Source organism: Haliotis asinina, chromosome 4, assembly GCF_037392515.1.
Source record: "Haliotis asinina isolate JCU_RB_2024 chromosome 4, JCU_Hal_asi_v2, whole genome shotgun sequence".
NCBI lineage: Eukaryota > Metazoa > Mollusca > Gastropoda > Lepetellida > Haliotidae > Haliotis > Haliotis asinina.
Genome location: NC_090283.1, coordinates 2757564 through 2827942, shown reverse-complemented (window position 1 = coordinate 2827942; position 70379 = coordinate 2757564). Strand labels below are relative to the sequence as shown.

Here is a 70379-nt window from a genome sequence, read left to right as displayed (position 1 = left end):
TACCGTACAGCAACGACCCCTGGCGGGCAGATAACTCTCTGCTTATAACAGCATTGCTTGCCACTAAATAAACTAAGACACTACAGATTGTATCTGGATCTCCAGATTGTTAAGTTTAAAATCACCGGGTTGTCTTGTTCAGTATCTCTTGATCGTTTAGCTCAGTATCAATGAATGGATTGTTTAGTGTAGTATCTATGGATTATCTTGTTCAGTATCTTAATTGCCAAGTTCAATAGCTCTTGACTGTCTAGTTTAGTATCTCTGAATTGTCTAGTTTAGGTATCTCTAGACTGTCAAGTTCGGTGTTTCTGGATTGTCTAGATTATTATCTCCTGAATTGGTTAGTTTAGTATCTGCATTGCCAAGTTTGGTATAACTGAGTTGTCTTGTTTAATTGTCTCTGGATTTTCTAGTTTTGTATCTCTGAATTGTCCAGTTTCTGTATCTCTGGATAGTCAACTTCTTTATCACTACATTTTGTAGACCAGCTTCAGCTGTTTGCAGGACACTGATTTGTTATACAGCTGGGGAACACGCACGTTTCACGTCATCTGCTCTGTGGCAGGTGCTACAGGTAGACCCATACAGACTTACCCTATCGCAGAGCGAAGGGTGTCTTAAAAGCTTATTTCAGAGATCTGTTCATATTCACTGGCATAACTATTTCGACTTTATTGGAGATAATCGCTTTAATCATTTTGCATTAGAATGCCGAAAGGTGGAAATGTCGCATCCTTATCATCATTTGTGCATATATTAATTTTTGACACTTTGAAAATTGTCAGTCTCTATAAATAATATCGGCTGCTATGGAGGCTTTGTCATGGGGATATTGAACAAATGCTATATAAATATATGTGGATACAAGACACAAACATCTTTACTCGCACCAAAGTGTATGCTGTTATACGCTCACTTTCACTTTGTTCGGCTTGGTGAGGTTCTCAAAACCATACAACAGAAAGAAAGACTTGCTAAGTAAATTATTCCAAACAGCAAGACAGCATAAAAAATCAAAGTAAATTGCTTCAAGATTAACAATTACAAACTGTATGAATTAAATGTACAATTAACAAAACCTTCACATAAATTTATTTTCACCTTATAATGCATTGAAACACATCATAGTAGCAAACAATGCAACTGTATTGTACATGTCAACTGTCACAGCTGATGTCTCCAACATGGAGGCAATGACAAGCCATGTGCTCTGATAAGCAGTAACACTAACAAGAAGAGGAAATAATCTGCTATGACAATCAGGATAATACTTTTCGGAAAAGTGATAACAATTATAGCCTGCCTAGACTTTCTGAAACTCATCTGAACTAAATTTTATACTTAAAAGTACCACAATATTATAATACTTGTACTCTGACACATAACAATATAACCTCTTGACAACAATTATATTAATGCATGAAATTATAAATTAATTGAAATAAACACTTTTTCTGCATCAACAGAATAGATCAACAGCTTGTCTCCATGTCGTTTCAGGAGGGATGAATCCAGAGCTGACGACTGTGACTCTCTACTTGACCTCAGGTGAGGTGTTAAATACGATAGGCGTGCCTGATTACCTGATCTTCAACAAACCATGCTTGCAGTACAAATCGGTACCCGCTGCCTCACCTGAAACACGTCAGCTTATCGTTTTGTTTTAATCAATGCTCCATTCGTGACAGACTCGTATTTTTCGGGGACAAGCCGAATAGCGTTACGGAAAGGGGCGAGTAGTGGCGAATGCCGATGTTCATGGTCTCAATCACTGGATTGTCTGCCATGATTATTCAAATATAGCTGTCTTACAGCTGCGGTATTACTATGTGCAGCTTCAGAAGCTAAGGGGTGGAGGCGAAGGAGCTAAGCCCCAAAGCAGCCACACCCAACCCAACCCTTGTTCCTACGCTCCTGCCACGTGGAGAAATTTTGTATCGAATATCTACAGATCGGTTTATTGTGGAAAGGTGACCATGTTAATGTATAACACTATTGTCTGTTTCCTCTACTACAGTTGTGTTCTGTGTATCTGGCACATGTAACCTGGGGACGTATGGTCAGAACTGCGAGAGAAACTGTAGTCAATACTGTGCCTCTGAGGTTGACGAGAATGTCCACTGTGAGCGGTCATCTGGCCGTTGTTCTGAAGGGTGTGTCCCGGGCTGGTACGGTCATCAATGTATCCAACCCTGCAGCAGCAACTGTAACAACAGAACCTGCAACCAGCAGACTGGACACTGCACGCTGGGCTGCATAGACAATTACAGTGGCTATCACTGTGAAAAAGGTATTTATAGTCTCAAATGATTTCTAAAATATTGTATATGTGTAAACAGGTTATGTGTCAGTAACATGTATACACTCTTGATGCATCAGCGATATACTCCAAAAATAAAAAAAAAACGCAATGGTAAATTTGGAAATATCAATTTGACAAAGGTTTGCTAATATTCATATATAATGGTCATGTCTGCATGCGTGGAATGCTTTGCTCGGGTAGATTCCATCAGTGCATGGCGAACATTAGTCCGTTCTTACATAAATATATGTTTGTGTATAATAACATTCCAGTTTTACTTTAATATCTTCATACTGTCCATTGTTGACAGGTTTTCATCTTCAAAAATATATTCATCTTTAGTTTATAAATGTCCTCATCACGATATGGATGAAATATTACCGGTGTGACGGTGACTACTGACTCACTCGCTCAAAAATCGTGAGGGTAGACTATTGTACAGCCCCACAGGGTGGGAAAACGCAAGCACGTGACGGCCAATTGCTCCACTATGAAATGAGTGTGCTACTTGAACTGCTGTACTACTGCAACGACGGGGATTCAATTGTCCATGATTTCAGTGTACAGAAAGTTGTACACATATCAGGACTGACAGAAGATCAACGCAACAACGATCATCCGCAGACCTCAGCCAAGTTTTGCCACGTATCCCGTCACACAAGCATAACGTTAACGTGTAATATACCGCCCACATATGATCGACCACGCAGCGCAACAGCAGCACAGGACCGGCACATAGGGACTGCGTGATAGAATTACCACGGCCACCTCTACAGCAACAATACCAGGAGTTCAGTTCAGAAGCTGATCGAAGAAACGCCATGCTTCTCGGGTATTAGTGCAGGACGACCATATCGAGGCGTCCTTCTGCATGACTGCGCAGCGCCATCGGTAGTAATGTCAGGGGTGTCAAGGAGACACGGAGTATGACCACAATAGCGACGAAGAAGTTTTTCTTTCAGTGGCAAGTCACGTTTTTAGCTCCTCAATAACAACAAAGAAAGACGTGTTTATAGATGTCTGAGGGAACGTTTCGCACGGGAAGTGAACCGGTTTGGTGGTGGAAGAGGAATGATTATTCAGTTGTTTTGCGTGAACCATTGTGAACCGCTGTCACTGACAATGATATACACCTCTAGAACTTTTTTTGTCTTTCTTTTGTTGTTGTTGGAGACTATAGTTAGTGAGTGAGTGAGTTACTATTTAGTGTTACATCAGCAATATTTCAGCCATATCGTGATGAAAACAAACACGATTATAAAGAATATGTTTACAATATAAAACCCGTCGCCAAAAGACGGTAAGGACTAATCGTATTAACAGGTATGTATAATGAATGAATTATGTATGCATGACACGTTCTGTTGTCACGTATATTAACCCATTCAGAAAACCGGGACGTCCAGAAGAGGTTAACACGACAAACACCATCCAGTGGAACAAACTCCAATGTCGCCGCCATCGTCACTCCAGTTTCCATCGTCATCATCATCATCATCATCATCATCATCACTGGTGCAGTTGTGTGGCTCAGAAAGCACGGGTACATTAGGTACAGTAAAGGCTTATCTTTGTGAGAAGAGTATTCCTGGGGAATAATCTTTTGTTAGCACTGTGACAGGAAATAATCTGTGTTTATTTAAAGTTGTAAAAATGCTACCTGTAAATGACACACGGACTAAACTACACGCCCATTCCTTGGAGTCGAGATGCAATACTATCAAAGTAGAATCTACGGGACTACTGTTACCCTTGGATGTCATACAGTATTGATGGATCTCATGATACATGGCTGATATTCCAGGGTTCCTGAACAATCTACACCTCATTATGCTGAACGTGAAAAGTAAAATGCTTCATGTTCACAATCATACACTCGTACAGCTGAGTTTTATGTGATTCTTGTATGTCTTTCAGACGTGCACATGGAACTGATGAAGAACGAATAGGTAAGCTGTAACATGTGATTCAGAGTGATTTCAACCGTTGCATTTTAGTATTTCTATGTGGTGATTAAATCTGTACTTGCTGATACTCACAGAGGTTGAAAAGCCTCCGAGTCATAAGGGCACACGTGCTCCTTATAATAATTCTCTGTACACTGTACAGTAATACTGAACAATTTATGTAATGGTTGGAGTCTTCAGAGGGAAGGTTACCTGTTGAGAAAGGTGTGGTCTTATGTTGTCGTCCACATTGATAAGACACCCACCGGTGTATATTTTACAATATCAGTATTTCCGTCCCAATGCTGAATACAAAGCCAACAAAGTAGGGGGCTGCTTGATCTAAAACATGCTAGTTGAGTCGATTTCTGAATATCTGTAACGACGATTGTCCATGGGTCGACCAGATTTTCAAACAGGTGCCCGAAGCCGTCGTTTATAGCGGCACCAAGCAAGGCAACAGACAGGCTGGTGGACAGCGACTCGCTATGGTTATAACGGAATAGTCTACTGCTGGCCACGGATATCACCGAATGCTCTAGATAATCTGCTGGTTATGTTAATAACAGAATGGTCTACTGCTGGCTGTGGTTATAACAGAATGGTCTGCTGCTGGCTGTGATTATAACAGAATGGTCTACTGCTAGCTGTGGTTATAACAGAATGGTCTACTCCTACCTGTAGTTATGATCGTTAGGGGTCAGCGGTTAGAAGCAAGTATTGCTTCCTTCAAGTACAACTCAAGCCACAACTTCTGGTAAACATTCACCATAGCTATGTACAACCACTGGTATCTACAACGATTTTGCCAACTGTTTTTGCAGTCATTTTCTGTAAGTGTTATGGTTCTGAATATGATATATCCACAGTCCATGTTCATATTAACACCTCACTTCAGGTTTGGACGACTTGGAATGGGCCAGTGTAAGCACACGACTTGGAGATCCTGATCAGCAAGGTGAGAAAGATAGAAAGTCTATGTGTATACAATATTCACTTTTCCACCTTCCCTAGTATATGTCTATTTATTACTGAAAAATAATTTGTAGGAAAGTATTAAGCTCTATTAGCTCACACGCTTTGAAGACAAATCTCCAAATAAGAAATTCAGAAAACTGAAAATATGTGTACCTGTGAAATATTTGATTTGAGTAGATGAGACACAGCCACAGCTCGAGGTCTCTATTGTCATTAAAAAAACAACAACAACAAAACAAAACAAAAAAACCCAAAACAAAACAAACAAAACAAAACAAAAAAAACAAACACACAACTATATAGATGACAACTTCTTATGGAGCGACATTTCGATGTCAGTCCTTACATCCATATCAAGCTAAGAGTGTACACAACCAGATGGTGAGATGTATATTTAGAGAGTATGTTTTGACAAACAGCAGATTGATCTTTATGTCACCCATAAAGCTGCATGTTTCATTTTTTACGTAACCAACTTCTAGAATGAGGATGAAATAATTTTTTGTTTTTGCTATTAAAATATCCGTTTATAGAAACAGTTTGACACAATTTGTATTTGCTCTACACTGTAAGAATAAGTTGTCAGAAAATGTAAGTATTTCCATATACGAAGTTTTGCACTCGTGATTAAGAGTGTCTATTTAGGCCTCAGTGATATCACCTTACTTAAAGATTACTTCAGCGTGTACATATGTCTCATGAGACTGTAGGTAAGATACCACCTGGCCACCATGTTTACATACTCTATGGTTGTGTTACAGCTGTAGGGAATCATGGTGGAGAGACACGCCTTGTGGACACAGACCTCCATGCTGCTTGCAACAGAGGAAACCTTGCCCAGGTGAAGGACATCCTGTCTCAAGGTCACGTGGATATCGACAGCAAGGGGAGTGACGGAATGACAGCGGTGATGTTAGCAGCTAACTGGGGGCATCGTGATATTTTCAACACTATCATGGATAGAAATCCAGATGCGTCAGTATTAGATCTACAAGGTAATAATATTCTTCATCTTGCCTGCTATGGTGGAGATGTGACAATAGTGAAGTGTGTCCTGTCACACAAGATGGCGGACATAAACAGCAGAAACCATCTTGGGCAGTCGCCAGTGATGCGGGCAGCATTGTGTGGACATCTAGAATTGTTTTCCCTTTTACTTCTTCATCAACCCGATATGACGCTTAACGACACTGTTGGCAACAACATCCTTCACTGGGCATGTCGTGGCGGAAATATAGCCATAGTAACTAAAACTCTCTCAAAAAACATTGACATCAACAGCAGAGGCCATGATGAGAAGACGCCGGCGATGATGGCCGCTGAGATGGGGCGAGTACGTGTGTTTGAATTACTTAAAAGAAAAGGGGCTGATTTGTCCTTGAAAGATAGGTTCAGTAACGACGCTTATCAGCTGGCCAGACTCCATGGGCACATGATAGAAGATGAACCACCACCCAGACCTACAACCTGGCCAGGTCCCTGTCGTGTAATGTGACGTGATGGGATGTTCTTGTACTGATCAATGGAGGAAACACCAATGATGCGGCATGAAGAGCGAGTTTCCTGCCACCAGGCAAGTGCTGTCCAGCGAACGTGAGGTGTCGGGATCGAACAGACTGTCCTTGGAGTTAACTTTGTGTGCAGAATCTCTCGTGGATTGTCACAACCCACGAATCCGCTAGTAATTGACCAGATGGTAGCCTCATGCAGACACCTAATTGCAGGTACAGCAAAGTTCAGTAAACTTGGAAATACTGTGACTATATGTCCCAGTCCACCCAGCTGTGAAGGGCAAACTCGTAAGGATGGGAAAGCAGCAATAACTTGAGGCACCTAGTGACTGCAACAGTTGTATGATCCATAGGGAGTTGAGACTGACATCCAATGATCGAGGGAAAAACTTGAGCGCCTTGCATCATCACCTTGAGCACGTACTAGGTGCGGGCATATGGGTATTATATATTATATAATCGTGTGGAATTCGTCCTTTCTGGGTGTGTTGAATACATCATGCTGACGCCCGTCAAGGCAGGTTAGAAGTTGTGTTCAATAACCTATGCTTGTTGTTGTATATAATCTTCAGTGTCTGTAGAGGCTACTTTGTCTCCCCTAACGTCCAGAAAACACTTAATACTAACTCCGTGTACACTATAATAATGTTTTAACATAAGCTGCATTTCGGATTTAGCTGGAGAATTATGTTTTTATTTCCTTGCAACGTTTATTTATATTGTGTACTTGGTTTGAATACCCCCTGTCAGGGAATCTGAAAGAAACAGACGGATGTTTCATTTCCGTTTGAAACTGAAAATATTAACAAAAGACAGCAGGACGAAGATTCACATCAGCTTTTACAAGTCTGCTCCTTTGCTATATATTAACTCAGACACAGGAAGACGAAACAAACTGCCGACGGCGATGAATTCATGCAGACAAGCCATAAAACTGTTCATTTAGAGCTCGTTTAATACAGGTTTTCACTTGTCATAAATAGTAATATTTGGATTACGTTTTGTAGATCACTCCTATATAATATTAAAGACCAGTCGGATATATCTGATATATCGTATGATAGAGTGTGTTTGCAAATCTGACTGAATGGGGATTTGTACTTACTGAACTTCACGAAGAATGCGAAAAGTCATATAGAGTGTTCCAATATTGGTCTCATGTTGCAATAGTTACGTACAGAAGTATAGGAAAACCTAGTTTTGGATCACTTCTTGACGAAAACACATAGTTGTTTATCCCCTCTTGACAAAAACACTTAGTTGTGTATCCCCTCTTGAAAAAACCCATCTCCCCTTACTGCTTCAATTGGTGAAATGTCCAATGTCCAGGCTATGACTGATCTCATGACTAGATTGCCTCGTCTTCCGGGAACTCAAGATGTCATGTGAGGTGTGAGGCACCAACAGCACACCACTACCCTCAGTGAATACCCACACGTACAGCAAAATCAATAAATAAATAAAATAAAACAAAAATAAAATAAAATAAACGTTTTATAGTGAAATACCCTTTGTTCTCACTGTGCCCATATCATCGACATGAAATAGTTGTATCATCAGCTCCAAATAAATGAACTGTTGTATTGTAATATTAATATCTGCCTTCTTTAACATGGGACTGCACGAGTGGTCAGCGTGGATGTATGGGACAGTATGTTGTGTTTGAAGAAGTAGTCTCCCTTCCATTGGTGCACGATCTGAAAGTGAGCCAAGTCTCTCTCGCTGTCGATGTGGCTTGTGCAGCCCGCACCCGGTTATGTGCAGTGATCGGCGTGTGCAGCGTGCATGAAACTGATGGAGTTCTTCCTCGTGCTGTTAGTCCTTTCAATTGCACATTGCGCTGTGTCATGTGTCACTATGCAGCTGCGACTAACGACTATGACACCCGCACCCGCCTTTTATATTGACAGATTATTAGTGGAGATGTAATGTCTTTGAACCCAGAGAGGACACACAAGGATAGTTTCGATACGTTACGGTAGTGTAAAGTTACAGAATGCTGACTTATCTTGACTGGAGAACTGGAGCAGTGGGTGTAGGTCACAGGTCACAAATGAAGCAGGAAACCATACGGTAGTCTGTATACCGTATACATGACAGTATGAGACCCATGTAGTGTCATCACACAACATCACACAAGCAATACAAACGTGGGGTGAGAAGGTGGTCTGTATACCGTATCGATGACAGTATGAGACCCGTGTAATATTATAAGAGATACAAACATGTGGCGTCGCGGTATAGTCAGTTTGACAGTCTAGCTCGGAAACTAATAAACATAACATACACAGTGAAACGCTGGTCATAATCAGAACATCATCCCAAATCTATGAGGTTTTTACAGATCAGTGATGGAAGTTGTACTTCGTGAAGCTTGTATTTATTCTGTTAACACCAAATGATTTGTTTGGACACATTGCTATTAACATTACAGGTAGAATATTTGGATCTCTTGCGAAAACAGGAATATCTTTCCCTCAGTGTTGTTCTCACTCCTCAAAGTAGATTGCAATAAATTTAGCAATACTTTCATAACTATCAGATTTTCCGGTAACTGTTATGAAAATATTAGTCATTTAATTATCAGTGGCCATAATCACTTACCTATATGGTAAGTTGATGTAAAATCGGTACATTTGGGGACAATTATTACGTCTAATCAATTCGTTTCTATGGTAACTTGGACTACTGTTTTGTAACATATATATAGTACAAAATATCTTTGCTGAATTCTGGCAGAATGGGGAGGATTCGTGAAGAAATCCAGCAGGTTTACTGGCAAGGAAACAAGGAGAAAAAAAGGAAGAAGTGTTATTCATGTGAACAAGTGTTGTTGGTACACATCTGCAATCTGTGATCTACGTTATAAAGACATTCATAGGCAACCTGGTAACAATGTTACCTTTATTAATGCTGTTGTATTGTCAGTGAAGTTCATAATACTGCCTTGCAGATGTCGTTTCTTTTCGTTGCCCTCTTTTGCGTAAAGAAATGTGTATAACAGTAATACATGAAGTTACGCTTTCAAAGGATTTGACTTGATCGAGGTTACAGTTATTAATGCTAAGAAACCCAAATGAATGAAGAGAACGTTACAGTTAATGTTGTTTAATTAAAGATACACACCTCTGGGATGAACGACTGAACATTATATGTGTTATTTCCATTCGGTGTGTTATGCAGCCATCACGGAGACCATGAATGCAACGATCGTGCAGTTTAGGGTTGCATGGGATGTAACGGAGTTTTCACAAGTTCCCCTAAAGTGCGACAATTTCTGATTATTGCCCTTGACACTTTCTTCAATGCAACAGCAACAAGTGACAGAAATATGAACTTTATCTTGTTAGTTTACTTGTGTGACGATGTTTCTTTCACATGGGGTATTCTCTATTAGAATTGGTGCAGTGTGGCACATGAGTATCTATGTGAGGCCGCTAGAGTCTCGGGTAAGTGTAACGGACGGTATATCTTGTATAGAACTAGCGGGCGAATCGTTCGTATTGAAGTTGGAGGTTACAGTGACTGTATGAGAAGACTGTTAGAGTCTCGTGTAAGTGTAGCGGGCATTATGCATAGGGAATCATTCGTGCTGAAGTTGAAAGTTACAGTGACACACCGCCTTGTAATACCTGCGTTGGGTGACATTTTTTTGATACTCCATGTGGAATACTGAGTTTAAAGAGATCGACTGCAATTGTTCAATAATTGAATCCAGCGGAAGTTGTTGTAAAATCCTTTAAAAAGTCACATACTTCGTTCTGCAAACAGATAAACATTGTTAGTTGTATAATGATAGTGATCAGTATTGATATCTTGACAACTGCGTTAGCGGTCCCTTTACACAACATTTAGAATGCATCGCAATGCATGACCATTGCCACTCAGTGGATTGATGGGCATTTAGAAGCTGGAAGGAAGAAGAAGAATCCCAAACACTTACGCAACCACAAACGTACGCACGCACGCATTCACGCACACAAGCACACGAGTCTACGCAAAAATAGTGTACTCATTTATATTTCTTACTCTAAAAGAACACATAGACAGCATAGATGTTTACCATATCATTAAAATATATTGTTGATTAAACAATTCAACAAATGTATTTCGGAGCCTAAACATAGTATGGATTAGTCCAGCAAGGGGTTTTAAGAACTGGCTACATAGATTTGAATGGAGGACGGACACTGGATATTTCTTTCTAAAGCTTTTAGCTGAGATCTGAAAACTATGGAATACTGTAAGGGACATTCTCTTGATCGCGACCTTTGGAAGACAAAGGTGCGAGAAATCTCGCGTTCTCGCGTTCTCGTGTTTACAGAGCACTTTCTTGTCATAGTCGACAACGCGAGAATGCGACTTTTAAGCATACTGCCAAATCCCGACTTGTCAAATAGGGCTACAAAAAAAACCCAACCAAACAAACAAACAAAAAAAACCCGTAATGGCGAGAACACGAGAATGCGACATTTCATTTTCTCGCGTTTTAGACGCTACCGTTGCACATGTGTATTAACCCGAGGTCAAGACGCATACGCAGTGCTGTGGTCATGCTTCTTTCATGCTTTTCATTCCCCAAGTAGCATTTAACAAATTTATGACATGACTTGAAAATACTAATGTAATATGCATAACGAAGTGTACTGTAGTGTGGTAGTATATAAGTCGGCTCCCGGTGTTACAATTTCCTACGTGCTTAACAATCCTCAGCATGTCCTATATGATTTAACAAAGGAAATTGTGCACATGAGAGTCCAATATAAATGGAAACATGTAAGTGTCTGGAAGCTGAGGAAAATATTGACGTCAGACAGTAATAAAATAATGCTTAAAGCCGCATCAATTCGCAGCCATTCGAAGCAGCACCGACAGTTACAGAGATAATCACAGACCAATGAGTTTTTCCGTGATGTAATATCATATAAGGGTGGCATTAGTCTGTCTCACAGTCCCTGAAGACAATACTTTTTCTCTACTGCCCAGCCCTCAATGCTTTATAGCCCAAAGTGAAGCAAGTCTTGATTTCCTCAGGATCAGGTCCAGTCTGTCTTGGGCTCCTTTTCGTTCTAAATGGGTATATTTTATGCAATCAAAATTACATATTCACAGACAAAACGTTAGACTAGGCTAGCATATCCGTTCAAGCGAAATACTAACAGACCAGTTTGTAGCAACCGGCTAAAATGAGCGTGTCTAATGTTTTACTCGACACCATTTCCATCACTATGGGCCATAACATATTAATCAATATATTTTCTTCCGCTCCAGCCTGACTACAAAACATGCTGCCTTACATTATCCTTTCGTCGCCAGATTCAGATTCAAAGAAATAGAAATGCATTTGTATCGCTAATATTTGTGTTCCTGTGGCAGCCAGGATATAGTGAGTTCCAAGGTGTTATTAACCACAGACTATTGCTTATGAGTGAGATACCTGTCTATTTCCATATATTTCGGGAAGAACACACCCTGTCAGGACATTAAATCACATCTGATGAACATGCCATCGTAATGAACAGAGGGCATAAATGTGTTTATCAACAACCATATGCATGTATTACGCCATGCAATATAACACAGGTCACTTACGTAATTACATGTTTACAGTGATCAACAAAATAAAAGTTGCATAAAGAGCTTTACAGCTAAAATGGATAGAATTATCATTAAAACGACCGCACGTTATCAGAAATGAGCGGGTCATTGTAGCTTGATAATGCCCGCAAAATGCTTGACGACGGGCCATTATCAAGCCTGTTGTTAGATGACGTCATAAGTAGCTCAAACTGTTGAAATTCAATCACCTACGGCTCGTTTGAACTTGAGCTCATTATTGACAATATACCTGGCTCACATTCGTTACGTGCACCTGTGCCATCATGCACTTTCTTACTTGTGCCAACCATACCAATTCTACCATAAATGACAACATACAGCAATGGAAATATCGACTGGAAGGCCAACGTTCTTGAGCATTGAGAACAGTGACGTCATCTGTGTTGTTCTATGACGTGTCTATATTTGTAAAATATGTGTCATTAACCTTTATCGTTTGTTGTTAGCAGTAAATGCTTCTAAACCGATGTCTGTATTTTTACTCTTTTTTTTAATTAAAAATTATATTTATTTTAGCTATGATAACGGTAACGATATTTTTCAGGGCATTATCATTTTCAGGAGCCTTCGATCCTTTCAACTGCGCTCCTTCGTCGGGGATAATGAGCATGTGCAACGACAACGTCTAAAACGCGAGAACGCGAGAACGCAGGAACGCGAGAACGCGAGAACGCGAGAACGCGAGAAAATGAAATTGACAGCATGTACAAATGTCGCATTCTCGTGTTGTCGACTTTTGGCAGAAACGTGCTCTGTACCAAAAACACGAGAATGCGAGATCGCGAGATCTAGCATTCTCGCAATCTCGCATTCTCGCACTTTTGGCTCTTTAGGCTTGTTTCCAAAGGTCGAGATCGCGAGAATGTCTCTTACAGTATACCATAGAAAACCAATCACTGCTAACTACAGTAATTTGCCCTCAACAGCTTTGCTAATACATGGAGTACAAACCCTTTCATGAGGGGTAGATTTCGGACGAGAATATCTACCCAGTTTTACCTCAAATGGCAAAGAACCCAAACGCAGTTTACCGAAGATACTACGATATGATCTAGTAATCTGTTTCAACATTATGGTCAACGTGAAAAGACAATAACGGCGTAAACTACGTCCACGAAAGTAACATAACGAAGCATGGTATGGCACATTATGACGTCAACATAACGAAGCATGGTATGGCACATTATGACGTCAACATAACGAAGCATGGTATGGCACATTATGACGTCAACATAACGAAGCATGGTATGGCACATTATGACGTCAACATAACGAAGCATGGTATGGCACATTATGACGTCAACACCCCAAATCAACTTACAACACATCTAAATATGCATATCCCACTTGTACTTGTCCAGATTCAAATTTACATCCTGAATTTGTACCTCAACGAGAACATTTTACGTGAAAGAAAGTGGTATGAAACACTGGGGTCCATGTCAGTGTGACCCAGGATGTATCACAGTTAGAATGCCCAGAAAGAAATCTTGCGTGATCACAGATCGTATAGCCTCACTACTGCCCTCCATTACATCCCCACGTTTGACGTGACAGCTCATCCCTTGTGATGGTTGAATTTGGTGTTTCCGTCGCTCAAAGGGATTCAATGAAACGATGACATTCACGGGCATGAAAACCGTTCATTGACACAATTTCCCCTTTGTCACTTTTCTATACAACTTTGTTCACGAAACAAACGATCGATGTCTAACACATCTTTCTTTACTTAATTTCTGAGGACTCAACTTTTTCAAAGGTATTTAAAATTTATCCAATTAAGGGAATTCTCTTATCGACTTTGAGCTACCAAATCTCTGATCTGTATGATTAAGGGGAGATAACTCTTATAGCTCTAGATACTATCTGATCGTACAAGGAAGAGGGGCTACACCGGGGCGAGCGCGCCCAACGAGGAGCGTAAAAACTAGGAAGGTGGGCGCGAAAAGGCGTCGGACCAAGCAGTCACAGCCAACAGCGACGGAAGGTCAAGCGACGATTATCGATACAACGGCGGATACACAATAAGGGCGGGTAGGTAAAGTGAAATCTAATGCTAAAAATACAGACAATATCGATAAATGAGATGAAAACGAATCGAGAGGGAAGTCAAATGCTCTGAAACGGCCACGGCGGTACCCCACGTGGCAACTTCACCTTCCCCGTCTGAGGGTCTAGCAAGCAATATGCAGGCAGCACCCACGTAGGTTCCCCACAGGGTAAATAGGTCAAATCCTGTCTCAGCAGATGCCAGTGCGAGTCCAGATGAGATGAACGCAGATTTGTTTCACAATGACATAGATTTAATAGTTGAGCTTTATCAAATTATCGATGTTTGTGCCACTCCCATCATTCCAAGGGTAGCCAGATTCACTCGGTTCACGGATCCCTCAAGGGGTTAGAGATAAAATTCACAATGGGGAGTTTGTGGAGTTGGGGATAATGCTGAGAAAAATATTCCAGATTGGGATGATACACAGGTGGGGTTTGCTTTAAGTGCTAGTGGGGCAATTGAACTGGTTAAGAAAAGGCCTATTAACAAAATTGAAACAATTGAGCAATGGACTAATGCATTGCTGATATTTGCAAGTATCTATCTGGAGCGTTTTCCAGAAAAAAACACCAGGAGCTCCTGAAATACATGAGCAGTGTCAGGTTAGCGTCACATAGGGCCAGAGGATTAGGGTGGCAAACCTATGATGTACAGTTTCGGGCAAAAATAGCTCGTTTTCCCATCACATCTTGGGGTGTGATCGATCATGATCCATGGCTAGTCAATATTATGCCCTCAAACAATCAACCGTTCAGGGTAATTAGTCAGATACCCCCACAGAAGTTCATAACAAATAAACAGATGAGGGCTCCATGTTGGGATTTCAATCTTAGGCCATGTGCATACTCATCTTGCAAATATGCACACACATGCCTAACCTGCTCAGGCCCACACTCTTCTAAGACTTGTCCCCATAGCAAAGAGTTGCAAGCGGTTGAGCTGCCTTCAAAAGGTAAGTCTCCAATTCACATGTAAAGTTATGTGAGTATATCCAAAATTACCCTGATGTTGAGAGCAAGCTACAACTAGTGCAGCGCTTTACCTTTGGCTGCAGTGTGGAGTATACTGGTCCACGGGTGGCCTCAAGCTCTAAAAATCTTAAATTTTGTAAAGAGCATGATGAGGTAGTCAGGGCAAACTTGATAAAGGAGATAAGTAGCAGTAGAATGCTTTGTCTGCAGCACCGCTGCCTAATTTGAAAATATCTCTAAATAATTTAGGCTGATACACTATCTTTCTTACCCATGGCCAGAAGGGACTTCAGTAAATGATTTCATAAATGACGAGTCAGCATCAGTTATTTACACCAGGTTTGTTGATGAAGTGTTAATGTTACAGGAGTTCAAGGTCGAGGTGGGGGATTGCCAAGGCTCACATCAAAAATGCATTTAGATTAATTCCTATTCAACAACACGATTTGAGTTACTGGGGATTTCCTTTGAAGGCAGTTTCTATGTAAACATGTGTCTACCAATGGGCTGTAGGATAAGCTGTGCTATTTTTGAAATATTTGCAAGATTTCTTGAATGGGTAACAACTACAAGACTGGATAGAGGGCAGCTATGGCATTATCTAGATGACTTTCTGTTTGGTGGCAAGGCTTGCACCAGTGACTGTAACAAAGCTTTGAACAAGTTTCTCTCTGTCTGTGGTGAGCTAGGGGTCCCTATAGCAAGTGGGAAAAATAGTCAGACCATGCACACAGTTAACATTCTTTTGGGAATAGAACTAAAGACAGTACAACAAGTGTCACGGTTACCTAAAGATAAGATTAGAGCTGGTGTTAAGCTTCTTTGTGAGTTTCAGCAACAACGGAAAGTACAGCTCAAAGACATGCAGTCTCTGATTGGAGTGTTGAACTTCATTTGTCGTGTGATACCAATGGGTAGACCATTCTCACGGAGGCTGATCGATGCTACCAAAGGTATATCCAAGCCTACACACAGGATTCGGATTACAAGAGCCATAAAGGAGGACCTGACAACTTGGTTGTCATTTCTTAGACACCATAATGGGATAACATTATTTGCCAACAGGCTATGGGATGGCAACACTAGAATTCAGATGTACACAGACAGGTGGTATAGAACGAGGGTTCGGCTTGTATCTCAGTGCCAGGTGGGCCACTGGTAAATGGCCCTTCGATTGACACAGAAATGGTTACACAAACGACATCATCTTGTTGGAATTCCTTCCCACCTGGTTAGCAGTGATGATAGGAGGGGACCATCTCAAAAACCCCAAAGTTATTTTTCACTCTGATAACAAGGCAGTTGTAATAATTCTCAACAAGTTATCATCCAGCTCCCCAAGGGTCATGGTGTTGGTAAGAAGCTTTACTCTGTAATGTCTCAAGTTGAGCCTGTGGATAAAAGGGATGTACATCACAGGAAAAGCTAACATCATCGATGACTGTGTATCTCGTTCTAACTTTCAGCAGTTTTACAAACTGGCTCCACAGGCAGACCTGGAAGCAATCAGAGTACCAGTGTCAATATGGCAGCATTTGAAGCGGAAGCTTTCCGCCTGCTAGACACACCAAGCGGGCCTACACCCAAGGAGTGTCTTCCTTCGAGCATTACATGTACAGGGAGGAGTGTCATCTGCCACACGCTTGGCCAGTATCAGTTAATCAACTTTTTCAGCATATAGGTTACATGTCAATGTCAGGGAAAGCGCCATCAACCGTTATGCAGCATACATCAGCAATAAGCAGAGCTCATAAATTAAAGTCTTTAACTGACCCCACAGACAATTTCATCATCAGGAGAATGCTACTTGGCAAGTACCAGGCAGTCGATTACCAATATCGCTACCAATTTTGAGTAAGATGGCTAGTGTACGTCCATTTGTTTGTAATTCAGATTATGAGGCATCTTTATTTCGCAGTATGTTCACAGTGGGGTTCTTTGCTCTGCTCAGTGTAAGTGAGATAATAAAATCTGATGCTGGTCCTCACACAGGTATGAGAATTAATGATGTTGTCATTGAAGAAAATGCTCTCTCTCTCAATTATAATCTGCTTCTCCAAAACTGACCAAGTAGGGAAATCACAAGTATTGAAGGTAATGGGCAAACCACATTTACAAGTTTGCCCATTGAAGGCCTTTTCAGCTTATTGGGAGTATGGAAGTCATTTGAGCAAATCAGACATTCTTTTTATACACATGAATGAAACACCTCTCACGGGTATTCAGTTCAGATCTCTTTTAAAGAAAACATTGAACTATATTGGTATCAAAAATGTAACGCAGTGGAAATTAAACTAAAATATAAATTTCGACTTACCTTTCAAACCAAATCTTTTAACTAACTAAACATGAACTCCCCTTTAAACAACTAAACGTGAAATCCCCTTGTAATCAACTAAAAGTGAAATTCCCTTGTAATGTAATGAAATGTAAAATATATGCAATGAAAATTAAACTAAATATGCAAACCTGTCTATTTAGTTAATCCTACTCTATCTATCTATCTCTCTAAATCTTATTCCTATTTCTATTTTACTGTTTTGTGTCACAAACTACTGGAGAGCTACTCGTCTATTCTGTCTCCAGCGCTCAACACTCAAAATCTGCCACATGTTCAAGATGCCCAGATGAACGGTGCACAAAATCCCGTGCAGCACGAAAAAGTCAATGACATGCTCCGAAACGGCTGCGTTTATGCCATCAAACCACAACGCCCGTGAACACAATCACAAACCCTTCAGAACATGCCCCCTTCCATGATAGACTCCTGTCTATCATCATCTATCAACAGCAATGCAATCTCAAACCAACGAAATCAATGCTAAAATATTCAACCTATTTACAACAAACACTGTTCTAAACTTGAACATTCTACTTTATTTACACTGGCAACTGGTTCTTTCTGGTTCAATTGCTATATTCCAGAGGACAAACCTTAGTCACTGGCCTAGTGAACCTCGATTGTCCAACTTGTACTTCAACCACCCTGACGTGGCCATCTTTTCCTGGGTATGTTTTTACTACCCTTCCCAGAGGCCAAGTCCCTCGTGGGTTATCTTGTGACACGAGAATAACAACATCATCAACTTTGAAATCTCTTGAGGGTGTGACCCACTTTTTTCTGACATTCAAAGTTGGAAGCCACTCTCTCATCCATCTCCTCCATACATGCCTGATGAGTTCCTGTATCCGTCGCCAACGCTTTTGAGGGGCATAAGAAGTGGAGTCTATTTCTGGAGCAAAGTCTCCCCCTAGTTGTCCATGAAGAAAATGGTTTGGAGTAAGAGGAACATCATCTTGAACGTGTGCACTCTGATATGTGAGTGGTCTAGAATTTAACAGAGCTTCAACACCCGTAAAGGCTGTCATCAATTCATCATCAGTGACATCACTTGACCCAAGTATCACATAAATCGCACGCTTAGCTGACTTGATCATGGATTAAAAAATTCCTCCAAAGTGAGGAGCATTTGGCGGATTAAACCTCCAAACTATGCCTCTGTTTGACAACTTTGATTTCATGGTGTCTGAATCTAAAGTTTTCACCAACTGTTTAAGCTCTTTTACGGCTCCAACGAAATTTGTGCCGTTGTCAGATACCATCTCCTTGGGCCATCCTCGTCTATGTGCCATACGGAAAAGAGCATTTAAGAATGAATTTGTGTCTAGTCCGTAAGCAATCTCTAGGTGTACAGCTCGAGTAGCTAGACACGTGAAGAGACACAAATACCTCTTATGACGGCTTTTTCCTCGGCCCTGTACCGTAAGAAACGGACCAGCAAAGTCCACTCCAGTTTGAACAAATGCTCTCATTGAACTTACTACTCTACTTTTTGGAAGACCTCCCATGAGCTGTTCTGCTGGTTTTGCCTTTTGTTTTTTGCACCAAGCACATTCATTTTCCCATTCACGGATCTCCTCCCTTGAGGATACAATCCAGAACTTTGACGACAATGAGGCCAGTGTGGTGTTGGTTCCCATATGAAGACACTTTTCATGGTGGTGTTTCACTATGAGTTTCGTCACCCAGCTTTTCCTGGGGATGATTATTGGAAACCTAGCCTCCCAAGAGAGCACATCTGCAAATGTCAATCTGCCATTTAACCTCATCACTCCCGTTTCATCCAGAAAAGGCTGCAATCCAATGAGTTTACTCTTGGATGCTACTCTCTTGCTCTGTTTCAGTGCCATATACTCAGTTGGAAATGCTTCCTTTTGTTCATCTGCTATTATTTTTCTTTCAGCCTCCTCAAGTTCTTCTGGAACAAGACTGTTTTTCTGTCTGACATTTTTGCTGTCCGACAGTTGTTTAGAAACCCGTAGACCCATGCAAAGATCCTACAAAGTCTATTGCAGTCAGAAAACCTACATGGATCTAAACGCCAAGGCGTATCATCATGTTGAACATTCATAGTTACTTTGAAGTTTGATCTAGTTTTCTTTTCCAGATCTACCTTCTCGAAATCATTTTTCTGCTCTGGCCATTGACTTTCATTGTGTGCTAAGAACTCAGGACCATGGTGCCATGCTGTTGTGCCCAGAGTTTCAGGTTTACTTCCTTTGGTAAGTATGTCAGCTGCATTCAGCTTTGTTGGTACGTGCATCCACTGACAATTATAAGACGCACAGTCTGCGAATCGATGGGACATCCCATGCTGTTCTCAATGGTGTCCCCTTGGAACAGGTGAAACAGTGGGGTCGATGGAAATCTGATGTGTTTAAATGTTATATCAGAATAGACATGCAGTAAGAGCTAACACCTTCAAGTATTTCAGTGGCATGGTTGGTGAGTTCATCCTACATGTACTGGGCGAGGCATCAAACAGCGTACCTTAAGTGTGTGTGTGTGGGGGGGGGGGGGGGGAGGGGGGGGACTGGTGCCAACCACCACAGGTGCTACTGTGCACTTGGGGTCCAATGTCCTAACAGGCAATGAGATAAGTAATATGATACAAGCGGATATGGTCATACTAGAAGAATTATTGCCACAATGTGCTTTGGTGTGGTTATGCATGTTGCCTAGGTTGAACTGGGCAGGGAATATCGATGCGAGAGCAGTGGAGCGGACGCGTAAGAGAACAAACGGGAGAGTAATCATAGCGGTAGTTAAATTGGGGGGCACTTTAGCAAAGCATGATCTAGTGGGGGAGGACTAGGGCTTGTATAGGGAGGATGGGGTCCACCTATCAACAATTGGTAATGCTATGCTCTTGAATAAATTTCAAGAGGTCTTGTCAACTTTGCTGTAAGGTTTACTGTAACCTTCATGAATGGGTGAGATTTAGTTTGGACTAAATCTGTTGCGGTATTATCTCGGGCAGATGCTCACAATACCTACTACTTCTAGGCATAGGTAGAATATGTGGCTAGGCTCCCTGCTCATATCATACTATCAGGGACTGGGATTTGTGTATGCACTCTGGTCTTACGATGTGGTGGCCCTCGGAGCCTGAGTGATGCATACTGAGTCTTGGCCGAGAGAAATGGGTGTCTATGTGGTGGCCCTAGAACTCATATGCAACGAAGAGCAATTTCTCCACCAACTTAGGGGGAAACAACTGCAAGCCTTCTGCAGATTAATTTGCACGAGGATGACTCATCAAACTGCTGGCAGGCATGTGCATGTGAACTGCTGCGTTTTGGTGTAAAGTTTTGATAATAATTTGCCATTTTTCACCGAGTTTAATCATTTGTTGAACGCATGACAATAATCGTGTCAACAATTCGAATTTGTTTTATTATACAGAAGTTCATATAAACTAATGCTCAAAAGAAAGTATACACCTCTTTGATTAGACATTAAATCAAAACTGAAACAAATATCACTGAAATTATTTTTTAATTCAAGAAGAGTATTCAATTGCACATCAAACGTCCATACATACACTTCATGAGATGGTGAACGTTTGGTTTGATGGTCAGTTTATTTACACATTACCAAGAGACAAATAAAACATGTGTCTCTCTGGAAATGTCTTTGAAATCAAGCTCAATAGCGTGTATGGCCTCCACTGGCGTTTGTCAGATGTGCTGCCTGTCTGCCTGAGTCGCTGCATCATCACTTGTGCATCCAAAGGTTCTGGCGATGGCAGTGTTGGTTGCTCCGACAGCTCTCTCTCTCGTTGAACGTGGCTCAAGCGTGGCATACATCTTGTGTTTTTCTGATCACTGTGTCCCTAACGTGTCCCATCGCCCATCGACTGATTTATACCACCAAAATGCCGTTCTTCGATTTTATGCTGCTTTTATGCGAATCGTAACGTTTTGGTTCAGTTTGTTCTCTGAAAGGATGGGTCTTTACATCAGTAACATGGCTCAGTATGGGTAAGTTCTTAAGTTTTAACTTTGCGAAGATTTTATGTACTTGTTTAGGTGTATACTTTCTTTTGAGCATTAGTTTATAAACAGTACCTTTAAACAGAATGCAATATTTCGGTTTCCTCATGTTCTGACCGCCGTCATGTCACAGAGGGATCTGGGATACATCACACAGTATGTATTATCCTCATAAATCCCGTCACAGACAAATAACACACAATTATGAAATAATCATGAGATACAGCCACTTTGTGTTAATATGTTGCCTTGGTTGTGTTGCCGTCAAACCTTATGAAGCTTGCCTACAGTGGCGGAAACATGTTCATTCACTGCCTCGGTTTTGTTTTGCATGTTCTCAATCCGCCTGTACACGTGGGGATCTGACACTGTGTTTAGTTGGACACGTCCAATGGCTGTTTCCAGTGTAAGTTCCTACTTCAACCGGCTGTGTTAAACATGAACTATCTAGCCTAGTAAACTACAGACAAACGCTGTATCAAACTTCCAAATTGCATCCCCATTGTGAAACTCACTGACATACTATGATACAGCTGTTCTCATCTAACCCAGTCAGCCACGAGGAGATGAGGAAAATAGAATGGAATTTGAAAATTTGTAGACCCAGCAACCACTCATTGTCACTATTAAATTCAGTTTGCAACTGTTTCTTGTACTGCGCTTCAGTAACAAGATACACCGTCTGCAGTATCGCTATAAACATTCAGCCATGTTCTTGACTGACCACTGGGTCAAGCAATTAACCGGTTCTTATCTGATTCCGTTATTTATCATACAGAAGACAAAATACCCAGATCAACTACATCTGTTCGCTTGCAGAATATCTGTCTATCGACCAAATTTGTAACAGGTGTCCATCTGGCATGTTGATGGTCAGTTATTCAAGGATTGACGGTATGCATTATAAATATATACATACAATGTAAACCCACGGAGTAGAAGCTATTATTAACTCATTACACCATCTCATCCATGTCCTGGCCATATATTTATGAAAGGAGTATATGCAAGTCAGAAATCTGTCAGCTGCATGTTATCAACCAAGGGAGAATGCTGAGATATTTTACTGACGTTCCATTTGTTGATTGATGATCTCAACCCAACTGTCCTAGTACATTAACATTGTATTTATATTTGGTCATAAGAAATTGAAAATCCACAGTAATATCGATTCTATTTGTACATACATTTGATATACTTGACTTGATATGCACATGTACTCTGAGCTGAATGCTAAATCTTGAAAAAAAACTACTAAGTTGTTTTGGTATGATTATAGTTTTCAGTTGCACCATATTTTGAGAAATCGTAGCTGAAGACACCGACACAATATATCTGATATGTTTCAGCCCACTATAACAGTGCATTACCCACGTACATTCTGTGCAGCCAATCATGGAAACGTGTTTCTAGTGGGCGTGGCCTTCATATTAATTTGTGCTTGGGTTGACCAGTGATATCTCATACTATCATCAGCTCTACTCGCTCTTTGAACAAGAATATAACTAATTATTATTATTTGCACATATTTGAATACAAGATCGGAGATACTTTTATCTGACTTTGTTTGAAATGATGCTCTTAATTGTCACTTACGTCGGTCAAAGACGCTGTAACATATTTTCGTGTCACCTTCCCACGGATGTTGACAAGTGGAAAATATATCACTCTTTGCCACGGTAGCCTCCAAACTCCCTGACTACTGGTAAACACATATAAGATGATCCATGACCTCACAAATGACCCCAATTTGCATACTTGGGAACGCCCCACAGAACGATCCACTTGAAACAAGAGGGAGACAGGTTGTCTGATAAATATCGAGAAGTCCATTTTCCCCGTGCGTTTCACGCATGAATTGTTATAGCACACTCGATTTGGGAACAGGTACAATCCCAACGAACTGAATCAACACAATATAGTGAGCAAATATGTTTAGGACCACCGATCAATTTCACGCAGCAAATGACATTTTCCTGTTTTTTTTTAACATATATTTGTTGAATATCTAAAATGCTTGTCAATGCCACAATCATCTGTTTGTCTTGATCCTGGAATATCAGTATCTTATGCCTGAAATTGCAATCGTATCATTCGAATGAATATGCGGTTGAGTTCATGTCACGGTTAGCATATATTGCACGTGCATAATCGTCAAGCTACCTGTAGCAGCCAAGTGTACTCGTCCAATTCGTTGTACCGCCTCTCTTGTCACAAATGCGTTTAGTGCGCAGGATCATCTAATATGTGTCTAGCATTACGTTACGCTAAGTCATTCCTGCGCCGGAGTGTGGAGAGAGTTGAATTTATGCCATGACGCCAGAATGACGGGAGCTACCCTGACGCGACACTCAGTATAGATTAGTTGTACGTAGGCCATTCTGGTTGTCAGGGGTGAGTACTGCCAGTGTGTTTTGTGATCATGTGTTACTTCTCGCAGGTTCGCGGTTCAGGGTATTTATAGAACGGATTTTCCCATTTGGTTATATAAAGTTCCAGATCAGTTTACACAACACCAGCCGGCACACTGGACAGTACTTTTGTTATCACCTTTGGATGCACATGGTGTACAGCTGGTTAAGAGGTGAGATATATTATTGACATGGCGTCAATTTCATTGACTTACGTGTTAGCATACGCTATTTTCGCGTGGGCACGAGTGTAAACCTGCCATTTACACTATAGGGTCACGTGATTGAATTGAAAGGAAGCCACGTGAGAACTGAGATTCTGAACCTGAGAAATGAAGTTCAGAGAAGTTCAGAATCACTGGATTGTCTGGTTTAGTATCTGGATTGCCAACTTTATTATTTCTGGATTGTTTAGTTTAGTACCCGTAATTTGTCTAGTTTAGTATGTTAGTATTGTTTAGTTTAGTATCTCCAAAATTGTCAAGCTCAGAATCACGGGATTGCCTAGTTTAGTATCTGCATAGCCAAGTGTTGCATCACCGGTTTGTCTAGTTTAGTATCTCTGGATTGCCAAATTCAGTGTCACTGGATATTCTAGTTTAGTATCCCTGGATTATCAAATTCAGTTGTTTGCATATGACAATGATGTGTTATACAGCTCACACGCACGTTTTACGTCATCTGCACTGTAGCAGCTAGGCTACAAGTAGACCCATACATACATACAGGGCTACCCTGTTGCAGAACTAAGAGTGGATTATTTCAGAGATATATTCAAATTCATATTCGTGTTCATTATCATAACTATCTCGACTTTATTGCAGATAATCGATTTAATCATTGTGTATTACAAAGCCGAAAGAAGGAAATGCGTCATCTTTATCAACTTTTGTGGATCTTTTGTTTTATTTTGGACACTTTGAAATTGTCAGTCTGTGTCAAAACGATGTGTGATTACGCCACTCATAAAGTCTTTGTCATGTTGATTTTGAACAAATGTTTTATAAATAGAATAGATCAAGCAGCATGTCCCAATGTCGTTTCAGGAGGAATGAATCTCAAACTGACGATTGTGAATCTGTGCCTGACTTCGAGTGAGTTGTTCAATACGAGAGGCTTGCCTGGTTGCCTGACATACAGCAACCTATGCTTGCTGTAAAATCGCCTAATGGTACCCGCAGTCTCAGCTGAAGCACGTCAGCGCATCACTTTGTTTTGATCAATGATCATGATCCCAGTAACTAGATCGTCTTGTACATACATGATTGTTTGAATATCGCTGCCTTACAGGTGCATTATTATTTACTGCAGCGTCAAAAACCCAAACACACAAAGAAATAAAATCATCTGTCTACGTGTCGTAGTTCATGCATCCGCAACGGTTCACAGGGTATTTGGATGTGAAGTGTATTGTTAAGAAGTGTAAATTTAAGAATGTATAATTCTTAGAAATGAAGATAGGTCTGTGATATTAATCTATGTAAGGGAAAATGAGAAAGACACATGTTCAGATGAGAGGTAATGTAACCTGTTCAATATTTGTGTTATTTGATAAATATTTGACTTGAGATCTATTGCACAAACCTCTTGTGTTGTTATCATGTGCATCTTTCTGTATCGAATGCCTCGAATTGATAAGTTTTTGTAGCAAAGGTGGCCATGTTATTGTATAACTCTATTGTCTGTTTCCTCTACTAAAGTGTTGTGTGGTGTGTTGGGGATCTGTCCACTGGGGACGTATGGTCAAAACTGCGAGAGAAACTGCAGTCAGTACTGTGCTTCTGAAGTTGACGAGAATGTCCACTGTGAGCGGTCATCTGGCCGTTGTTCTGAAGGATGTGTTCCTGGCTGGCACGGTCATCAGTGTATCCTGCCCTGCAGCAACAACTGTAACAACAGAACCTGCAACCAGCAGACTGGACACTGCACGCTGGGCTGCATTGACAATTACAGTGGCGATTACTGTGAAAAAGGTATTTATAGTTTCAATTCAGCATATTCACATCTTTATTAAAATTTTTAATATCAAGGCACTAGCAAGGCTGATTTATGAGAGGTAAACATTGTTTTTTGGTTGTTGGTCTCTGCTAGAATAGTAAGAAGACACCCTAAGATTTTCAAAATATGATCAAGCAGCATTGTAAAGGTGAGAAGCTTTGTTATTATGTGAGAATTTGATCATAGTCTTTCTGTCATCTATATATCATCTATATATACACCTTTGAGTCACCTGTCACTGTCAATATAACACCGTCATTCAACAGGATTGCCATGAATAAACCTATGCATTTTCCAAGACCTTATGCACCTTGATGTTTCCAATGACCTATTAGATTTCATTTAACGAAAATTACTACACTTAACTGTATGAAAAGGATTTTTTGAGCTAGAATAACAACATTGTATCAAGGTCTAGCAGGTGATGAACACAAACAGACGTCCAGTCATACATAGTTGTAAAGTGTATTTATATAAGCTTAAACTCACATTGTGAGGCAAAGGTATATGTGGACTAATGGTTGCAATAGTGGACTGTAGATTTGTTTTTGTTATCAGACATGCAGGTTCAAATCCATGTAACTTTTCTTTCTTTTTTTCAAAGTTTGTTTATCCAGTCTACAATGTTTAACTAAACTGTTTCACATCAAATCCAAATATTGTAATTTTTTCTTCAGTTTGGTAATCTATGTACACTGTTGAAACAAGCTTTAACTAACATCATGTAAATCTTTTCTTCAGACACTGACCATTCACCTTTTCAAGTCGGTCTAGTTGCCTTTGTTCCCAATAGTTTAAAATTCATATTTTATATATTTTGATCTACTTTAGGTTTATACACTCTTGACAGTGAATGAGAAACTGAGATTGATGACTGTGTGAATGAAGAGTAATGGTGGATGTTTTATAACTTTAAAGTGGATAAGTTGTGAATAATTACTCTGTGAAGTCTTTTGAATACTGACTTTAACACTTGCATGGTGTTAATATGAACCTGTGCTGACAATGAAAGTTTACCCTTAACGGGCCCCTTTGAGGTCAAGACCTGTGATTTTTAGTGCAACATGATTGGTTATTGTAACATATTATGATTGAGATGTTAACTGTGTATTTGCTAAAACTGGCTGTGAATGCTGACTTGTAACACTTACTAGTTAAAATGAAGCTATGCCCAAAATGTAGCTTTACCCAAAACAGACCCCTGTGATTCTTAGTACAGCATTATTGTTATCATGCTTACAAGTTGTAAAATTGTCCCATGGATTACATTTGTAAAGAATGCTGTGAATAATGACTGATTTTCAGGGACACAATTGGCAAGTAATTGACTTAACAATGTTTTGCAACCCTAATTGGGCCCCTTGAGGTTAAAACATTATGATTGACATTGACATGTTTTTTAGCATGACTACCTGTCGTAAAACAGCTGTAATTTGTATGTAAATAAAATGACAGTTGTAAATAAGTCATTATGGCACAGTGATATTTCAGACATCTTGTTACTTTTCATGGGAACATAAAACCCATTTTGGGCCCCTCTGCAGTGAAATCACACCTCAGATCATGTAAAATGTAGCATTTTTATGCAAAGCTAACTTGTCTCTAAACAAATAACATGTTTTCAGCCAATTCTGTCAGTGGGCCAAAAAACACCCTTATCATACCTTGTCCTCTGGAAATATATTTCTGTTTGCATGGATGTGATGATGTGTGGTCACAAACCGGCACAACACAACAAGGAGTACAAGAAACCAAGGTCTATTTGCACCCCGCTATCTATATGATTTCTCAAATCACACCGCACACGCACATATACTCAATAACTAATTGCTTCCCGTGTTCCTAAATACCTAAGTACCTATTACCTGTACTATAATTAATTTCATTCACAGGTTAGAACATGTGTTCAATCTGTTCATCTAAATGACCGCCACTGTCATGTCATAGTCCATCGGGGTGTTCAACTTCGTGGTATCAGTACATTCCACTAACCACCGTCAGTCCATCCGACTGCTATCTCACCTGTACCGTCAGTCCACCCGACTGCTATCTCACCTGTACCGTCAGTCCATCCGACTGTTATCCCTCCTGTATGGTGAGTCTATCAGACTGTCATCCCATCTGTATGATCAGTCTATCCAACTATTATCCCTCCCGTATGGTCAGTTTATCCGACTGTTATCCTTCCTGTATAGTCAGTCTATCCGATTGTTATCAATCATGTATGGTCAGTCTATCTGACTGTTACCCCTCCTATATGCTCAGTCTATCCGAGTGTTATCCCTGCTGTACCGTCAGTCTATCAGAGTGTTATCCATCCTGTATAGTCAGTCTATCCGACTGGTATCAATCATGTATGGTCAGTCTATCAGACAGTTATCCCTCCTGTATGGTCAGTCTATCCGAATGTTATCCCTTCTGTCTGGTCAGTCTATCCGAGTGTTATCCCTCCTGTATGGTGAGTCTATCCGACTGTTATCCTTCCTGTATGGTGAGTCTATCCGACTGTTAACCCTCCTCTATGGTCAGTCTATTCGACTGTTATCCCTCATGTACCGTCAGTCTATCCGACTGTTATCCTATCTGTATTGTCAGTCTATCCGACTGTTATCCCTCCTGTATGGTCAGTCACAGTGTAGCGCAGATGGGATTACGCAGCGTAGAGAATATGACCAGTCTCCTTTGTGCGTGCGAAACGTGCAAAAGTTGGCAAAGCACTTCCCTCGCATCGTGACGGCCAATGGCTCCACTATGAAATCAACGTGTCACTTGAACTGCTGTGCTACTGAAACGACGGGTTTCAGTTGCCTGTTATCACGAGTGTACACGAAGTGGAACGTGCATACATATCACGACTGCCGGAAACTGAACGCAACAACTACATCGACCATCTGCAGACCATGTTTTACCACGTATCCCGTCGCACAAGAATAAAGTTAGCATGTCAACATACCGCCCACATCCGGTCGATTACGCGTCACAACTAAAGCACAGGACGGATTCAAATGGACTACCTGATGGGCTTACCACGGCCACGCCTACAAGAACAACAATACCAGATTTTCAGCCAGACACTGAAGAAACGTGACAATCCACAGGCACTCGCTAGGGACGAGTAGCTCGAGGCGCCATTCTGCTCTGCGTTGTCGGTGGCAATGTTATTACGTATAACCACAAAAGCGAAAAAGACGTTTTTGGTTGAGTAACAGGTCACGTTTGTAGCTTCTCAATAATAACGGAAAGAGTCGTGTTTTTAGATGTGCAGGGGGTCGTTTTGCCCACAACTGCATATGGGAAGTGAACAGGTTTGGTGGCGGAAGTGTAGTGATTATACAGCAGTTTTGTGTGATCCATTGTGAACTGCTGTCACTGACAATGATGTACACCTCTAAATATAATTTTGTAGTTCTTTTGTTGTTGTTGTTGAAGTCTCTATGTATGAGTTAATGAGTTACTATTTAAAGTCACATCGGTAATATTCCAGCCACGCCTCGCGGCGTGACGCGAACAAATATGATACCAAAGAATATGGATAAAATATAAACCCCGTTGTCAAAGGACTGTAAAAAGTATATGTATGAACAGATACTGATATTGAATATGGTCTGTGTGTATGAAAATTTCTATAGTCAACTATGCTGTGTGAAAAAGGAAACTTCGCAACTGTAATTTTCAAAAATAAGGACTTTTTTTCTGATGATACATCTCTTTCGACTCTAGAAAAACGTTAGCAAAACCCATTCAAACCCATCCATTTTTCGTGCAACTGACGTTAGTGTCAAATCAGGGTTTGCACGTGCAGTCGATCACATGATCTTCTTCATGTGCACGTGTCTGCATTGGCCTCAAGAATTGAAAAAAGAAACCTTTTAGTTCTAACGATACTTTAAATGCCTGAGGGATAACACGTGAACGTGCCGTGGGCATGTTGCAAGCGGGAAGATCAGTTATTGACGTCCCAAGAGCAATGGGATGCAGCCGTCGTACTGTGTATGACTTGCGAGGTCGTCTACAACAAACTGGCACCACTTCTGATCGCCCAAGGTCGGGTTGTCCACGTATGACGTCACGAGCAGATAACCGTCAAATCGTCCTACGTCAACTACTTGACAGATTTCTTCCGGCTACAAGAACCAGGGCTGAGATATTTAGAGATCGACTGTCCTCACAGACCATTCGAAATCGGTTGTGGGCTGCCAATCTCCATTCTCGACGTCTGCATCGTGGGTCCAATATTGACGCCGTTTCATCAATGTCAACGTCTAATGTGTGTCCAAAGTCACCTCCGATGGACCCAGAAAGACTTGAATCGAGTCGTCTTGAGCGTTGAAACCAGGTTTACCCTCTGATTCGCGGACGGCAGTCTGCGACGACGTCGTGAACGGTGTGCCCAATGTTGTGTACTGATTTGGGGGCGGAAGTTGCAAGGTGTGGAGTGCTTTCTGTGGGAACAACCGTTGCCGACTTGTGGTCATCCGTGGCGGCTCATGGCCAAGGTTCCAGCATGATAATCCTCGGTCGCATACCGCGATATTGACACGAAATTTCCTTCAAAACGCTGGAATGAACGTCATGGAGTGGCCATCGAGGTCCCCTGACCTTAATTCAATAGATGCACTTGGGAGAAGGCTTTGTGGTCTTAGGAACCCACTCAGAATATGCAGGAACTTTGGGCTGCCTTCCAAGAGCAATGGCACAGAATCCCCAACCACGTGTTCAGAGGCATCGTTGGGGAGACGGTGTTTGGCAGTGGTGAATGCGCCGGGCGGCCATACACAATATTGGACTGAGAAATTTTAAATGTTTATTGTTGTGACTTGACATTCTGTATACCCATGTTATGGAACGGCGGTGTAGCCTAATGGAACTGATTGTGGCACTATCACTGTATCGAGTACATCACACAGATCTCAGCAATGAAATGATAACAATTTGCACCATCTTACCATCTCTTGTTCTTTTATAGTGCCCCGAAGAAAGAGTGTAAAGTTTCATTTTTGACTTATTATATATCAACTCATTCAGAAATCAGAGACGTCCAGAGGGGGAACACTCAACAAACATCATCCGGTGGAACAAACCACATCGCCGCCATCATCACTCCAGTTGCCATCTTCATCATCATTATCATCGTCATTGGTGCAGTTGTCTGGCAGAGGAAGCACAGGTACGTTAAGAGTTTATCTTCAATAAGGAGGAATAAGGAATACTCTTCTGTAAGCAGTCTGACAGGAAACAGCCCCTGTTTATTCCACGTTGTAGTGATGTTACCTGTACACGACACACTGGCCAAATAGGTACACGCCCATTCCTTGGAGTCGAGATACAGTACTGTCAAAGTAGAATCTACGAATCTCCTTTTTAGCGTTCTAAGACGACAGTTACTGTTGGATGTCCTACAGGGTAAAACAGTCTTGTTGGATCTCATGATAAATGACTCATATTCTGTGGTTGCTGAACAATCTAAAACCAGTTATGTTGATTTTGCAAATGCAGAGGATAAATATGAATAATAGAAAGCTTCATTTTAAAATTTGTACACACACATTGCGATCAAAGTGAGCTGATGTTTATGCGATTTTTTTTTATATTTTCAGACGTTTAAAGGAAACTAATCCAGAACGAATTGGTAAGTTCTACCATTTGATTCAGAGTGGTTTGAAATAAAGCATTTTAAAAATTGCATGTGATGATAAAATCTATACTTGCTGATATTCACAGAGGTTGACAAGCCTCGTCATAAGGACATAAATACTCCTCTTAATAATTTCCAGTACACTGTACAGTAATACTGAACATTTCATGTAATGGTTGGAGTCTGCTGACAAATATTACTTGTCGAGAAAGGCGTGGTCTCACGCTGACGTCCACACGTTCTAGGAGCTAGTTTATGGAAATAGGACCCTGAACAGCCAGTTCCATATCATAACTCAACCTCCATCAACACCCACCAGCATATACTACTTGTTATCATAAACCAGCCAACCAATCGGCTGGGGCAATCGATGTACCCCGCATACAAGCAAGTAACATTTTCTACGTTGCTCCCTGGAAATGCCGAACTGTGGGACATCATCTGGTAGTAGTATCAAGTCAGTAGTATTTGGCTTGTTGCCTAACTCTGGTACTCTTTATTGTTTTCCAATAATCATGCTTCAAACATTTCCAATTTAGCAATGAGGTGTTCGGTAAGATAAATAAGCTGTTCACTGATTACACGATGCCATTTAGAAAGTGGTCAAATGCAACATATGTCATATTTGGGATTTCACTTTTTTAGTAAAGTACAAATTCTAGTACTTTTTTTTTTTTTTTTTTCGGTTGAGTCCCATCCGGGATTCGAACCCGCACCCTCAGAGTGGAAGTCGCGGTGGCTGAGCGGGCTAGGCGGCTGACTTTGTGTGCTGGCGATTAGGTGCCTGACTCTGAGGGTGCGGGTTTGAATCCCGGATGGGACTCAACCGAAAAAAAAAAAAAAAAAAAAAAAAAAAAAAAAGTACTAGAATTTGTACTTTACTAAGAAAGTGAAATCCCAAATATGACATATGTTGCAAGCTGTTCACTGGTCATACAGGGGACATGGCATGATGTACCCTCAATATTTGTTTATGTTCCCTGAGCCCGAATATCCGTATCTTCTCCCCAATGCTAAGCATAATGCCAACGCTGCTTGACCTAAAACACCCTACGCTGACTCGATCCTGAATATCTATAATGACGATTGTCCCTGGTTCATCCAGATGTTCAATCAGTTGAAGCAGTCGTTTCTGTGGGCCAGAGCCAATCAGTTTACTTCGCATACTGAGGTCACGCAAGGTCATAGACAGTGGAAGGTCATTGGACTACAGGTGGCTATTTACATAAGTTATAACTGAAGGGTCTTCTGCTGGTTACAGCCGAATTGTGGCTGCCATTGTTTTATGCAACATTCAACTGCCATTATTCGCCACCCTTCAACTTAATATGCTCTTGTGAAAATAATTACTGTGAACGTTCAGAATCAATCGCCACGGTATTGCTTGCTCTCAGTACTTTACGCGCCACACCGGCGGGTAAACATCCACACCCTAGTTGTGTACAACCACTCATATCTACAACCATTTTGCCAAGTATATTCCCACTCATCTTTATAAGTGTTATGGTTTTGTGTGTGATATATCACAGTTCATATTCATATCAAAACTCACTTCAGGTTTGAAGGACTGGGCCAATGAAAGCACACTCTTTCCATCACGACATGGAGAACTTGATTTGCAAGGTGGGGCAGATGGAAAAACTCGCTGTTCATACAATATTCACTTTTCCAATTTACCTCCTAGTAATTTTCTTAACATTTCTGAAAGAAAATAACTTGAATACACAGGAAAGTACTTGGTTCTATTAGATCACACAGTTTTCAGACAAATCTCCAGACAGGAAAACACTATATTCAGAAAACTGACAATATGTGTACATGTGCATTATTTTTGTCTGAGTCGATGACGCAAAGCTTGAAGTCTGTATTCTTACTGGTTTTGAAAATATCTACATGTAGAAATTGTCTGACCCAATACGGTTTTGCTGTACATTTGAAGAATAAAGTTGTCAGAAAATGTAACTATTTCCATATATGCACTTGGAAATATTGAGCGTCTGTTTTAGGTCACTGTGATATCTTCTTTCTGAAACATTTTTATCAGACTGTAGGTAAGATACCAAATGGGCGCTGTGTTTAGAGACTCTAGGGTTGTGTTACAACTGCAGGGTATCCTGAAGGAGAGGCATGCCTTGTGGACACCGACCTCCATGCTGCTTGCAACAGAGGAAATCTAGCCCAGGTGAAGGACATCCTGTCTCAAGGTCAAGTGGACATTAATAGCAAGGGGAGGTACGGAATGACAGCGGTGATGTTAGCAGCTTCCTGGGGACATCGTGATATTTTCAACACTATCATAAATAGCAACCCGGATGTATCAGTATTAGATCTACAAGGTAACAATATTCTTCATGTTGCCTGTAATGGTGGACATGAGACAATAGTGAAGTATATCCTGTCACACAAGATGGCGGACATAAACAGCAGAAACCATCTTGGGCAGACGCCAGTGATGCGGGCAGCATTGTGTGGACATCTCGAATTGTTTTCCCTTTTACTTCTTCATCAACCTGATATGACGCTTAACGACACTGTTGGCAACAACATCCTTCACTGGGCATGTCGTGGAGGAAATGTTACGATAGTGAATAAAACGCTCTCAGAAAACATTGACATCAACAGCAGAGGCCATGATGAGAAGACGCCGGCGATGATGGCCGCTGAGATGGGGCGAGTACATGTGTTTGAATTACTTAAAAGAAAAGGGGCTGATTTGTCCTTGAAGGATAGGTTCAGTAACGACGCTTATCAGCTGGCCAGACTCAGTGGGAACATGATAGAAGATGAACCACCACCCAGACCTACAACTTGGCCAGGTCCCTGTCGTGTAATGTGACGTGATGGGATGTTCTTGTACTGATCAATGGAGGAAACGCCAATGATGCGGCATGAAGGGCGAGTTTCCTGCCACCAGGCAAGTGCTGTCCAGCGAGCTTGAGGTGTCGGGATCGAACAGACTGACGGGGTGTAAGAACCTCAATGAACATGGGGACATGATTGAAGATGAACCACCAGAGAGATATGCAGTCTGGCCGTGTACCTGTGACGTGATGTAATTGGGCGCGATGGGATGGGGCGTTGCGTGATGTGATGGGGCGTGATGGGTTGTTCTGTTCTTGGACGACACAACGGAGGAAACACCAATGAAGTGGCATGGTGGCCGAGTCTCCTGCCTCCAGGTTAGGAGTTCACTTTGTGCGCAGAATCATTTCGTGTTGTCACAACCATGTGCACTTAAAAGAACTCACGAATCCGTGTGTAAATGACCAGATGGTGGCGACATGAAAACATGCAAACACCTAATTGCAGCTACAGCAAACAACGGTAAACTTGGACAAAGTTCTTTGACTATGTGCCCTAGTCCACCCAGCTGTGGATGGGTAACTTGTAAGGACAGTAAAGCCGCAATAGCCCGGGCACCTATTGGCGGCAAGGGTTGTATGACCCCCAAAGAGCTGGGACTAATAAAACAGTGTGCCGTTGATATTGACAACCGAGGGGAAAACTACCAGGGCCATGACCACGAACTCGTTGCGTGCATATGGGTGCTATATAAATGTCCTATAATGATATAGAATTCGTCTTTTCATGTTGAAATGCGTGACAATCCGGGCGAAAATTGGTGTCCAATAACCTATGCTTGTTGTAATAGTCGACAATGGGACATCGGGTGGTCTGTCTCATTGACTGGGTTGACACATGCCATCGTATCCCAGTTGCATAGATAGATCATCGTATTACCATTTGTAAAGTAAAATGAGATGTCAACAAAATAGATCAAATGCTGACAATATCAGATTGTCAGTCGAAAGACCTTCACCTATAGTATACATACACATGGTGTGCTTGTATGCGTTGATGCTTTCAGTCAGTCCCAAGCCGGTCGGAGTGCACTGTCTATTGTCTGTAGAGGCTACTTTGTCTTCCATTCAGAAAACAATAAACACCTTTAATCGACGTCGTGCACCCTATAATATTGTGAGACCATAAGTCGGATTTTTTGGAGAAGTTTAGTTTTTCTTCCATAAAACCTTGCGTGTTTAGTTTTAATACCCAATGTCCATGAAAGAAACAGGAAATAAAACAGTTTTATTTTCCACTAAAACTGAAAATAATAGCAAAAGACAGCAGGACGGAGATTCACATCAACTTCCACAAGCCTTCTCCACTTATGTACATTTCCTTAGTCACAGGAAGATGAAACCAAGCCGTGACCCCAATGGCGATACTAGTGTCATCCAGCCAAATCATTGAACTGTTCATTTTCAGCTCCTTTGATTCAGGTGGAGTTTATACTTCTTACAAATAGTGATATATGCTTTTATTGTAAAACAATCACATTTATACATTTAGAACCAATCGGATACATCTCATGATATATTATGGTATACAATATGGCTGAACGGGGTTTGCAACTGCTGAATTTCACGATGGTTGAAAAAGTCATGTTAAGCGTTGCAACGGTGATCCTACTTTGCAATGGTTACACACACATGTATAAGAAGACCAGTTGTGTTTGGTCTCTTGAGAAGAACACCTAGTTGCATGTCACCACTTGAGAAGAACACGTAGTTGTGTGTCAACTCTTGACAAGAACACCTTGTTGTGTATGACTTCAAGATGTACATTTTTCATTGAAAACTAATGAAAAATGGTTTTGGAAATCATGATCTTCATGTTTACTGATATCAAATCTATCAACATTCGTCTCGGATATTTGTTACTTTGTTGATATACTTGATATCAGTAGACACGTGGGTGAGATTCTCTCGGTATCTGGAGATGTAATATGATGTGCGAGGTCAGAGTTGGTTCAATGAGAAAATAAAAAAACATATTAAGAATGAGTCAGTATATAGAGCACAGTTGCAGTACATTCCCGAAATCCATCTAAATGAAGCACCCCACTGCTCCCATCGGAATAGCCACACCTAAAATGTAAATTAAACTTATAAAAAATGTTACACAGTGAAAATTCAGATAGTAACAAGTAATCATTTCTCCTGGTTGTCCATATTTAATCACCACCAAATACTTATACCATGAACTCCAACTTGATGAACTAGTGCATTGGAATATGTGGCGTCTTTCAGTAGAGACTATCTCAGAGTTCCGTGTGGATGCATGGGATTGTGTGTTGTGGTTGAAGGAGTTCTCGCCCTTGTATTGCAACATTAAGCAAAGCTTCTCTCACTGGAGATGTTGCTATGGTTGACCAAGCCATGGCTTGTTCAGCTCACACCCAGCAATGTGCTGTGATCGATGTGTATAGCGTGCATGAAACTGACGGAGTTATCTCCCTTGTGTCGTTCTCACTTGTGGACTTTCCACTGAAACTACTATGTTTTTATGACTAACGACTGCGACACTAGCACGCGGATTTTACATTGTCAGTTTATTATTGGAAATGTCCTTTAACCCGACGAGCATTCTTACTTGTACAAGGAGAGTTTCGATACGTTACGGAAGGGGGAGCTACAGTCTGGTGACCTCAATGTAGGACTGAAACAATCATTATGGATGCAGCTCACGGCGTCACAACTGTCACTTGGGGCCATACCGTAGTCTCTATACCGTATATATGACAGTATATTACCCGTGTAATATCATCACACAACATCGCACAAGAGATACAAGTCCGAACACCGTCTACGTGACATTATGAGTGAATCAAAATATTTTCGTCACTTCAACTATATTTCAGCCATGGCGACGAGGACAAAAATGCATAATGAAATAAATACAACTTGTTAAACATCCAGTCATAGAAACACTGCCAAAGTTATAAGAATATCTCAGATGGTATTGATAACTAGCAGTCTTCAATCACATATTCTCCGATTAAAGATGGCAAGTACTTCAAACGAAACTTGAAAGGAGCTGAATCATTGTACACTACCTCAACCACTTTCAAAGTACAGCCACTAGCAATCATTTCTCAATTCGATGAAATCTAAAATAAACTTTATAATCACATTGCTTCATCAAAATGTATCAATTAAATCAGTTTCCTTGAACCAATTAAATCAGTTCCCTTGAACCAGTTAAATCCAATTATTGAATGATCATTTACATTATGAAAAGATCCTTAATTGTTTTGACTGTGAAAAATATTGATTCCTTGCGATGGAAACATCAGTGCAGTCAAGCAGTGCACTTATTCTTGAAATGCCCTACGAATTCTTAACATTTACCGTAGCCAATGTGTTAAGAATGGACATAAGACGTTCTAAGGGCTACAACTGTTTCGAGAATAACTAGCCAAGACATGCTTGACCATGCTTCTTTATAGAATGGAGACTCATTACATGGGTATGTCTAACATGACCAATGCGACATCGTTGCATAATGACCTCTTCGAATCTGGACTGACAACCCTAATAGGCGTAAGCAACAGTTATTTTCATTTGATGTAATTTATTGATACCTACTTGAGTGTCCCACTTCTTTTGCAGTAAATCACGGCTGTATGTTGTCATGGTAACGTTATAACCAGAGTATGGAATGAGAAGTGTGTCACGGATGTGTTGAGTGCTGCTTTAGGAGGGGGATCGGTCACTGTGTTACCAGACATTCCAACATAGCTGGGTGACCAACAAAGGGCTTTGTAGTAGTGGCCAGTAAGAAAATCATTAACTAATTCAGTTTATGTGTAAAACCATCACTTGTTACTCATTTATCATATATGTAAGCAATGTTAAACATCTGTAAGCAATATTAAACACAGTGATCAACTGTTGGTGAAAAAGGCAAGTCACTCTCATATTTATATCTCACAATTTCTGAACTCAGATTTAACCCACAGTCCCATAATTGGGATACTGGTCATTAGGTAATGAAATATATAAATCAATGTTTGACAAAAACTCCTCCGGAATGTTATCCTTTGTGATGGTGTTATTGCTACCCTAAAGCACGATATGGCCATTACTACAGAAGACAAGGTAAAACATTATTAAGTGTTACTGGTAGAGCGACAGATTGAGAGGGGGTTTAGAGGAACAGGACTGAGAATGTCACCCTGCCTCACCATAACAGAAGATCCTCCAGAAGTGTTATCACCCGAAGGAGAAAAGTAATGGCATGAATCATAATATCTCAAGTCCAAAGTAGCTGTGACTATAACGACAGTATAATGTTCATAACAGGCAGATGGTCTTCGATTTTGTATGAATAGTTGAAGAACATTGATATCTTTTGCAAAGTCCATTGAATTAATTTAGTGAGAACTGATGAGAATTGATTCTCCATTAATGTTTTTTGTTGTTGTTGTTGTTGTTGTTGCTGTTACTGTTGTTGTTACTTCACATTATTCCAAACCAATTGCTCTGTTTTAGGATTTCTTCTGTAGGTGCTTTTTGAATGAACATTTTTCAGACATTTCCAACTGGGTCTCATTTCAAAGACTGATAGAAGTTGTATTTCGGGGAGCTCGCCTTTATTCTATTACCACCATATGAATTTTTATGACACACTGATATAATACTACACGTAGGATATTTCGGTGTCTTGAAAAAAACAGCAACATATCTTCCCCTCAATTTTGTACTCACTGATCAAAGTAGTTTGCAAAGAATAAGTAATACCTTCCTAACTGTCACATGCTATGGTAAGTGTTGTGAACATATTATTTATTTGATTATCAAGTGGCAATAATGGCTTTCCTATATCGTAAGTTGGTGTAAATTCGGTATATATATTTAAGAACGATTTTCTACGTCCAATGAATTAGTTGGTAAGGTAACTTGGATGACAGTTTTGTAACATAAAGTACAAAATATCATTGGTGAATTCTGAAAGAATGGGCAGGACTCCTGCAGAGATCTAGCGGGTTTACTGACAAGGAAATAATGAGAAAGGCGGAATAAAAGATGAAAAACAAATGTTGTTGGTACAAGTCTGCTATCTGTAGTCTACGTTACAAAAACATCATAGGCCAACAATGTTACCTTTTATAAATGCTGTTGTATTGTCAGTGAAGTTCATAATACTGCCTTGCAGATGTCGTTTCTTTTCCTAGCTCATTTGTGCGTAAAGAACTGCGTATAGCAATAATACATGAAGTTACACTTTCAAAGGATTTGACTTGATCGAGATTACAGTTATTAATGCTAAGAAACCCAAATAAATGAAGAGAACGTTACAGGTAATGTTGTTTTATTAAAGATACACACCTCTGGGATGAACGACTGAACATTGTCTGTGTTATTTCCATTCGGTGTGTTATGCAGCCATCACGGAGACCATGAATGCAACGATCGTGCAGTTTAGGGTTGCATGGGATGTAATGGAATTTTCACAAGTTCCCCTAAAGTGCGACAATTTCTGACGAATTTCTGCCCATGACACTTTCTTCAATGCAACAGCAACAAGTGGCAGAAATATGCACTTTATCTTTTTAGTTTACTTGTGTGACGATGTTTCTTTCACATGGGGTATTCTCTTTTAGAATTGGTGCAGTGTGGCACATGAGTGTGTATGTGAGGCCGCTAGAGTCTCGTGTAAGTCTAGCGGGCATTAGGCATGGTGTTAAAAATGGCGGGGAAATCATTCGTGCTGAAGGTGAAAGTTACAGTGAAACATCGCCTTGTAATGGCTGCGTTGGGTGACATTTTGTTTCATACTCCATGTTTTTCGAGATCCATTGCAATCGTACGTTAAATGAATCCAACATAAGGTGTTGTGAAATCGTTTACATAAGTCACATACTTCGTTCTGCAAACAGATAAACATTGTTAGATGCGTGGTGATATTGATCAGTATAGATGTCTTGACAGCTGCCTTATTGATTCCTTTACACAACATTTATAATTTATGTGGAATGTGGTGGACTTTAACATTGCCATCGAAATGCATGACCATTGCCACTCAGTGGATTGATGGGCATTTAGAAGATGGAAGGAAGAAGAAGAATCCCAAACACTTACGCAGCTACAAACGTATGCACGCACGCACGCACGCATTCACGCACCCAAGCACACGAGCCTACGCAAAAACGTACTCATTTATATTTCTTACTCTAAAAGAATAAATCACATATACAACATAGATGTTTACCATATTACTAAAATATATTGTTGATTTAACAATTCAACAAATGTATTTCGGAGCCTAAATATAGTATGGATTAGTGCAGAAAGGGGTATTAAGAACTGTTTATTTGTAAACAAAAGTACAATTTTATCTACTGCTGACATAGATTGGAATGTAAGATAGAAACTGGTTATTTCTTTCCAAAGCTTAGATCTGAGATCTGAAAACAAATCACAGTTAACCACAGTGATTTGCCTTCAACAGCTTTGCTAATACATCCAGTACAAAACCTTTCATGAGGGGGAGATTTCGGACGAGAATATCTACCCAGTTTTACCTCAATTGGCAAAGAACCCAAACGCAATTTACCGAAGATACTACGATATGATCTAGTAGATCTGTTTCAACATTATGGTCAACGTGAAAAGACAATAACTACGTACACTACGTCCACGAAAGTAACATAACGAAGCATGGTGTGGCACATTATGACGTCAACATAACGAAGCATGGTATGGCACATTATGACGTCAACATAACGAAGCATGGTATGGCACATTATGACGTCAACATAACGAAGCATGGTATGGCACATTATGACGTCAACATAACGAAGCATGGTATGGCACAATATGACGTCAACATAACGAAGCATGGTATGGCACATTATGACGTCAACATAACGAAGCATGGTATGGCACATTATGACGTCAACATAACGAAGCATGGTATGGCACAATATGACGTCAACATAACGAAGCATGGTATGGCACATTATGACGTCAACATAACGAAGCATGGTATGGCACATTATGACGTCAACATAACGAAGCATGGTATGGCACATTATGACGTCAACATAACGAAGCATGGTATGGCACAATATGACGTCAACATAACGAAGCATGGTATGGCACATTACGACGTCAACATAACGAAGCATGGTATGGCACAATATGACGTCAACATAACGAAGCATGGTATGGCACATTATGACGTCAACACCCCAAATCAGCTTACAACACATCTAAATATGCATATCCTACTTTTACGTGACAAGATTCAAATTTTCATCCTGAATTTTTACGTGGTGATTTGTCGACTGAAACACGAAAGACTTTGTTCACTGAGAACATTTTACGTGAAAGAAATTGGTATGAAACACTGGGGTCCATGTCAGTGTGACCCAGGATGTATCACAGTTAGAATGCCCAGAAAGAAGTCTTGCGTGATCACAGACCGTATAACCTCACTACTACCCTCCATTACATCCCCACGTTTGACTTGACAGCTCACCTCATGTCACTCAGTCGATCACAATGTAAATAAATAATACCCCCATTTACTGTGAAGTCGCCTTGTTCCGAAGCTATACTGAATGTTGAGTCCTTGGATGTGAAGTGGTTATCAGCAAGTAAGCGGACAGTTAGGATCACGGTCTCCTGTTCACTATTCTCTTTATGATTTGTCATTTAAACTATTTATATTTACCTTAGACGTTTGTTAAAGTCGAACTCTTTAGCTGCAAGGACAGACATCACTACGTATTTTGTAAAAAGAGCAAGAATAGATATACTCAAACCACAGCTACATGCGGTTTTGTGATATGGACACAAGAGTCAAACAAAGATCTGTAAAGTTTTACTTCAAAGCCAGTCTTCACACGGTGGTTGCCACAATAATTCTAACTGTAAGTGACAACATGTGACGTTGAAATGTTGATCCGCTTTTGTATGTATGCATGCATGTATGTATGTATGTATGTATGTATGTATGTATGTATGTATGTATGTATGTATGTATGTATGTATGTATGTATGTATGTATGTATGTATGTATGTATGTATGTATGTATGTATGTATGTATGGATGTATGGATGTATGTATGTATGTGGTTGAGGATATACCATTTCTGCTGTATGCACGTCTATCACTCACTGACATTAAGGGGAAGATGTAGATGGATGCAGTTCCCGAATGCAATGTTAATAAGGAAAACAGTAAGCGCCTCACCATAGTGGTTTGGCAGCCCAAGTTCTGCCGAGACTCGGGTTACGCTATGAACACTGTAGTTTGTGAGATTAGAGCAGTTGTGTGCTTTTAGAAAAGAATAAGGTCAGTTATGACGTTACCTTCGATGTAAATGAATATATATGTATAAATATATATAAATAAACATATACCTTTTGTCCATTTAGCATATGTGACGACGTTTATATTAAACATATCACAAGCAAAGATCAAATGTGTTACAGCTTTGTTTACAGCAGCTGGCCATATCTTATAAAATTTACAAATCATGTTCAAGTGTAGGGTCAGCAGGAAACGGGCCATTAACCCTGCTATCAAATGAGAGTGTTATTTCGTTATACAGTGCATACTCAAAAATTGTGTCGCTTTTTCAAGAAAACGAAAACGAATTTGAAACTATAATAACGGGATAATGACTAAAATAAAAGTACCCTTGTACCCTTGGGCCCTTGGGCCCTTGGACCCTTGGGTCCATCCATCTGATGGTTGCTCACAGTCACCGAAGGTATGTTTTACTAAAGCCGATTAAGAAGAGTGATGCAGTTTGAAGGACACTGAATACTCTCTGCACCTGAGAGTATTCAATGTCCTCGATCACAACAATGTCGACATGGAGACGGAGGTGAGAGATCAGAGGAAGGAAGTCGACGCTCGAACTGTAAACTTGCACATGACCAGTCAACCATTCTTTTAAAAAAATTACAACAGTAGTTATGTTACATGTTGATTTCCAATGCAATCCGTGCGCTGTGTGTAACAGCTGTCGGTGTGAAACTTACAAACTACAATGAAATGTTGTACGATCAACAATAAGTATTGTATTCTGGAATAAACTTCCTCCACAATCAATACACATTACTACAAATTAATACTAGTGGCGGTACAAGTAATATACCAACATACATAAATAATCAGATTAAGGATAAAATTCACCTATGCTGTGAGATGTATTGTGACATGACAGAGCTTGCCACTGCATATGTTCATAAACTATCAGTTTCATGCCGGGCTACACCCGAATGTTGTAATTAAAACATCCCGGCTTGTCTAGTCTTCCAGACCTACCTTCAGTCGAAGTCTGAATAACAATAAGCACCTCCCTCCAGTGAATCTCAGCGAAAAAAAACCCCGAAAGGCAAATACAACATTGCCTTATAACATATAGTATCTAATGTATAACAATACAACGTTATAATTGATATGGAGCTTATAGCGAGTTGTTTAACTTTGTAACTTGTAACATTACACCTGCATGCCGGCTACATTCCAGATATATGGCGGTGGTCTGTAAATATCTGCAGCATTAAATTCACATATAGGTGTAAACTGATACTCAGGTATTCCTGTCACTGGATTTTCTGATCCAGATTCCATTGTCTAGAGGGGTCCTTCATATTGTTGGACTATTAGTGGATACGGCGTTAGGTAGCAGACGAAATCTCGAGGGAAAATCGATTGATGTGGTTTTCGCAAACAGTAAACTCTGCCAACAATCCATATCCTACCCTATTTGAACTGGACCTAGTTAGTCTGAGTATGTTCGAATGAGATATTTAAATTGTACCATTTGTGCTTAAAACATGCACAGTTCTAAAATGATTTGCTGTTTTACTCATGACATAATCAGAACTTTAAATCGAGTCAGCTTACAGCAGTGATTTCGAACTGATCTTGGAAGGGGTTTGCATGTACTATTCACCAGTAGCAGAGCCACTGTACACAGTAGATGTTGGGCCGAGATCATCAGAGCCTCTGCACACAGCAGATGTTGGGACGAGATCATCAGAGCCTCTGCACACAGCAGATGTTGGGACGAGATCATCAGAGCCTCTGTACACAGTAGATGTTGGGCCGAGATCATCAGAGCCTTTGCATACAGCAGATGTTGGGACGAGATCATCAGAGCCTCTGCACACAGCAGATGTTGGGACGAGATCATCAGAGCCTCTGCACACAGCAGATGTTGGGACGAGGTCATCAGAGCCTCTGTACACAGTAGATGTTGGGCCGAGATCATCAGAGCCTTTGCATACAGCAGATGTTGGGACGAGATCATCAGAGCCTCTGCACACAGCAGATGTTGGGACGAGATCATCAGAGCCTCTGTACACAGCAGATATTGGGCCGAGATCATCAGAGCCTCTGAACACAGCAGATGTTTGGCCGAGATCATCAAAACATGGTGAAATTCTCCGAGTGTCGGGTGCTGGTGTTAGAGCAACATGATGTCTTTCTCATTCCTCAAATATATGTTGTCATCACGGACACGTAGTGATCTATTCATATCAGTTGGCGCCAAATGGAATCTGTCTTAGCGGTCATTTTTAGGCTGACCCATGAGGTATTTATATGAGTGTACAGCCCATATACCCTCTGAAAAGAATAGTGAGAACAACATGTTTTACAGTTTATCAACCTGATATCGCGCAAGACATATTTCCTCCAAAGTATTATGTTATATCATGTCGTCTTGTTACGTCATCCTGTCCAAAGACCATTCGCAATGCTGCACACAATGCTGGATGAGTGCACGATTCTTGACCTTTCCAGACAAGACTTAGCTCTAAAAGCTCCAAAACATAGTAACCTCCACTCCACTACTTACAGTTGATATTATTATCCTGACAACTATTCGTTTCTGAAACACAACGTCAGGAACATTTACTTAATCGTAACAGAAATATATGTAATAGATTTTCTGGATTGATTCACCGTAGGTACACTGTGGTCCTTTGGGACAGAGTTACAGATATGTGGACATATCCAATGACAAGAACGGCGTGACATACCATCTGTAAACATTAAGCCTCCAACACGACGCTAGATTAATAAATAGAAACTTTAACCCCTCATGACATTTGACAGTGAGTGCCTCGTTGCGTACTAGACTAGGTATATTAAATAAACTGTTTTACAACGTTTATTGTTGTTGCTTTAAATGATAACATGTTGCTCTCTCTCTCTCACACACACACACACACACACACACACACACACACACACATATATATATATATAGTTTTTTAACATTCATTGTTGTTGCTTTAAATGATAACATGTTGCACACAACCCTCACACACACACACACACATATATATATATACGTTGCACACACACACACACACACACACACACACACACACACACACACACACACACACACACACACACACACACACACACACACACACACACACACACACACACACATATATATATATATATATATATATATATATATATATATATATATATATATATATATAGTTTTGCAAAATGTTTAACCTTTAAAGCAACATCAATGAATGTTGTAAAACTTTCCAATATTTAGGTTTGAGTCGGTGTTTGATGGGAAAATACCTCGCATTAGTAATCCAGGATTCTTGTGGTCTCATGCGATGTCAAATAGCTCCTGGTGTTATAGGTGTGAAACAACCAAAATACTTCCCTCATCATCACGTGTACATTTCGTTAGAGGGAAAATAAAACTGATACACAGTTGAAAGCACAAGCACATTCGATGCAGCACTGACTGGTAAGTAGAGTTTGTAGCGCCCAGTGACAATTTCCCTCTGTATGTATACTATGTATACTATTGTACGGGAAGCCGTTGATATAATAGTCCAGAGTGAATATGGTATCGATTTACAACATCTGTAATATTTACAACATCTGTAATATTTACAACATCTGTACTATTTACAACATGGCGTTCCTATGGTATTTCGTGCTCCTTCAACACGTGAATGACAGAATAATATGTAATACTTTATCACTGGCATGGCTTCCTGTGCATATTATATATTTTATTCGCAGTCATGTGCTGTCATTCACTTGTTAAAGGACCAAGGAGTGGCTCAGAGACGTCGCGTTCTAAGTATTAAAGAAGTTGTAAAGCCATACCTTGCGTTGTTATGTTTACTTCCAACTTCTAGGTGCCGGTCAAACAACAAACATGGGTTACTAGTAATCACCGTTTCATTACTTAACGTGTGCCAATACACATCTGCTGTGTATCTTGAAGAAATGTTTCCAACTGTGACGTTGTTTCTATACGGGTGGTAATGTACATATTGACATATGACTGATTTCTTTCAGCTCATGACATGACAGTTTTGATTGCCGCTGGGTTGATCTGCATGACCCTCACGTCAACAGGTAGCAACATCCAGAGCAAACAACTCCTTAGACAGATTGTATAAGGTTGATCAGGTTTAAATAGACAAGACGTCAAATCAAACCAGTTGATATACATGTACCTATAATATATTAGTTTCATGATTTTCGAATACTTTTGAACAAGTAGACAGGTGGGAAAAACACTGGAACACTGTAAATGAAACAAGACGATGTCCACATTATATCAAGTTCATTATTGCAATGATATGTCCACAAAAATGACTCAATCACTCTTTGTAACATTACAAGCATTGATGATGTATTTGCTTTTCAGTTTCAGCTGCTTCGTGTAGGAATGGTCAACATTGTTCTGACTGTGACGGTCAAACAGGTCGTTGTCTGACCAGGTGTCAAACTGGGTACTTTGACAAGACATGTAGCTCACCGTGCAGCTTGGGTTGTCGTAATCGCACCTGTGAACTCTCAGAAGACACAGGTACTGATGTATGTACTGATGGCTGTATAGCAGGTTATCAAGGCAAAAGGTGTAAAGTAGAATGTGACACACCTGTAGAAAGATGTGCTATATGTCCAGGTGGATGTAGAGACAGATACTGCCAGCAGGGAACCTCCTGTGTGGCTGGATGTGTGGACTCTTACTATGGCATTGACTGTAAGAACTGCTCCGTGAGATGCCTGTCATGCGACAGATCCACGGGGACGTGCCGGGTTTGTCAAGCACCCCATTATGGTCTACAGTGCGAGCACAGATGTGAGCATTGTGTGGGGACATGTCACACAGGATGCTTGGGGGGTTGTGAAACCGGATTTTACGGTCATCGGTGTGAAAAGGCCTGTAGCAAACATTGCAGATTTAATGCATCTGACAGCTGTTTTTACAAGGAAGGAAACCCGTGTTTGCCTGAATGTGAGAAATTGAGTGGTGACTGTACACATGGATGTGTCAGTGGTTGGCATGGTAACAACTGCTCTTCACCGTGTAACCCGAACTGTAAAGGTATGCGCTGCAGCAGGAATGGTGTTTGTGCAGATGGTTGTGTGTCAGGACACTTTGGTAAAGAGTGTAGACCATGCTCACATAACTGCAAACATGGCATGTGTGACCCACATAATGGATATTGTCTTAAAGGATGTGACTCTGGGTTTTATGGAGACTTTTGTAACGGTGGTTGTGAGATATGTCTCAGCGGAGCATGTGATCAGGACTCGGGAATGTGTCTCCGTGGATGCAATAACAGCGCCTGTGAGTCAACGTGCAAATACAACTGCTCAAGAGATACCTGTCTTCAGGAAACATGTGCGAATGGTGAGTCTGTGTGCATGTATCATAGGATTATGTCCATAAGTAACGCTTTTCTACTGTTTTATTCATTAAGAAAAGATATTAATCAGATGACATTACTGTTCACAGGTCCGCCACTGACACACGGTATCTTGGGTATCCAGATAGGAATACCAACAGCTTTTGTCCTGATTCTTGTGGGTATAATGGTCACCAACTGCATCTGTTGCAGAAAAGGGACGCGCACCAAGAGGTTTGTATGTTACACTCCACATCAGCTATCTACATGATGTAGTTCAACCATGGAGTTATTTAAACGTGGAGATAATGGTCTTGTATTCATTTGCTTGTTTCACATGACTCTTGTCCCAAGTAAGCTTAATTAAAGTAGCAATATCAATTCGGTTTCCTAGTTTAATTACATGTTACCTATTTTACTTACATTTACACATACCTATCATCTTGTGGAATCGCCCTGATGCAGCGGTGTGATCTGAAGTGTGCACTAAATAAATACAAGTATGTATGATGACATCAAGCAGAAGCATGAGTTATAATGCCGTACAGTTATGGAGTTATTGTAGATTGACAAGTAATTGAGAAGGTCTATTACTTTATAAAGAGTATCATTCTTTCTTATATGAACTAGGGTAATTAGCCAACTGGGGATTGAGTTAGAAGAGAACCTCTCTATCGGTTGACTTTAGTTAAGAGAAAAAGTAGCAAGGTAAAGATAAGGTACAGCGATGCCACTTTGTTGAGAAGTGTTTCACATACTAGCAAAATAAACTGGGGGAAATAAGTGGGTAGCCAGTCAGTGTCAAGCAATCATCATTAGACTGATCCGTGAGACTCTCCGAACAGGATACTGTTCACTGTGATCAGTACTGGTCAAATCATAATTAAACATGAAATGCTGACGACATAGCATTCTCAGGCTGTGTATTGTTCTGTGCACAGGGAGACTGAAGGGGGCAGAGTGAATCCTGAACCTCTCCCGCAGCAACCGTCTGTTCCCTCCACAGAGTACATGGAACTACACAGGTACTGGGAAATACAAAAGGATGGCGGGGACATGGAATATCAGACGATCAATGCACCCTGAAGATAGATATTCCTGCAAATTCTTTCATGGCACTGGATGCCACTTATCAAACTATTTAACAGACGTTTATGTTCAAAACCCAGGGTTCCATACCTACCAAATGCCTGAAATGCCAATGTATCATTAAAACATGCCCATATGTGATATTACATGTAAAGGTCTGCCAACAGTACTTCAGCAGCATTTGTTTGATAATGATGTAATCATCTGCATCTAAACTTCGCATGTGTTACAATAACAGTTGTAAAACCATTACCTGTATTTAAACCACGACTACATCCTTGGATGATTTGCTTGACATACACGAGATAATGTCGTTGTTTACCTGACGTCAGCATAGCAGCTAAGACAACGGTAGATGCTGCAGCTAAGCATGTCTTGAAAAGCCCATACCTCCACTGATGAACCCGCTTAGTGATTTACAGACCTGTTCTCAAAATTGTTACTCGAGACCTTAAGCAGAAAAGGTGGGACACCCAAGTTGGAAGAAATGACCTTGACCTGAAGCCTCACATGTCTATACCAGACGTGGTGAGGTCGTTTTACAACGATGCCGTTCTGGCCACAGTCGGTTTACATATAACTAACAGCAGAAAACGGATGTCGATGGACCACCTATGTGTGTCTCTTGCGATGACGTGTTCACTATCGAGAATGTACTGTTTGACTGCGTGGAAGTTTCGACAAGGGACTCGCGTTACGAAGCGACAAATCTGAAAGACCTGTTTTCCAGCGTGAGCTGTCATCTCATTGTTAAGTAGAAGAGGGAAGTTGACCTGTGCCACAAATCCTATTTATATAATCTGAATAACATGAAACTGTCTGCTTTTGAATTTGGTGTTATGACATTTGGTTTTAAATAATGTAATGAATATATATATTGTTTCAACATAAAACGCATCTGCACTTTGTACTTAAAATGAGTATGAATTTGCTCGTGAAGGTCCCGGGGTAGAATAGGCCTTCAGCAACCCATGCTTACCATAAAAGGCGACTATGCTTGTCGTAAGAGGCGACTAACGGGATCGGGTGGTCAGGCTCGCTAACTTTGTTTGACACAGGTCATCGGTTCCCAATTGCACAGATCGATGCTCATGCTGTTGCTGGAATATTGCTGAGTGCGACTTAAAAGTAAACTCACTCACTCACATGATGTCGTAATTTAGTGGCTGGAATAATGTGATAATTTACGATGTGACGTAAAACCAACTCAACTCAACAACACCTGATGTATTGGCTATCTAAAACTGAATCCGACTTAACCGAACATATCGTTTCTGTATTAACGTAGAGGTTTTATATCTCACACTGAAATGTTTGAAAAGGCTCCATGTTTTGGTCCCATGAGTCTGCATCTACTTACTACTACTAGTAAATGCCTCTCTTCGTCAGAGCAGTGTGAACACCGGCGACGATCCTAACTCCCGATATGCATGCAGGAGTCAAGCGCATCATAACAACACTGAGTGTACATGCAGTTGTACACTTTCTCCTGTGCAGTTTACATTTAGCGGTGAACTGCGTCTTACTTACTGTTTGTCCATGACCTGCTATATGCCTCTGTAAACACATATGTGTATTATACTGGCTCAGCAACACCTTGGATATACATTGGCTGCGTTTAATCACGTGGTCCATGTTTGACTTGGAAGCTGACCCACTTCAGCGGGGATATACCTGAGTAGCAGTAGGATTGCCCTGTATGTTGAGGTACGTAAATCATATTAGTACACACACGTAAAGTGTGTGGCTGCTTTGTGATTGATATCATTAGCAGCAATATCTCGTAAATATAACGTGGTGAAATTATCCTTATTGACAGGAGGCGCAAACTACCGAGCAATGAAAACACAACAACGCCTGTTTCAGAATTACACAGTACATGTATGCACACGTATAGCTTTGACTGTCGCTCGAGTTATCCATGATTGTAGTATCACGCTGATGTTCCAGATTGTTGACAATGTCAAAGCTGCATTTGAAGATCTATGAAGGGTTGACTGTACTTGCTGAGACAGGCTTTAGAAAATGACTGTTGACGGGTGACAGTTATTGTAATATTTTCAATTTTCATGGTATCGTTTAAAGTATTAGATAAACTGTTAAAAGCTGGTAGGCTGCAATAGCTTATCTAACCACATGATCAAGACAGATGCGTATAGATGCACGAGTTACAAAGAGAGATTAAACAGTTTTACTGGAGAGATACTGATCTAGAACAATTTCCTAGGACTGGTTGTTGTTTTTATTATTGATTACCCACGCTACTACCCGGATGCTTTTCCAGAGTTATTGACTGGATCGTGAACTCTGCAGCGCCAGTCAGAAGCGCAGTTGGTCGCATAAGTGTAACGAGTAAGAGAGTCCTTACTTTGATCAACAAAAATATAATAAGTTTCAGTTTGGAATAATTTATCTTGCTTAGTCATTAATGTTTTTTTTATGATAACATAGGAAAACATTTTGAGGTTTCGGTGTTTCGTCACTGGTTCAGTATCTACACTGACAGTGTAGTGCAGTAAGGACACTGACTTTCTATACAACTTGGTTTTCCTCATTGTAGTATATTTGTCCCTTCATACATTAATTTATCATGTTCAGTTTTGCCTCTCGAATCGAGAAACGGTAAATGAGCACCTTTAGATTTATCAGGTAATGCTCATTAATCCCATTTCATTTGGTAAATAAATGTGACGTAAATCACACATTTTGTAAATTACGCATTGACATTAAATGTCCACAAGTTAGTTTATTCACTCTAAACTGTTGGGCAGAGACACGTGTCTAGTAATACAAGTACAAACTGTTTTAATGGCTGAATGGCAAAAAACGTTTCTGTTTCTTCGTTGCTTGGTGTATGCACGAAGCAAGTCTGTAGAATGCTAGATAATAATACTCTTTAATTCGTTACATTTTCAAGTGTTGAGCAGTCCTCACACAGAAAACACGTTTTAAACAGATAATACGAATCGTAACATTTCCCAATTTGAATATTCCAAGCCATTTATGCTGAACGCAATCCTTATATTTTTGTTCAGCAAAGGATAAACAAACTGTTCCGTTATTAACTCCCAGCCCCTAGAATGGTGATCTACCTTCAGTTGTCTGGTTTCCAAATGCTGCATGAGAAAAAGAGCAGCGTCTGTCTATTAAAGGAGGAACAGCTCAAGATTAGTGTGTCCGGGAACAACAGGACGCCATTTGCACAAGTGGACGTCATTTCCCTGACCAATTTATGAATAACAAGCGAGAAGAAAAACGGAACAAGCACATAGCTTTGCTGAGTCTATATGACATATTCAGAAATTTATGTGTTTAATGTTTAATTCCATGTAATGTATTATGTTTTTAAGCGTAAACTATATAGTTTTTATAAGATATTTACCACTTACTTTTTAACATTTCATGGAATTTAGAAAGCAGACTGTCAGTCATAATATCGCTTTGTTCGCTCACCATACAACGACTTTTGTACGTATCAATTTCATAGAAAAGTGTAACTGTGTAATACAGTGTGTAACCTAAATATTTTAAATCCTCTTTTTTGTCTTGGAAATGCATTTATCAGTGTCACGTGATACATTAAAGTTATATATAAACCGTAAAAGAATTGCAAATCCAAACTCATTTTTCGATTTTTTGTGTGTTTTCAGTATAGTGTATTTATTATCACTGTAAGGTTTTGTTAACATGTTTATAAAGTCAAATCGACAGCTATCGCCAACGTCAGTGCATTTTATCATGAAAATGCATATCGACCTAAAAACAGGTACAGTTAATGGTTACGTATGACAATCGAGAATATGAAAATGCCCCTGCATATCGTGACAACCCCTCCAGTGAAAGCGAGACACCTTCTCGCCTGAACCTATGCCCTTGATACAATAGCTATGGTAAAACTTACGAAATAACACAGGAACCAAGCCTTGGGAAGACTGCATATTGGCCAGACAATACAGAGGGAAACTATTCATTCTAATGTTAACGGTAGGTCGGTTTACCGACTACAGGACGGTATCTGGTCACGATCTGCAGGATCAGTTCTCTAAGTGACGGAAACAGCACTCAAGATTAACCGGACACACAACAGACCTATTCGTGCCGATGCATTTTGTCGACGTTTGCGCAGGAGAAACCTGTGATGTCACCGACCATATCGTGGTTCTGTCCTCACCGCTTGGTAACGTCATCTCACGTCCGTACTCAACGCTTGGTAACGTCAACTCACGTCCATACTCAACGCTTGGTAACGTCATCTCATGTCCATACTCAACGCTTGGTAACGTCAACTCACGTCCATACTCAACGCTTGGTAACGTCAACTCACGTCCATACGCAACGCTTGGTAACGTCAACTCACGTCCATACTCAACGCTTGGTAACGTCAACTCACGTCCACGCTCAACGCTTGGTAATGTCACCTCACGTCCATACTCAACGCTTGGTAACGTCACCTCACGTCCATACTCAACGCTTGGTAACGTCAACTCACGTCCATACTCAACGCTTGGTAACGTCAACTCACGTCCATACTCAACGCTTGGTAACGTCATCTCACGTCCATACTCAACGCTTGGTAACGTCACCTCACGTCCATACTCAACGCTTGGTAACGTCAACTCACGTCCATACTCAACGCTTGGCAACGTCAACTCACGTCCATACTCAACGCTTGGTAACGTCACCTCACGTCCATACTGAACGCTTGGTAACGTCAACTCACGTCCACGCTCAACGCTTGGTAATGTCACCTCACGTCCATACTCAACGCTTGGTAACGTCAACTCACGTCCATACTCAACGCTTTGTAACGTCAACTCACGTCCATACTCAACGCTTGGTAACGTCAACTCACGTCCATACTCAACGCTTGGTAACGTCAACTCACGTCCATACTCAACGCTTGGTAACGTCAACTCACGTCCATACTCAACGTTTGGTAACGTCATCTCACGTCCATGCTCAACGCTTGGTAACGTCAACTCACGTCCATACTCAACGCTTGGTAACGTCACCTCACGTCCATACTCAACGCTTGGTAACGTCAACTCACGTCCATACTCAACGTTTGGTAACGTCATCTCACGTCCATACTCAACGCTTTGTAACGTCAACTCACGTCCATACTCAACGCTTGGTAACGTCACCTCACGTCCATACTCAACGCTTGGTAACGTCACCTCACGTCCATACTCAACGTTTGGTAACGTCAACTCACGTCCATACTCAACACTTGGTAACGTCAACTCACGTCCATACTCAACGTTTGGTAACGTCATCTCATGTCCATGCTCAACGCTTGGTAACGTCAACTCACGTCCATACTCAACGCTTGGTAACGTCAACTCACGTCCATACTCAACGCTTGGTAACGTCAACTCACGTCCATGCTCATCGCTTGGTAACGTCAACTCACGTCTGTCCTCACCGCTTGGCAAATCAACGTCGACACTGGCGGTTTTGACAATTGTGTACTATGTATTTTTCTTAGTACAAGCTGCTATTGTGTTTCGGCAGCCAATGACAGAGTGAGGGTGTGGGGAAGGCGTGTTGAACGGTTTCCAGTGGGCGTATTGTTGACAGAAACTTGCGCGGTGGGCCAAGCACCATGGTGTGTGGTGGAATCGGCCTGAACCAGACAGTTGGCTCAGTTGTGATACATACTTTCGGGCCAGAACATGGAAATGTCGTGACATAAGACTGAATGCCCTCCAGCCGAGGCCAAGAACTCCCACTGGACTGGTTCAGGCTTTTCGCAGAGTATGGACATATGACCTTCATCGATCAGTTAATTCATTCAGTGAGAAGACGATGCACACTGGCCTGTACACACGATATTGACACTACACTGTTTGAAACTCCTAAAAAAACATGTTGCTGGATTTGTTAGCATGTAACCAGCCTGGTATTTAGAGTAGGATCGGATCTATGGAAGTTAGATTGATCATGAAGTATACAGTCGTCGTCTGGCAACCACAATTGTAAATTTTTTTCGATTTTTTTTATTTAGTCAGTGACAAGGTTAAAAATATACCGTTGGTCCACAGGGCTAAAAATAAAGTTGTAAGCCTGTCATGTAAGTAGCTAACAGTGGGCCGCCGAGCTGACGCTATTTCATACACTGTTATTGAATTTGAGGTATACTCAAAGTAATAGTTTTGTTGATTTCGTTTGTGTGAACTTTAAATATGATCCACAAAAATGTATTAGCCATCAAGTTTGATCTTTATCTCCCGCTTTGCTTGTTAATTAGAACGAATTAAAATGTGTGTTTAAGAAATGGCCATCGGTGTGGCGTTTCTTTTGCGGTTTAGTAAATTCTTTTCAATAGTCAGGTGCAAACGGGCAGACAAATGCACGATGGTTTCTTGTTTTCATCCAACAAGGAAGAATTGGTAAATTCGTTTCTGTTATTCAGTTAATTATTTTATTCCTTACAAATGTCCAGTGGATAAAGTCTATGTCAAACAGATTCCTATCATTAATAATGATGTATCATATATAATGAACCTGTTTATTCTTGAAGTAAGGACTTTTTTAAAATATGATTTACTTGTTATAGTGGATTTTCATTGTTATCTTTGTAAATCATGTTTGTATTCATACTTCAGAATTTTCAGATTTGCTATAAAGTATGACATTATAAACAAAAAAATGTACTAGTTCGCATTTTGTTTAAAAGTGTAAGTAGGTAGAGTCATTATTGACATATACATTTGACCAATGTCGTGTTTCCATTGCAGGTGACACCGACAGAGAAGACACCGTGACATGTTGCTACCATGCACTGTACCCTGGTGGCAGTCTTCGCTCTTAACAGTAAGCATAACAGCAAACAGTTTCAAGAATCAACCTTTACACCTTTACTATGTACATATATGATAGTGATGACTCAAAGATCGGTAACATATCAATTTCGGGAGCATCCATTCTCAAACAAGGAAACATAGAGCTATTTGTATAGGTTTTAATACGTAGCAAATGATTATGAAGGTCCAGCGATAAACTACTCGAAGGGATGTACATAGCAAATTGATTTTGTTGCAGCTGTTCTTATTACCGCTTACAAAAACTGTCAGCCAGGAAAGTTCGGTCAAAATTGTGAACGAAACTGTTCCTGCAACTGCGCTCTTCATCTCGAAGCTAAACATTGCGTGAAAACTGACGGCGAGTGTTCCGAGGGCTGCATTCCTGGATGGCATGGTGACCTGTGTGATCAGCCTTGTAAAAAGACCTGTGTCAATCACATCTGTAATCAACACAACGGTCACTGCACTAAGGACTGTCCAGGAAACTTTACAGGGGACTACTGTAACATTACTGTCGCACTGCACAAGAGCTACGATAACAGAGGTAAGTATATACTATTATCGACAAACAAAATACAATTGATGTTACTGGGCCAGTATGGTGTATTGACTGCAGAGGAGTACATCATATAGTAGGAAAGTAACAAATTACCAATGACACAACTAACAGATTATAATGCACATCACTCATCTTTTTTTAATGACAGCCCAGAAGAGCTAACTCGAAGTAAAATTTCTTAATCAAGAGATGAGGATTTTATCTTATATAATACCCAAAACATGGTACTGCTATTGTCAAAGTTACTTTCGTAATACTGTCTATGAACGACAGGAAAACAGCGCGTGAAGCAATACAGTTTCCACATATGACCACATTGATGTTGAAACAACACATCACTTCATAAGAAACAAAACTAGCTTATTTTAAGATAATCTCGATTACCAAACCTTCTGTTAGAGACTCCTCTGTAAGTCCAGTATGCCAAAGGTCTTTGTCGTGTCTGACCATGTCTGGAAATGACGTACAAATGACTCCTATTGCAGCTATGGTCCTCGGCTTTTTGGAGTTGTCAAAATACAAAGAGAAGTTCATATAAACATGAAGGTGTATATTGTAGAGAGAAAATTCAGCTGAGATACAAATTGAGCGTTTGCGCTTCCAACCGGTAAGCCACAAATCAGTTGTTTGAAACAAAAAAAATGACACATTGTTTCACATTATGTTGTCAATAGTTCCCTGTCAGTGTGAGGAAGGAAGTCACAAGAGCACTATCTTGGCACTGGGCATTATCTTGACCATAGCATTATTAGCTGCAGTTGTCGCCATGTGAGTCGATTATTTTTCATTTTTCATTGACACGGTAACCCCTCACATAGATATCACGAATACCAATGCCATTCAGAAAGTAGTGGTCATTCTGTAACGATGTAACCCAAATATGTCATGTGTTCCAAGTGTTATAACCTGAATAAATGTATAAAATATACCGGAGCTATATATCCCTTTTGACGAGCCAAATATTTCAGTCCTTAAGCAGTATCGATGGGTACTGCAAAGTGCCACTGACAGAATCTCACTTAGAAAAGAATGCGAATATGGCGTTAGATGATCACCGATCAGTTCATAACCTGACGACGTTAATAGATGACTTTGTGTGATCCATGACCAAATAGACAAGCTCGTCTGCCAACAGGTGTTTAAAGTTATGTTGTCCTCATCTTTTTCGTTTATTTCCAGCGGTCTTTTGGTCAAGTCCAAGTTTTTCGATGAACGCGGTAAGCTAAGAAACACAGTAGGAAAGGCATTAGGTTAACCAACAGTTATTCAGCAGGTGTGTGTGCGGCGTGTGTGTATTCTTTCAAGAGACGTTTATATGTTGTCAAAGAAGCACAGCTATGCGCCTTTTGCTATAATGTGTGACTGCGTTTACGTGTTTTGGATTCTTAATGCATAGCAACTAACTATTTTTCTTTCTTATTGAATATTTTAACAAAGCATGAACGTGATGGTGATATTTCGTGTCATGTCCATTCCAGGAGAAGGCACACAGCGAAGGGAGCCAGAAAGCAACATGTTAACAGGCGGCATTCCACAGGGTATATGTGTTTATAAGCCCAAAACATGTAAACATTCACTTGAAAACTCAATGAAATGCCACAACATGTGCTCATGTTTGCTAATCATTCGAAATTATCGTACCTATTTTCCGTAGTCTCTAAACCAACAAAAAATGGAAAGAACTAACCAAAAGCCTTGGGAATCGTAATCTGCGAATCTGGTCAAGTCCATGATCTCGTAAGCTTAAGATGAATGCCTTGGTCCGGTTCATAAGCTTAAAGACACATATCTGCAAGGATGACATCACAAATGGTCCCCATGAGTGTACCAACGTTTGCCAATGACTGTAGCCACTGATTGAAAAGATGTTAGCAATTATTAAGTCATGTTTTCCTTAATACTCTCTCATTAACCAACAGATGACATTTAATGTCATGCTAGAAACATTACCATGAACCTCTGAGTGGGTGAGCGAGTGAGTGTTGTTTTCCGCCGCATTCAGCCATAATTTACCTATATGTTAGCATAATGATCGAGCCTGGACAAGAAAATGCAGAGATCAACGGTGTGAGCATCATTTTACGTAAATGTGCACTGATGGCACGTGCCAAACATGTCAGTGCGCTTGGCCACAAAAGGTATACTGAAGGCAAATTTTAACCTGGATGTTCACGGGTTCCAGAATCTCTGAATACAGATAATCATATCAATTTCAATCAGAAACACGTGTGGCAAGGAATTCACGTTGCTTTTCTTCATGTAGGAAAATGGTATACGTGACTGAATTTGAGCAAATTGAAATTCAAACAACCCACGTAGTATTTATTTTTCAGTGTGTTGCAATACGTTTTGTAAAGAAAGAAGTCCTTAATTCAGGACTAGGTCAATGTCCAAACATAGACAGTGTATAGTCTTCACATGTCCGCACCGTAACGAATACTTCGTAAATAGCACTGTGTAAAACCACTGATGATATTGTCTTTGTTGCAGATAACCACAACTGAATAAGACTGATTACTCATGACCAGCAGCAGGTATGATGACATAACTTGTGATATTATGAACAGATACATGCCATGGATACATACACGAAAGGCGTTATACTTCCTATCCAAACATAGAAAAACAGCGATCAGTTTGCTCAAGATTGAAAAAACAGGTAGAATTACAATGTTTTCTTTAGACAGATTTAAGAAGGAGTCGTTGTAATTTATTGAAACCGATTACAGCACTGAGAACAAAGATGGGATATGTTCACCTTTTGATTGTCAAGGAGCAATATATTTGGACATACACTATGATGTTTTAACAAAGATTTAGTTGGGGATATTTTGCTTTAGTCTACAGTTTCAAGTAAACAGAATCGTTGTAAAAATAAACTCAGTATATTTTCTGTTTGTATTAGACCAACCAATATGCAGCTCGGGTTGAGATGCATCGTCATAATCATAGGTACGTTCCCATAAGCTCTCTTTAGCTCTCGGTGACTGGCTACTAAATAATGTATGTTATAGAAAAATAAGATTTTCACTGGATCTGGTATCAAGAATGTCTTGTACAGATAGACATACTGGGTCATGACATGATACGTATTATATCATAACATGTCGTCGTTTCGAATGCTGTGACCAGAAACTGTATACTGAATTGTCTTGTATAGCTACTAATGCTAGATTTAGTTCTATATGTATATGATCGCCTAGTTGTTGTCCTGCCCTACGTTCACAAGGTTTCAAAATTTGACTTAAGTATGAATCTGTAACTTGTTCAGTCACGATATGGCTGAAATACTGCCGAATTCACTTATGATCTTAACTCATTCAATTACGCAAACCCACCCACTCACTCACCCGTAGTGATATGCCTTTTTTAGGGAAGTTTTCTGTTCTGTCATCCTGATTTTTTTCTGTCATAGCGCTTCCGTATTTCAGTTTTCGTCATCCCCCTGCTTGGATCAAAGTCCTGCCAGAATTGTAAAGAGGAAAAATGTGATTCACGTGGAATATGCACAGAAGGATGTAAAGCAGGCTACACAGACAAGTACTGTCAGCATCGCTGCCAGGAGACGTGTGTGAAGTCTTCATGCCAACTGGACGACGACTCGGGGAAGACCGTCTGTAGTGACGGTTGTGAAGATGGTTACTGTGGACCTCGCTGTAAGATACCTTGTCCACATGAATGTCTGGCATGTGACTGGCATCACTGTGACAACTGTACAGTCTGCAGGGCTGATTTGTACGGTAGTAAGTGTGAACATTCCTGCTTGCAGAAATGTAAGGGCTTTGCCTGCAGTGTTGAAGGAACCTGCTTAGAAGGTTGTATAGCTGGTCGTTATGGCGCCCACTGCAATATGTCATGTCTGTCCGCCTTCCAGTCATGTCACAGGTTTACTGGTCAATGTCAACAATGTCAACACGGACATTTCGGTAACCAGTGTCAACATCTGTGCCCTTCGTGTCTGACAGCGGAGGAAGAAAAGTTGTACACGTGCAGGTCGGGATGCAAGGTGTGTAGCAGTCAGTACCACCCTGAGTCTCAGCGTGAGTAGTATTTTATATATGTTCTATACATCAGAGTGAATCAATGTAAGTTATCTACAGTGTTTTTATCTAACACACAATATATTGTGCATGTTGGAAAGAGTGTATACAGAAATTGCAGGAACCTCAAAGTGAATCGAAGTGAACAGTATAATAATTATGAATTATTACGTTTGTGGTTTTTCAATTGATTTATTAAGTGTGAAAGGTGTGAGTGAGAATGTGTAGGAAGAACTGCCTGTATTACAATTGCGCAGACGGCAGTTCTTATAATGAAATTGGCGAGAGTCTAGAAAAATTGTGTCAATATTATTCCCCTTGATCTGAGTGATCATGCTGCTGCCTTTACCCCTCTCACCAATGGAAGCAAATTAAGTTCCAGATATATACAAATGTATTTCGTCAATATACTATAACGAAAAAGTGTCTTTTTAGTTATTCGACTGAATGTCACATATTGTTAATCATCTTGTAGAAAGGGACGAGATAGTCTGTGGGATGTCAGCTGAAGATGTTGAAGCAGCCAGTAGCTAGACTAACAAGTGACTATGTATTCGAGCTTTACGATCCATGCCAGAACATGACACCAGACGTATGTGGCGTTTCAAAGTAAGGTTGTCACGGGGTAACCTTTGAGGCAATGTCAACCTGCATTTAAGGTTGAAGATGATTTATGTAAGCTGCATCGAGTTAGTAGATGCTGAATCCACAGCGGAAGTACATACTTGTGGACAAATAAGGGGAGATAACGAACTTTGCCATGTACAAAGCATAACGGAAATACGCTACTGCCTTCTGAAGTCTGAAGAACTACCTGCAGATAGTAAAGTCATCTTATTCTGTGGCATTCTAACGGTGTGAAACTTTTCAGATCGATCCAAGCTGTACACTGCATTCATTGGAAAACTGTGCATTTCCACACTGCATGGTTCACAACTGGCCTGAAAACATCTATTCAGGTTTTGTTGATTTGGGACCAACTTACTGAAATAATAAGAAATTCAGTACATTCTGTGACATTTGGAATGCACTTGCCTTGAGTAACGTTGTCTCACACAAAATCTCCAGGAGACAATAGTTTACATGACAACTGCCCAGTAGTGGTATAGAAAACAGTAACGCAAAGTTAGGAAGATGCAAGGTTTTGTATGATATTTGCAGTTAAGTGGTCGTTTTATTCTCAACCAGGATGTTGAACCGACATGTCAAATAATTCAACATCCCCGTCCATAGACTGCCAATATAAACAGCATCAGGCTGCCCTATTTAATTGGTATAAGACATATTTACTTCAGAAACACAACTTTATAGCATCTGCCTGTGAAGGGGTTCAACTAAGTATGGAATATGAGATGAACAAGGAGCGAGGCAATGTTTCATTTCGTGCTATTGGTATATAAATTAACGTGGCAAATACTAATTTGCACTCGACTGGTGTAATCGTTGGGCATTCTGTATTCTGGAATGGTCGAGATAGATTATTAGATGTATTATTTTACAGAATGCAGTTTTCTGAAACAAAATCAAAATCAGGACCGCCAAGAAACACGGCTCGCAGCAATACTGTGCATTGTGATCCTCATACTCATCATCAACATCTTCGTGTTTATCGCTCGCCTCGCTATGGTGTGCCGTGCGTGCTGCTACAGAGGGAGGAGGTATGGTTGCATTTATATTCAGCTGTACTCAAGAAAATATATTAAAGGGAGGGATGTCACAACACGTGTAACTGTTAGTTTCAAATGTCCCTGGTCACGTTTAGATGCAAATGATGACAAACGCTTGAACGACATTTGCATGTTAGCACGAACTTCATGACAGTATGTGAATATATGTTATTAAAGTCATTGAATACAAATACATTCATGAAGCACAGTTTCCTTAACTGTAAGTACATTAAAATCTTATTTAAGTTGTTAAATACATATACGCTTTTGCAATATGGTTTACAAAATGGAATTACTACTTCATGTTCATTGTATAGTTCATTAAAGGCGTTTTGATTGTAGTTAATGGTTCCAACGGTTGTTTATACAAACTGTGAATGTCATCTGTCGATAGACGAACAGCAAAAGTACAGTTGCACTTAATTAACACACTAAAAGCAGGAATGTTCAATGTGTGATCGAGGATGTATTTCTAGTGCATATAAATATTTTATTTACAATTTCCGACACCATGCTAATTGCTGTTTAATGTTTGGTTTCAGGGCTAAGCGAGGTAAGTATAAAAATAGTACGTAGTAATAAAGTGTGAGCACTTTGTAAACTTATGTAAATAAGCCGCGATTTCTCGAGACAAGCTTATGTGTAAACATACTTTACAATACACTGAAGTGAAGAATATGTGAAGAATCATCTCATAATGTTGAGTATGTACCGTGTATATAACCTTGATGCCATAAACCTGGTTGAAAACATGAGAACACTGAAAACAATGTGAATTCCCCCAGTGAAAGGAAATGTGAGCAATTATATTGATTAGATTTAAACAGATAAAACGTTTTGAAACTGTTTTTAAGTTTTATTGCCCATAATGTCGGGAAAAGCGCACGTAATATCTCCAAATTAAGTCACACTCTTGCTCAATCGAAAACATGAAAGTCGTTATGTAATTAAACACACGAGTGTGGATGTGAATATCAAGGGTGCTGGGTGGCTTAGTTCCAGTCAATTAGCTTTAGAAGGGGAATGTAATAGAACATCATTGTATAACCACTCACAGAAAAATGACTCATCTCATGCGTCATCTACCATGGATCATACTCACTCAGTGGAATCACTGACCACCTGTTGGCTGTCTAATGTCAACCATGCCAGTGTGTTTCAGCATATGTGTGTGTGTATGCCTCTTGTAACAAGATTGATGTATACAGCCCATGTTGTAGTTGTGTCTATGTCCTCCACGTCCTTGACGTTGTCCGGGCTTCTGTGTTCCAGCCTTCAATGATCCAAGCGAGATGAAACTGCTGGACACGGAACCGACCTATGCTCGCTGCGGTATGTTGACATGTCATTGTGTACATGTACGGTGTTAAGAACTTATTGTCGATGTTAAGTGAGTTGATACTCTTTTGGTAACATGACTCGTTGTGTTTACAGTTGTTTATTACAGAATCAGAAGCAGAATTTTATTCAATTTTTAAGGCGTCGGCCATGCAACATACACAATGAATTTGGTATAAATTTACGCATACATGGTAGCAATTACAAGGAAGAATATTAGTGACACGGGGTAATATCGGTGATACGGGGTAATATCAGTGATACGGGGTAATATTAGTAATACGGGGTAATATTGGTAATACGGGGTAATATTAGTGATACGGGTTAATATTGGTAATACGGGGATAATTCCGTAACTCTAGAACGTTACTAAGATATTTTCAGATTTGCTTCATAGTATCTATATTTTCAGTAGACATCAGGTTTATAAATGTGTTGAGTTTAGGTGGATAGCTGCTGCTGTTATCAGGGAAGCAGAGTTGTCGTTCTTGGCTGTACGCATCACAAACCATCATTACATGGTATTCATCCTCAATAAGAGATATATTGTCAAAGTGACAAGAAGTGCATAATTTTTCTTCACATAGTGTATAGGAGTGTCGCCCACTTTCTATGACTAGTCTAAAGTTGTTGCAAATAAATTTTGCAATGGCTATTTTATAGTATAATAGTATTTCAGGTGACTGCAGATATTTTTCAACAATCAGTAATAACTGATGTAAAAGTAATTTCTGGTGTCGACAGGCCTGGATGTTTCTCCTATGTACGAATGCCCACAATTGCAGTCAATTTTGTAGATTACATCTTTGGGGTTGGGTTTTATGGCTTGCGGGTGTTTTCTTCCATTGACCTGTAGGAAGGTGTTGATGGTGACAGAGGTGGTGAAGGTGGTGTGTATTCCTGCTTGTTGCTTAAGAAGCCTGCTGATCTGGTGGGAGGGCTTGCCGATGTATGGGATGGAAATCTTTATTGGAGCCGATTCAGGTCGAGAGGGATTGGTAGCAGGTGGTGATAAAGTTGCTGCAATTGTCCTGTTTACTAGCTGGGGTGGGTAATCATTAAGGTTGACATAAACAATTGACCGCAATTGTGGGCACTCATACATAGGAGAAACATCCAGGCCTGTCGACACCAGAATCAAGGAACATCAGTAATCTACCATCAAATCGGACCAGAAATCAGCAGTGTCAGATCACATAGCGGCCCATCCCGATCACCAAATCAACTGGACTGACTACACCATCCTCTCAAAGAACCAATCAGACTTTACCAAAAGGAAAATAACTGAAGCAATCAACATCAAAAGATACCGACCCATGATTAACAGAGACCAAGGTTACCCCATCCCCACAGCTTACGATGAGCTCACCAAACCGCTTTAGCCTACTGTACAAACAACCCACTCTGTGTACCTCACTGGTTTACTTAGTTATCATCACATTGTTAACTTGTATTCATACTAGGCTCTGTGCACTACTGGCTTCCATGTTATCCTTTTACCCTTTGTCCTTATCATCACTTGTTAATTAGTTTATGTATATCGCCTGTTCTCTCCCTGTATCATTTACACTTTGAAAACGATACAAGAACCGGTATCGAAACGTCGTGTTCCAGTATTAAAGAAGTTGTCATCCATATACAGTTATCATAGCTGAAAGATCGTCTGCATACATGAGGCCACCAATATCCGGACAGTCGGTTCTTGAAAATATACTTTTTCCACCTGCATCTTCCATTTTTTATTATAAGCTAATTAATGAATATCTGTGGGCTTACTATACGTCCTTGTCCTTGTTCCCACATTGAAACTGAAATTATTTGACAGTAATGACACAAGCTGACAAGTTAGAATACATCGATGAAAATAAGTTTTTAAAAATCACTGTAGATTCTAGTTTGTGGAAGACTTCGGAACAAAACATCATAGTTTACACAATCAAATACCTTGGAGAAGCCAAGGAAGAGCCAGTAGAGTCTCCCTTCCTTCTACACAAGATATTTCCGTATCGCGGCATGTAGTGTAAATATGTGATCTATGGTGGAATATGAAGGCCTAAATCCAGCCTGAGACCCAGAAATAATGTTATTATCATCACACCACTGTTTGAGTCTGTTATTGATCACATATCCGACGCCATGTTGTTCACTTTCTGATCCAGGTCGCCAAATTTATCTTCCACATTTTTAGGGGTAGTATTTCTGTCATTTTAATGTGTGGCTTATCTTGCATACAGTCGCCTTCAGCTGGGGGGGATGATGTAGGTCCACCTAGGGACCATGCAGGTAGCAGAGTAAGTCCCCATGGTCCCGAGTGATCATCTACCTGCAGTTGCTGGCGATCTATAGCCGGGTTTTATATTATATTGTCCGAATAGTTCTATTGGTTTTAACTTCTGCTAGTTTTAACCTCTAACTGTGATACTTCAGTTGTTTTACTGTCCTTCATCTACATTTTTATGATATACATATCATATATATCATATATGTATATTTATATACATATATTTTCGTGGCTACATGGCTGCAATATTGCCGATGTGACGTTTAATATTAACTCACTCACACTCCAACATTACCCATGAGTTGAGTTAGTGAGTTGAGTTTTACGCCGCACTCGGCAATATTACAACTATATGGCGGCAAACAAAAACAAGTGAGTTAGTGAGTTGAGTTTTATGCCGCGCTCAGCAGTATTCCAGCTATATGGCGGCAAACAAACACAAACCGCTCAGTATTGAATATGGTATAATTATCATTTATTAATATTTTAGAAGATCTCACTATCAACCTAGAGTAACTACACATACATGGAACTGGAGTCGTTGAACTCTTTACATCGGCATCAATTTTTTTTCTCGAAACCTGTTTGTGATTACTCGTGATCGCTCGGGCAGCAGGTGCTACGAGCAGTCATTGAGACCACATGTAAATAAACTGCGGTATAGTAAGTTGTTTTTGGTTCACGTTTAATGTATGAAAGGATAAGTGTTTTGTATCATCAGTGTAAGGTGTGAACAATGTAGCTGTAAGATAAAGATGTCCGACCTGTGTACAAAGTTCACTTTGTGTTACAGCGACACAGACTCCCGTACGCAGATACTCCCGAGCAGACATTGACCTACATGACGCCTGCAGGAAGGGGGACCTGGCAGAGGTTAGGCGGATCCTGGACACAGGTCGGGGTGACGTCAACTGTAGAGGTGTAGCCGGGATGACACCGCTGATGGAGGCAGCACGCTTGGGACACAGAGATGTGGTGAAGCTGCTTGTGAGTCGAGGTGCTGATGTGTCACTGGTGGACGTTGACGGTAACAACATCCTTCACTACGCCTGTGTGAAAGGAAATAAGAGGACGGTGGAGTTTGCCCTGTGTCTTGACGAGGTGGACATTGACAGTAGAGGAGGGAGGGGCCGGACACCGGTGATGGATGCAGCTTGTGAGGGACACAGCCATGTGGTGAAGCTGCTTGTGAGTCGTGGTGCTTATGTGTCAGTGGTGGACGATGACGGTAACAACATCCTTCACTACGCCTGTGTGAGAGGAGACAGGAAAACAGTGGAGTTTGTTCTGTCATTGGGCGTGCTGGACATCAACAGTAGAGGACTGGAGAACCGGACACCGATAATGGAGGTTGCTGGACGGGGATACAGAGATCTGGTGGAGCTCTTTGTGAAGCGAGGCGCTGATGTGTCTCTGGTGAGTGATGATGGTGACAACATCCTTCACTGGGCCTGTGTGGGAGGAGACAGGATGACAGTGGAGTTTGTACTGTCTCTGAACGTGGTGAACATCGATGCCAGGAACAACAACGGGGACACAGCCGCCGACGTGGCGAAAGGCAAGGGACATGATCAACTGTTCATTATCGTGGTGCACAGTTGAGTGAAAGTGAAGTGTTGATGTAGACAGTGATGGTAGACCAGGCGTTATTGACACTGACCTTGCGTGTGACGTTCACGGGGCCACGCTGTTAATAATTAAGTATAAAGGCGAGGATATTGGATCTGTTTAAGGGAAATACAAATAGAGAAATGAGAACATTTCCAGACAATGTGTTGTGTTTGGAAGCATGATCAGGTAAGGACTGACTGTAATTATTGATGGTATATCGTCGGTGTGGTACACCACTGTATGTCAACATGTAGATCTGTTTAAATGCTACCATATTTTCCAACTAATCGTAGAATAACCAAGAAATTGTTTCTATCTGGTGACTGCACTATGACCTCTGACTGACCCGAGGTCAACCAGTTGACGTGGCGCCAAATGTACAGTGATGTACTGCTGATGACATCATGGTGTTGTGATCAAGCCCTACCGAAGTGGCAAAGTGTTTTCTGTTACGGTGACGCCAACTGTTGATGACGTCATGGTGTTGTGATTAAACCCTACCAAAGAGGCAAAGTGTTTTCTGTTGATGACGTCATAGTGTTGTGATCAAGCCCTACCAAAGTGGCAAAGTGTTTTCTGTTGATGACGTCATGGTGTTGTGATCAAGCCCTACCAAAGTGGCAAAGTGTTTTCTGTTGATGACGTCATGGTGTTGTGATCAAGCCCTACCGAAGTGGCAAAGTGTTTTCTGTTGATGACGTCATGGTGTTGTGATCAAGCCCTACCAAAGTGGCAAAGTGTTTTCTGTTACAGTGACGCCAACTGTTGATGACGTCATGGTGTTGTGATCAAGCCCTACCAAAGTGGCAAAGTGTTTTCTGTTACAGTGACGCCAACTGCTGATGACATGAATGGTGCTGTCGCCAAGCCCAACTGCTGATGACATAAATGGTGTTGTGACCAAGCCCAACTGCTGATGACATAAATGGTGTTGTGGCCAAGCCCAACTGCTGATGACATGAATGGTGCTGTGGCCAAGCCCAACCGAAACGGCCAGCTGTTGTCTGCGCCATGAGTTAAGTGCTGCACACTGCTGGCTTCATGACAGGGTTACGGTATCATATGTTGTTTTTGTGTTTGTCATATATTTCTCCCTTTTTATCGTACAGCTCGGTGTCACTTGTTTATTTCATTCTTTAGTAAAACTAGGAAAATGCTGCCTGATGTAATTACGGAAATGTATTTTTATCCATATGTAGAACATTATGCATCTAATGCATAAAATAGAAACATGCTGGGGAGTGTGTTTGGGGATTGTTAATTTCCCGCATTAGGAATAAATGTATGTAACGAGTCTTGTCATGTCCTTTGCATTTCATGCAATGTTTTTTTTTTCTTGTTACTGTGTTGGAGAACAAGTTTTATATAATTTTGCTTGATTAAACTTCTTAAGATCTCACAGTCATAAGAATAAACGTTTCATATGGATTGTACATTGCACGTACATGTGTTAAAATATAACAATAATCAATGTATTGTATAACTTGTATACAGTTTCCGGCAAAACATCAAAATTGCCATTTGAATGCTGCTCTGAAAGAATGCCGTCAAAAGTGTAGTTAAATATAGTTAAATGCAGTTCCATCTGCACTCAGTTTGGCTGTAGGGTTAAATCCACCAGTATTGGCCCTCCATCTGCACTCCAACCACCGGTATTGGCGTTCCAGCTGCACTCCAACTGGCACAAGATTTTCTGTCTTGATAGGTCTTTTGTGCAAATTTTCGTCACAAAGAATACACTCTTATAAAATGAATATACTTGATATCGCTGCACAGTACATTTAATTTAGATAACTGTTTACTTTCATCGAACAACACACCCTGATCGATATGATGTATGGAATGCTATTGTCATTGCACACAAACTCTTGAAGATGAACCAGGAGATGGGTTCTTAAGACATACAGCCAAAATGCAATTAAAATATAAACACTCCACATTGAATGGTCGATGAAAACCCTTTGTTTGTCAAATTATGTTCCACGTTTAGGACAGGGTTTCAAAAGCCGGAATATGAGTGGGTAAAACATGATGTCCAAAACAACAAACACAACAAAATGACCTCAGGTTTAAAGTTCGTATAGACCTGCCGCATAGAATAATGTATCTGTACGGGAGTTCTTTCATTTTACGTCAACACCTTGGTGAATCAAAGTTACGCAATCGTCTTTATCTTTATATAAACCAGTTCAATATACAGGACAAAACAAGAATGAACGCTGAAAGACTGTGGTGACAGACTGTGGTCACAAACTCTGTGAACACCGAAGGACATTCTTGTTCGAAAAACGTGTAATAAATCGTCATTCAAGTCCTGTCGACAATATCATGCAAGCAGTTTTCCCCGAGAGAGCAGTTTGTGTTTGTCATGTCTGTCGTGGTGGGGTGGGCAGCTACATAACATGTACAGTAGCATGGTACGTGGTGAGCAGTACAGTAAGCCTTGTTACCAAGGGCAAAGCAAACTGACGAGGGACACTGCATTATGTTATAGGCTTGAAAACGTTAGACCACATCAGTTAGTGATGTCCACATCACATGACGACTGACTAATGCTATATTTGTGCACAAAGTAGGTTTAAATTTATAAACACAGCTCAACACATTGATAGAACACACAAGTACCGGTCATGAAATGTACATTTGACAAGTCAAAGGAAATAGAATGCAAGCTATAGACTGTCAGAGATAAAACAGTTTTGCTAATCTACAATCAAATG

The 70379-nt window shown here is 40.5% G+C and overlaps 4 protein-coding genes and 1 pseudogene across 8 annotated transcripts; 4 read left to right on the top strand and 1 right to left on the bottom strand.

The window, feature by feature from the left end:
- The first annotated feature begins 1508 nt into the window (after positions 1-1508).
- LOC137282143 (histone-lysine N-methyltransferase EHMT1-like) lies at positions 1509-7241 on the top strand. The gene is made up of 6 exons (XM_067813870.1): positions 1509-1551; positions 2021-2293; positions 3695-3857; positions 4223-4254; positions 5150-5209; positions 5991-7241. Exons 1-6 carry the CDS (start codon positions 1509-1511, stop codon positions 6722-6724), a joined length of 1305 nt encoding a protein of 434 aa, XP_067669971.1. The 3' UTR covers positions 6725-7241.
- Positions 7242-18824: 11583 nt separating this feature from the next.
- On the bottom strand, positions 18825-19712 carry LOC137282142 (uncharacterized). Its single transcript, XM_067813869.1, has one exon. It carries the CDS (start codon positions 19710-19712, stop codon positions 18825-18827), a length of 888 nt encoding a protein of 295 aa, XP_067669970.1.
- A 4246-nt stretch (positions 19713-23958) lies between these two features.
- LOC137280719 (histone-lysine N-methyltransferase EHMT1-like) lies at positions 23959-35868 on the top strand. 2 transcript variants are annotated; one of them, XM_067811941.1, is made up of 7 exons: positions 23959-24086; positions 25177-25224; positions 25831-26103; positions 31154-31295; positions 31726-31757; positions 33321-33386; positions 33872-35868. In XM_067811941.1, the coding sequence occupies exons 2-7, from the start codon at positions 25182-25184 to the stop codon at positions 34597-34599; spliced, it is 1284 nt and encodes a 427-aa protein (XP_067668042.1). In that variant the 5' UTR covers positions 23959-24086; positions 25177-25181; the 3' UTR covers positions 34600-35868. The 2 variants fall into 2 exon arrangements, with proteins under 2 accessions (XP_067668042.1, XP_067668041.1); XM_067811940.1 differs by lacking the exon at positions 23959-24086 and having other exon boundaries at positions 25063-25224.
- A 10478-nt stretch (positions 35869-46346) lies between these two features.
- Positions 46347-50131, top strand: LOC137280718 (scavenger receptor class F member 1-like; annotated as a pseudogene).
- Positions 50132-57455: 7324 nt separating this feature from the next.
- Positions 57456-68954, top strand: LOC137280864 (ankyrin repeat and protein kinase domain-containing protein 1-like). Of its 4 annotated transcripts, none has more exons than XM_067812057.1 (9): positions 57456-57490; positions 57902-57939; positions 59213-59256; positions 59628-59674; positions 60154-60762; positions 62264-62420; positions 62972-62997; positions 63702-63761; positions 66842-68954. In XM_067812057.1, exons 3-9 carry the CDS (start codon positions 59243-59245, stop codon positions 67648-67650), a joined length of 1722 nt encoding a protein of 573 aa, XP_067668158.1. In that variant the 5' UTR covers positions 57456-57490; positions 57902-57939; positions 59213-59242; the 3' UTR covers positions 67651-68954. The 4 variants fall into 4 exon arrangements, 3 of the variants coding, with proteins under 3 accessions (XP_067668158.1, XP_067668159.1, XP_067668157.1); XR_010956713.1 differs by lacking the exons at positions 57456-57490; positions 57902-57939 and adding an exon at positions 58201-58260 and having other exon boundaries at positions 66842-67845; positions 68487-68954; XM_067812058.1 differs by lacking the exons at positions 57456-57490; positions 57902-57939 and adding an exon at positions 58201-58260 and having other exon boundaries at positions 62972-62982.
- Positions 68955-70379: the final 1425 nt, after the last annotated feature.

What these genes read in the sequence shown, in the direction of transcription:
- LOC137282143 (XM_067813870.1), top strand. Translation starts at nt 1,509, where the DNA reads ATGAATCCAGAGCTGACGACTGTGACTCTCTACTTGACCTCAG. An exon ending in GACTCTCTACTTGACCTCAG is followed by an intron (nt 1,552 to 2,020) that starts GTGAGGTGTTAA and finishes CCTCTACTACAG; the next exon opens with TTGTGTTCTGTGTATCTGGC. An exon ending in TGGCTATCACTGTGAAAAAG is followed by an intron (nt 2,294 to 3,694) that starts GTATTTATAGTC and finishes TAACCCATTCAG; the next exon opens with AAAACCGGGACGTCCAGAAG.
- LOC137280864 (XM_067812057.1), top strand. An exon ending in ATGCATCGTCATAATCATAG is followed by an intron (nt 59,675 to 60,153) that starts GTACGTTCCCAT and finishes TCCGTATTTCAG; the next exon opens with TTTTCGTCATCCCCCTGCTT. An exon ending in ACCGACCTATGCTCGCTGCG is followed by an intron (nt 63,762 to 66,841) that starts GTATGTTGACAT and finishes TTTGTGTTACAG; the next exon opens with CGACACAGACTCCCGTACGC.
- LOC137280719 (XM_067811940.1), top strand. Translation starts at nt 25,077, where the DNA reads ATGTGTGATTACGCCACTCATAAAGTCTTTGTCATGTTGATTTTGAAC. An exon ending in GAATCTGTGCCTGACTTCGA is followed by an intron (nt 25,225 to 25,830) that starts GTGAGTTGTTCA and finishes CCTCTACTAAAG; the next exon opens with TGTTGTGTGGTGTGTTGGGG. An exon ending in TGGAGAACTTGATTTGCAAG is followed by an intron (nt 33,387 to 33,871) that starts GTGGGGCAGATG and finishes TTACAACTGCAG; the next exon opens with GGTATCCTGAAGGAGAGGCA.
- LOC137282142 (XM_067813869.1), bottom strand. Translation starts at nt 19,712, where the DNA reads ATGGGTCTACGGGTTTCTAAACAACTGTCGGACAGCAAAAATGTCAGA.